General features: G+C 39.9%; 2 protein-coding genes across 3 annotated transcripts; one reads left to right on the top strand and one right to left on the bottom strand.

Moving 5' to 3' along the window:
• Window positions 1-11,937: 11,937 nt before the first annotated feature.
• Window positions 11,938-20,383, bottom strand: GZMK (granzyme K). Its single transcript, XM_082652442.1, has 5 exons — window positions 20,272-20,383; window positions 19,848-19,995; window positions 14,738-14,888; window positions 13,699-13,968; window positions 11,938-12,279 (listed from the first exon to the last, which is right to left on the bottom strand). Exons 1-5 carry the CDS (start codon window positions 20,333-20,335, stop codon window positions 12,118-12,120), a joined length of 795 nt encoding a protein of 264 aa, XP_082508568.1. The 5' UTR covers window positions 20,336-20,383; the 3' UTR covers window positions 11,938-12,117.
• A 21,055-nt stretch (window positions 20,384-41,438) lies between these two features.
• ESM1 (endothelial cell specific molecule 1) lies at window positions 41,439-48,750 on the top strand (the record flags this gene model as incomplete). Of its 2 annotated transcripts, XM_082651984.1 has the most annotated exons (3): window positions 41,439-41,739; window positions 44,870-45,022; window positions 48,650-48,750. In XM_082651984.1, 3 exons carry the CDS (start codon window positions 41,439-41,441, stop codon window positions 48,748-48,750), a joined length of 555 nt encoding a protein of 184 aa, XP_082508110.1. The 2 variants fall into 2 exon arrangements, with proteins under 2 accessions (XP_082508110.1, XP_082508111.1); XM_082651985.1 differs by lacking the exon at window positions 44,870-45,022.
• Window positions 48,751-72,089: the final 23,339 nt, after the last annotated feature.

Below are 72,089 nucleotides of genomic sequence, written 5' to 3'. Positions count from 1 at the left end.
GAGTGGGTAGGACCTTGATTTGTTTCTTTGGTCTTAGTCTGAACTCCCTATAATTGATACACTAATTCTCTGAAGCAACATTCTATTGCAATGTGGAATTTTCTGTTCTTCCAGTACAAGGGGAAAGGGGCTAGTAAAGTGTGTGTTGGTGGGGAGGGGAGTGTGTGACTTTAAAATAGTTAGAATATGCATCGCAGGGAGATCAGCTCGGTGCTTTGTGACCACCTAGAGGGGTAGGGTAGGGAGGATGGGAGGGAGATGCAAGAGGGAGGGGATATGGGGATATATGTATACATACAGCTGATTCACTTTGTTATACAGCAGAAACTAACACAACATTGTAAAGCAATTATACTCCAATAAAGATGTTAAAAAAATAAAATAAAATAGTTAGCATAATTGGCTGAAGGAAACTCCTTAGGGGGAGTTGTGACTCATACTTGGTAGTGAAGGAAGCTGCATATCAGAGCATGAGTTTGTACTTGCCAGATCCCAAGGAAGGAGTTTATAGGACAAGTGGGCTCTGGAGTCAGATAATCTGAGACTGAATCCATGCTCTACAGGTTTCTAGCTGTGTGACCTTATACAAGTTATCAATCTCTGTATCGAATCTATAAAATGAGGATAATTATAGCAACATCACGGTGTCATTGTGAAAACTTAATGAGTCAGTACAAGTAAAACTCTTAGACCAAGGCCTGGGGCCGTTCAGTCAGTGTTGGCCATGAACTAAGACTGAATGCAAGTAGCAGTCATTGGGCATAACCAGCAGGACCTACATAGGAGACCATTAGGTATCTTGGTAATTTCAAATAGGGCCTGCTTGCTGAAACTACTTGTTAGGATATTAAAAGTCTCCTTCAATCTAGAGCTGATAAAGTGCCTGAAAGTCTCAGCCCTGGTGAATGAAGTTAAAGACTATGTTACAATCAATTGTTATCTAGAAGTAGTAAGTGTAATCACATAACTCATTAACACTTCATCATCAATTCACTCATCATCTGAGAGAGCTAGTCAGTTAGCCAAGCCTTTATGGTAGGAAGCACAGTCAAGAACAGTATTGAGGGGGTCTGATGAGTACCTCCAAAGAAGTTATAGCAGACACTGTTGGTGCCCATATCCCCCTAGCTTTCACCTCTGTACACTGAAGGCTGCTTGCTCAGAAACCTTGAACTCTGTCTCAGGGTGCTTTATTTTCTAGCTGTGGGAGTACATTCAGCCCATGAGCAGGGCAAGCTGAAAGTGCAGGAATATTAATGACCCTGGAGTGACTCTCTATCAATGATGGTGGGGGAGTTGGTGGCTAATATCCCAGCTTCCTATCCCCTTAGGTGGAATAACTCTGAGATGTGTTCTATACTGTCTCCCAGTTTCCCCATAGGATTGAGTTCCATTGCCCATAGTGGTAACAAGCATGAAAAGTACACTTTACTGGTTTTTCATTCTCTCCCTTCTTACTCCTCTGCTCTCCTATTGGTTTCTCGGTGTGCCTCATAACTAGGCTACCTGCACACTAAAATTCTGGTATCAGTTTCAATGTGTGTATGTGGAGGTCCCCCCATACCACCAAGCAATGCTTTGGTACCAGCTGGGGTATGCTACAATTTAACTCAATTCTGATAGTATCTACCTATCAGAGATAGCATCAGGTTCCACAGGTTAAGGGCTCAGTCCCGTAAGACTGCTCCCACTTCAGATGCCATTTGAAAGTCTAGGTTGTTACCTGTGTTTTTGACCTACTGGCTATAAATCAGAGTTTCCCATGACTCCCTTAATTAATTTGTGGGAGCGGCTCATAGAACTCAGGAAACCCTTGTACTCATCAAATTATGGATTTATTACGAAGAATACTAAAGGGTACGAATCAACAGTCAGATGAAGAGATACATAGGGCGAGGTCCTGCACAAAGAAGCTTCTGTCCCCGTAGAGTTTGGGCCTGGAATGCTGGCATATGGAAGGGCTCTGGTTCACCAACCTGGAAGATCTCTGAACCACCTCCTTTTAGGTTTTTATGGAGGCTTCATTACATAGGCATGATTGATTAAATCATTGGCCATTGGTGATTGATTCAACTTCTAGCCCCTCTCCCCTCCCCAGAAATCAGGGAGCAGAACTGAAAGTTCCAACCCTCTATTAATGGTTGGTTCCCCTGGCAACAAGACCCCAAACCTTTGGTACTTTCCAAAAGTCATCTCATTAACATAAACTCAGTTGTGGAGGAAGGGGGCTTCTTATGAGTAACAAGATACCCATTTCAGCTTTATGGCTCTGAAGCAATTTCAGGAACTGAAGACAGGAAACCAAATATTATAAAAAAAAGGATGCTCCCATTGCTCTTATCACTCAGGAAATTCCAAGGCTTTGGGGAGCTGTGAGCCAGGAACCATGGACAAAGACCAAACATATATGAGAAATATATCTTGGTCATCTGAGTGACCAAATATATATTTCTTATAAACCACAATATCTCACATTGAAATCTATATTGCAGGATCTGCTTTGGCGGAAGCCCAAACCAAGATAGCAGACTTCAAGTATTTGATTGGGTTCCCCCATGCCTCTTGTTCTTTCTGTCTCTCTCTATTCCCCACATCTCCAACTGCAATTCTTACCCCCAAATTTAGGGGCTATTTTTCTGATGTACCTACTAATATTTCTATGGCAATCTCCCTGGGGTAAGTAAGGAATAGGTATTCAGAATTAATAGTATCACAGAACCCTCCTGATATAAGTGAGCCACATAGAATGACACTTGGGAAGGGGAAAAATGTCAAAAAACCACTTCTCTGTAGAGCTCAGGACTTCAAACTTCTTTGACAACCAATTCCTAAATGAAATCAGGTTATTCAGGTTTGGGCTGGAGGCAAGTTATCTGACCTCTCTTGCATCAATACCACCATCAATAAGATTTGCAGGTTGTATCCATTCTCAGACTTACTGACCCAGATGGTACTATAATGATTACATCAAGTTCATCAGACTCCTTTGAAAGTATAGTTTTATATAGAATTGGAAAATATTAACATTTCTAAATCCTTTAAGTATATGATGAACTGAAGAGAACATGCATCTTATGAAAATTAATGAAATAATTTACCACTTAAAGTTCAATATTGCTAAAAGCTAAGTGGTATTTAGACAATGATGACAAGGCCAAAACAAGTAACTTTGAAAGTAATCTCTTTCAGGCCAGGAATACTAATTATTTTTATAACCTATTTTCCCTTCTTACAAAGTAAGGACAGTGCTTACCAAGTCTTATATAAAGAATAGCTCAGTAAAATTTCAAATTAATAATAATATTCAATGTTTATATAGTATTTTTTTTACCATAGTGCTCCAAGAATTATCAAATAATCATGGAACTTTCTAAGTCACCTACTTTACTCCCAGTACCATTTTACCCCTTGCCTTTATAAAAAATTTTTTAAAATGACTTCAAGCATATGATAATTATATTCTTAAATTGTTCCAGAAGTAGAGATTTATTAATTCATCATTCATTTTTTCAATCAATCATCCATCAATATAATAAATTCTTCCATTTATCCATCCATTCATCCATCCACTCATCCCTCTATTTACAACTTTTTATTAAGCAACCACCACATGCCAGGTCCTATGGTAAGTTCTGGCTATACAGTGGTGATCAAAACAGATCTGGGTCCCAGCTCTTATGGAGCTAGTGGTATAGTGAATTCTACAGCTTAAATTCTAATAAGATTTCTGTGATTATACTGTTTCTATCTAAAATAATTTTTGAAATATGCTTTTCTTAATTAAGAGTCAGACAGTTAATTTGAGGTATAATACTTTCAACTACACAGATGTAAAGGTAAGAACACTTGGAAAGAGAATGGAGACCTCGTCTAAATACAACTGAGTTCAACAAACCCAGACCTGTATTCTGTGCAGGTTAATGTGGTTAGATCACGCTATGAGGTATACCAGTCCCTTGCTTGGCAAAGCAAGGCAGTGGCCCATGGAAATCAATATATTAGCCCACTTCTGTTTTAATGTTGTTTTGTTGAGTTTGTTTTTGTTTGTTTTTGTTTGTTTGTTGTTTTTTTTTAATGATTAAGAGAACAGAGGTTGCAGGCAAGCCTAAAGTTTGTGATGGTTCTATCCTAGAATTTCCATGTCAAGTTGGGGTTCACAAATGTTTCTTCTGTTCCCTGGTCATGGAAACTTCTAAAAGGGCAGATAAATAATCATTCCTGACTGACAGGGCAAGCTGAATCATCTCTTGCTGAAATGGAACGTTTCTTCCAGCGATGTATCGGCTCACACTGCTTAGTCTTAGATGTCTCTATGGTTAGGTTAGGTCCTGAGAGAGCTGAGTTCTCAAAAAGAGCAAATGAGTTCACCTTTATTTTCATTGACATGATTTTACTACAGAAATTCCTGTAGCGTTTGTTCTTTTTATCTGGTCAGAGGTGGGTAGTACAGATCTGGTGATCTACCTTGGGAAATTGTTGACAAACTACTAGTGAATCAGGCCTCATCTGTACAGGACAAGAGTGTTAGAACAAATTGTCCTGCAAGGATTCTGAATGACCCGCACTTGACTTAGCTTTCTGTTCCCATGTTCCTGTTTCCATTAGAACAACTTTTGTCTTATAGTTGTTTTGTACCTGTCTCCATTATGACTATTCTATGCATGTCACCTTTATAATAATTTTTGGAGCATAATATATTTGTGTATTTACATGTTCATATTTGCTCGCTAGTCCATGGGTTCCTATAGGGCAGGAATTGTCTTTTCTTCTTGGTATTTCCAGGGACCAGCTCAGTAAATAGAGGTGCTTGATAAGTGTTTGTTATATGAATGAATGAATGAATGAATGAATGAGGGAATCTCTCTGGATGCTCAATAGTGAGGACTCAGAAGTCTATCTGGATTGGTTGTTAATGTGGTCACTCTTTGTACTGTTGGCTGGTCTGACCACATGTGGGTCTGCTTTGGTTTTCTACAACATTGTTAATATTCACGGTATTACTATATCCAACGTTCTTCCAATGGAATTGCTTTTGTAGTTTGGATGGAAAAGCTGCTATATTATTTCAAATGATTGTGAAATAATAAAACAAATAATAACCTCAAGTGCCAGAGAACATTATTTTCATGGAGCTTTACAAAAAACAGTTCTACAAGATCCACTTACAAAATATACACAAAAGGAGAAAATAGTGTTACAGGCTACTGAGTACCATGTATTATTTTTATAATAGGAACAAGAATGTTTGCCATGCAGCAGTATGTGGTTAAGATAAAAATATCTTTTCAAGTTAAGTGAGGGCATTTTCTCCATGTTAAGCCACAGGATGAAACAATGAGAAGGAAGTGATTTATTGATTATAACATTTAAAGGTTACTTTTCTGAATCAATTCTTATTTAAATAGGGCCTGGTAGAAAGCTAAAACCATTTTGGATTTTGGAGGATCTGGGCATAAGGGCATAAAGACATATGCTTGCCATTGTTTGGAGCATATATGAGGGATAGAAATTTTAGATTTCTGATTTTATCTATTAGGATTGGGCAGGGTTGTATATAACAGAAAGTTCCAAATAATAATGGATTAAACATATAAATGTTTGTTTTCTTTCATATAAAAGAATTTCTCAGGTAAGAGTACAGAATTAGTATAGAGATTCCCCTCTGCTTCATTGTCACTAACACTTGGCTTCTATTCAAGTTTGCCACATGGTTCCAGCATTTTTGCTGGAGTTCTAGCCATCACATCTACAATCCAGACGGTAGGAAGGAGGAAGGGGAAAAGGGCACTCCTTCCTGCTGAATCAGCTCTCTTTAAAGGAACTTCCTGGCTAAAAGTTTATCAATTTTGTTTATCTTTTCTAAGAACCAGGTTTTAGTTTCATTGATCTTTTGTATTTTTTTTTTAGTCTCTATTTCATTTATTTCTGCTCTGATCTTCATGATTTCTATCCTTCTACTAACTTTGGGTTTTGTTTGTTCTTTCTCTAGCTGCTTTAGGTGTAAGGTTGTGTTGTTTATTTGAGATTTTTCTTACTTCCTGAAGTAAGCTTCTATCACTATAAACTTCCCACTTAGAACTGCTTTTGTGGTGTCCCGTGGGTTTTGGATGGAAAAGCTTCTGCACAGCAAAGGAAATCATAAACAAAATGAAAAGACAACCTACAGAATGGGAGAAAATATATGCAAACAATGCTATCGACAAGGGATTAATTTCCAAAATAAACATACAGCTTAATATCAAAAAAACCCCAAACCAATCAAAAAATGGGCAGGAGACCTAAACATACCTTTCTCCAAAGAAGACATAAAGATGGCTAACAGGCACATGATGCTCCTAATTAGTAATTATTAGAGAAATGCAAATCAAAACCACAATGAGGTATTACCTCACACAAGCCAGAATGGCCATCATTAAAATGTCTACAGTTAATAAATGTTAGAGAGGGTGTGGAGAAAAAGGAACTCCCCTACACTATTGGTGGGATTGTAAATTGGTGCAGCCACTATGAAGAACAGTATGGAGGTTCCTCAAAAAACTAGACTTACCATATGATTGAGCAATTCTACTCTTGGGCATATATCCAGAAAAGACAAAAACTCTAATTTGAAAAGATACAGGCACCCCAATGTTCATAGCAGCACTATTTACAATAGCCAAGACATGGAAGCAACCTAAATGTCCATCAACAGATGAATGGATAAAGAAGATCTGGTATATATATATATAAATATATATATATATATATATACACACACACACACACACACACACACACACACACACACACACACACACAATGGAATATTACTCAGCCATAAAAAAGAATGAAACAATGCCATTTGCAGCAACATGGATGGATCTAAAGATGATCATATTAAGTGAAGTAAGTCAGACAGAGAAAGACAAATATCATATGATATCACTTATATTTGGAATCTAAAAAAATGATACAAATGAACTTTTTTACAAACCAGAAATAAACTCACAGACACAGAAAATAAACTTATGGTAATCAAAGGGGAAAGGGAGGGAGGGATAAATTAGTAGTTTGGGATTAACAGATACACACTGCGATATATAAAATAGATAACAAGGACCTACTGTATAGCACAGGGAACTATATTCAGTGTCTTGTAATAACCTATAATGGAAAAGAATCTGGAAAAAAAATCTATATATATGTGTGTGTGTGTGAGCGCATGCACGTATGTATGTATAGCCAATCACTTTGCTGTACACCTGAAACTAACACAAATTGTAAATCAACTATACTTCAATTTTTAAAAATTTAAATTAAAAAAAAAAAAAGGAACTTCTTGGAAGCTCCCAGCCAATGATTTTCACTTACATCTCCTTGACCATTACTAGCAGTGAGAGAGGCTGGAAAAGACCATCTTTTAGTTGTGTACATTTCTGACTCCAAATAAAATGTGAGTTTTGTTAACAGGGAAGACAGAGATGGCTGTTGAGTAGCAAACCAGCAGGCCCTGCTATGAAGGAAACAGATAAAACACAGCTTAAAACCCCATAATACTTCTTGGAGTTATTGGATGATCAGAGTACCAATGGGGATATGCATGTATAAATACTCCAGATATGAGCACATTTTATGCCCGTGACCAGAGCAGGGATGGCAGAGTACTCTTTAGGAGAAAGGTAGGTTGTTGATCTGTTTAAAAGTCTCATGCGGTAGTTAAAATTCATCATGTTGCTGAATTTATCAAGGTTCAGAGTTGACCTTCATTACTGTAGAGATTGAAACTTGATTTTTTTTTTTAGCACACTAGAGTAGATTTGAGTCTTAAAGAGAAATTCAAATTACCCCAACTTAAAGGTAAAGAAAAAAAATCATAGATGTAGAGAAGCAAAACGTTTATTATTTTGCAATGAGAAGTAACTGTCAGGGGGAGCAAAATGCTCACCGAGGATTGCTTGGTGAGTGTGGAATTAGAAAAAGACCAGATAACTCCTCTGAATGTCTAAGGGAATCAGGCTAAAGGCAGGATGGGCTTGCTGTGGGATCAGAAGGCAGGTTGAAGGGCTCACTTCCCCTCTTTCCCCGTCAGCTCTTGTTAGACCTCTGCCTGTGTTGTCTCCTCTTCCCTGTATCCACGGATGTCCTCCTCTCCTTCTGACTGGGACACTCTTGAGAGTTGTTAACTTTCAAGCAGATTACAGCCTATCTTGTAAGCTTGGGAACTTCACTGTCTCTACCCCAATATGTATGGAGTTTACATTTTAACTCTCAGAGGGCAGTTTAATTCTACTTACTTCTAAGTTCTCAGGAGATGCCTCAGTATAAGCCCCATAGGCTGTCTCTAATAAGCTGTTATATAGACATTTATGGTTAAAACCACAAAATGAACATGACCCTTTCATGGTAGAGGATGAAAGGTGATGAGGACGGTTTGTAAGTCTGGAGTTGACTGATATGACTTAGCAAAAAGACTGAAGAAGTTAACATTTGTAAACAGGAAGTCAGTGTGTGAAAGCCTGAAACCAGGGTTGAATCATCCAAGACTCGAGGAACCCAACTGTTCAGCCAGCATGACTTGGTACTCAAAGAACTCTTAAGACAACGTATGGGCAGCTTTCATGTGTGTCTCAGTAATCTTGTGGTGTCTCAGTAATCTTGTGGAAGTGTAAGCTTTTTGAGAGATCTGAGTACATTGTCCTTGGACAGTCTGCTTTCTCCCTCATCACGTGTGTGTCCTTTCCCAAACTGAGAGCTTAGTCAAAGAGGAAGAGGGGCCCTGATTGATTGAGAGCAGTTCTTTAGTGAGATACTTTCTGAAACAATCAAGCTCTGAAGCACTGTAGTTCTAATCATTTCAGGGTGAGCTGGGATTTATTTTGTGTAAAAACTACGAGAGAGACTAACTCTGCTACCTAGTTCTAGGCTGGTTTAGTTGCTCACCTGAATTAATATTGATCTAGTTCAGGCATTATATTTGGACCTAATTGTTTTCAGTGCTGTCACTTTTTATTAAAACTGGATGGACGTGAAACATGAAGCCTTTTTCTGTGTCTGTGAGGAAGGAAAATATGCTCTGTCTACAGTCATGAAGAAGGGAGGAGGTGGGATAATTCAGAATGACAACAGTTCCCCTAAAACCTTGGAGCAGTTAAAAAAATTTTCTTTTAATTAAAAAAAATTTAAATTGAAGTATAGGAGCAGTTTTAAAATCTGTTTATTTGCCTCATTTTTGACTCTCAACTTGTCTTTGAGGCCACAGATGGAATCAAATAAGCTCTCGAAGACAGAACTCCCCAAACTAAAATGCTATATTATTTTAGGCTATTTTGGAAAGATTTTGGTATGTTTAATAAAATAGTACTTCCCTGAAAGGATCAGGGATACTGTTCAATTGCAGCCTCCATCATCAGCGGCTTTTCAAAATAAACTGTTTATCTTCCAGTTTCAGAGTCACCAGACCTTCCATAGCTGTTGACAGAAGCTTCCTCTTTGGCAATCTGATCTGGTTGGACTATTGGATGTGAACAGCATGGAGCCTAAAATCAAAACACAGCTCTCAGGTTTTAGTGACAAATTTTCAGGATACTCACCAACTGCAATCCGAAGAAATCTCAACAGTCCTTTTGTTACATTAAAGAGACTTGCAACAATATGTTCCATGGATTTGAAATTTAGATGAGATAATTATTTTTTTAATGGTGAGTCCAGAGTTTCTACAATTCCTCCCACCCCTTTTTTTCTTATGAAGTATAGTTTGGATTTCTCGGTCATAATCAGTATATTTTTAATGAATCAAAATGACACAAAATGGAATATTTAGAAATTTTTTATTACTTTATTCTCAAAGCAGTTCTATACTTTTAATAAGGTTGCTTTTTAATGCAGTGCTTCCATTTGGCTAAGTATTCATAGTAGAATAGTGCTGGTTAATGGTTTCTAAAAGCCATGACAACAAACAAACAAACAAACATAAAAGAATCCTTTTCTATATGAATGTAACAAAACTCAATGGTGGTACTTGGAAATAAGTGGTATTTTTCTCCTGAAACCCAAATTAAATATAAAGGCTGAGATGAACCTTTTGGTTTCTGACCATTGAAGGAGAAGCCTGAAATGATGCTCCTGTCCTCCACCACCACCCACTCAAATTAGAAAGAGTTACCAATCTAATCACTGGACCACCACAGTCAAGGACAGCTGAGACCCTCAAGTGCCCCTACTGAATTGCACTTTGGTCTTCTGTTGTCAGTTCACATTGAAGGATTTATAAAAAACAATGCCAAGAACTTACTGTTCTTTTTTGTAATATGTTATTAAGGATGTTCATTATCAGTGGCTTTTGGATTTGAGCGTTTATCAGAATCAAATGTATTGCTTTTAAACAATGCAGGTTTCCAGGCCCACCTCAAGCCTATTCAATCTGAATTTCTAGGCAAGGACTCAGAACAATCTATATTCCAAACAGTCTTCTCAGGTGATCCTGATGCCTTTGGTAGGGACATAGGAACCATGGCACAGTGTCCTTCTTAAGAGGATCGTGGAAGAAAGTTCTGTTTAGTTTTAATTCTAGCACCAGTGGCCCTACTTCTGGGAAAATAGTTTATTTTTATTTCCTGGATACTGTAATTCATGTAACTGATTCTGTTGATCTTTTTGCATTGACTCATATGAAGCATAGAACCAAATATGGCTCCTTCTAGCAAAAGTGTAAGGAGAGGGCTTCCCTGGTGGCGCAGTGGTTGAGAGTCCGTCTGCCGATGCGGGGGACACGGGTTCGTGCCCTGGTCGGGAAGATCCCACATGCCATGGAGCGGCTAGGCCCGTGAGCCATGGCTGCTGAGCCTGCGCGTCTGAAGCCTGTGCTCTGCGACGGGAGAGGCCACAACAGTGAGAGGCCCGCGTACCACAAAAAAAAAAAAAAGTGTAGGGAGAAAATTATGGCACTTTGGGTATTAACAGCATTCCTATCTTCATCTAATCTCTCTTATTCTCATTTCCTCCTTGCCTCAATTTCTTCACCAAATTATTATTTATTTTAATTAATTAAATGTATTTATTCATTTATTTACCATTTGACCCTCTTCACCCATTTTTCTTACTCCTCATCCCCCACCTCTGGAAACCACCAATCTAATCTGTTCTCTGTATCTAAGAGCTTTTTTCTTTTTTTTTAAAGACTCCACATATAAGAGAGGTCATTTGATATTTGTCTTTCTCTGTCTGACTTATTTCACTTAGCATAATGCCCTTGAGGTCCATCTACGTTTTTTGCAAATGGCAAGATTTCATTCTTTTTTATGGTTGAATAATATTCCTGTGTGTGTGTGTGTGTGTGTATACACCAGTTTCTTTATTCATCATTCATCAATAGGCACTTAAGTTGTTTTCTATATCTTGGCTATTGTAAATAGTTCTGCATGAACATGGGGGTGTGCATATGTCTTTTTGAGTTAGTGTTTTCATTTTCTTCAGACAAATATCCAGAAGTGAAATTGCTGGATCACATTGTATTTTTATTAATTTTTTGAGGAAAAATTGTTTTTATTTTCATATTTTGTTTTATTGCAGGTATTTTTGTATTTTGCTTTAAATCCTGTTTGGAACAAAATGTGACATAAAAAAATAATAAGTGCTATCTAAATATTTGTATAAACCTTGATGATTTTTTCTTTTCTTTTTTTTTATGATTTTTTCTTAACTTGAGTTAGGGTGTTTGAATTTAGTGTTTCTTATTTTAAAAATACAGCTTAGGATGATCCAACAGAAGTCACAACATAAACCTGGTTAAAGGTGATGCCATTACTGTCTTGTTTAATCACCTTTTTGCCCTTTTGGGGGAGAGCGCGTGGAGTCGGGGGATATATCGTTCCCTGTATCTTATTTCCATACAAGACAAGCAGATAGTCTTCTAAATTTTATTCAGAATAAGATCAGCAGAGTAGAAATACATCAGTGGTACATGTGAAAAAGAACTTGATTCCTTAACAAAATCAGTCCTAATGGGTCAGGAGTGGACCCTAACTGTGCTCCACTTTAGCTACATTCAACTACCTCTGAAGATAAGTTGGCCTGTGGAACATATTATGAAACAAAAACGAAAACAAGCAACTGGTAGAGTTAAGAAAATCATGTGTAGTCTTAGTTTGCATGAGATGGGGCCAAGATGCTTTTGATCCAAGCCTGGTATTTCCAGGTTAATAGGATGTAGATTCCAGGTTTCTTGGCATCACCACATTTATGACCTCCAGAGACTAGGGCGTGGAAGGCACCTTTGCAGATCAAGGGGCCCCCTGAGTCACCCTGGAAAGAAGAAAACGGGCAGATACTTGGTAAGTAGCTGTTGAACTTTTTCAACCATCAGCTGTTAGTTACTCAAAGGATTATTATCTGGGTCCTTGGTTTCTTTGTGTCCTGCAGAGTGCCTGATACAGCCCCTGACGCAGTATAGATTCTCTGTGTCTCTGTCTCCATCCAGGACCATGGTTCTGTCCATCTGTCTGTCTGCCTCTCTTTGTCCATGTCCCTGTCTCTGTCTAAGACTATGTATATTTACATCCTTTGGTAATCAGTGACTGCTGAACTTTATTCATGAAGAAATGGGTAGGCATAAAGTTTGAAATAACCCACGGAAATAAAAGAAATTTTCAAAATTATGAATTCCATTTTGGTGCTCATGGATTTGAAATCAAGTTGCTATTGAGACTGGTAGAAAAGAGCAATGTATTAAAGTAAATGTCTTGGTGGCAGGTACTCTATCTTCTCTATTATTCTTTTCTATCATCATATGATTGAATGTGGGGCTCTGCACATACCCAACACTTTGTAAATACTTGCTCAATGAACTGATTCTTGACGACTCACTCTGACAACAAAACAATAAACAAAAATTCTGTCAAGGAAAGTGACAAGGTGATAGAGCGGGAAGCCTGGCCTTTCAGATAAGGAGCTAGCTTTCAAATCTAAAGAGCAGTCTTTGCCTCTGCTGCCAATCACATCAAAAACTGCAGTACTTTGTGCTTGGTTGGCTGTGAAAATAGAGGCTGAGGGGGTTGATGATCTTGGGGCACCGCAGTTACACATGATCTTTGTCATCATCATACTCTCCCCTTGATAATGCTTAATATAGTATAATGTGAATATTATATTGTATTTTTAAAAAAATTAGTAATCCATCTGTGCTAGGTAGCCTTCATCACCTGTAAACATGATCACCTATTTTTTTTTTTACTATCTCAGGAAACAGAAGATTTTGAAAAGCATGACTGTTGTTCCTTTTAGTCAGTTAGCAGTTAGTCAACATTATTTAAGAAACACATAATATACATTTGAGCTTTTTGCATTTGAGTTTTAGAAGACCTATTAGTTTAAAGGTGGTGATGGTGGGGGGTTGAGAAGTTATCTTCTAATCACCACTACTGACCTCAGAGTTGGTAGGCTTTCTAAGGGCAGTAATACCCCTCAGTAAAAGTTATCAGATATAGTTAACTATCCTGATTAACAAACACTTAATGAGTGCTTACTACGTGTTGTGCAAGTACTTATGACTCATTTGCATTGGTAGATGAAAAAGCAAAGAGAACACTGTGCAGGATTGGAGAGCACCTTTTTGGAGTTGTGATGCGATGTTCTCCACGCCTCTCCTCCTCGGTGCGGGTGTGCAGGTGGGGCCTGACTGTAGCTCAGCAGCCTGAAATGCCTGTTTGAGTGAGGGGTTCTTACCTGGCAGGAATCCTTCTGGCCTCTGGCATCTCCTGCACATACCATGTTTTTAGTTATAATAGGGTCGTGGTTGTAATAACTTTGGCTGTTGCAAACTTTTCGACTTATGACAGTAACAGTGACTTCTCGCAGGGTATCAGAGGGCCTTAAAAATTCTGGGTCAGTGGCTCCCCAGCCAATAACCTGGCATTTTGTTCCAGCTTTAATATCATTTTTGGCTCTTGGGTGGAGCAGTTGGACATGTTTGTTGAGTTTTGCGGCCGTGTGAAGCTGACAGATTGAAAAGAGAATAAATTATCATTTGTCCCCAGTAGTATTATTAGCCTGAGTGATGTATGTGTGGTCCCTCTGTGCTAGGAGGGCGTCCCTCTTCTTGAATCTACTTTGGTGGTAGCCCACAGCTGCATTTGTGGTTGTTGCTTTTCTGAACATGCTCTTCATTTCCCTTAGAGCTCAGTGATCCTTGGGGAGGGAGCTTACACAGAGCAGGAATTTTGCCCAGTCTCTAGCAAACTGGCCTTTGCTCCGCATTGGATGGTTTGCTGTGGAATAACATCCATAGGTCATGACTTTGAGGGCTGGGCTATTTCCTGCTAGATAGGACCCTTGAGTATGGTCTAGACTAAGTTTGGACTAGACTAAGTATGGTCTAGACTAAGTTGTAACTCACTTCTATATCCCTGAAGTCACTTGCTTGGCTCTGTTGTATAAGTGACTTGTATTTTTCATTTGCTAATGAGAAAAGCATTGGGGAAAAAGCTTGCAGCGTGGATCCTTGGGCCTGTTGGGGTGTTCTCCTCCCACGTATGCGAGCATCAGAGCTGTTTTAACTTGTATAAACACAGTCCAGATGCATCTGTGATAACTTCTTGTTTCTCTCAAGGCAGTAAATGGAGTATAATGGGCCCTTATAAAATATGTCACAATCACCTCGAACAAGGGGAAAGTGCCAACAACATCCTTTTGTGTAGATGACTTAACAACTGAACTGTGCTGTATAAGAATGTTGGAGAAACTGAAGGAACGCAATGCTACATACCTCAACCAGCATAATATCATTTGATTTAGGATCTGATGTAAATCTTGGGAATCGTATGAATCTTTTAATCTCAAATGTTTGTTTGGAGGCCTCATTCTTTGAGAGAGAGTGTGCTCCTAAAACCACTTTGGAAGACTGGCCTTTGGCAAACCTAAAAAAAGCAAAGAGAATAGACACCACAGAATGATTCTCAAATCTTCCAGTGAGGAGTAGAAATGGTGGAGGAGGCCATATACCTACAGGAATAAGGACCAGCTCCAAGATAACCTGTGTAGGATTAGGTGGAGTGACAGAGGTGTCAGTGGACCCAATCACGAATGGATGATAACAAGGGCCAAACCCATCCCACTCCAATTCCCCAGCCTTGCAAAAGAATATCAGGACTTGTACCCTACTGTGGGGAAAAAGGAGTGAAATACTAAGTGACTGAGATCAAGTTTACAATAAAGTTGTGTTAATTTATATAAAAATAAAGGAACTTATATTTCTCGAGTTTGTGGGTTGTGATTTATATCCACCATTGTTAAGTTTTTTTTATTGAGGTAAAATATACATAACATGAAATTTATAACTTTAACCGTTTTTAAATGGTTCTGAGGCATTAAATACATTCACATTGCTGTTCATCCATCACCACCACCATCAATATCCAGAAATTTTTCATCTTCCCAATGTTAAGTGTTTTAATAACTAAAAGGTAAAAAGGCACAACTCTACACTTGCTAATCTGGTATGTCTAAACCTCATCTCAGGGCAATATGGAGAAGTAAGGTCCATTAGATGGCTTTCAACTATACTCATATGTTCTGTCCCCTCAGTTTGAAAGATGATTTAGACAAGAAGGGAAAACTTTCCTCAAGGTGAAAAATCATTTGAAATTAAGACACTTTAGAGTTACTAGTCATTGATAATTCCATTGTGGAGATTTAGAGGATAAAAATGGTGAGTCAGATGAAGAAACAACAGTTTTTTTTTTTTTAAATCTCTAGTCATATACAATTTTAGTACCAGTATTTCAACAGTTGATCTGATTTACTGTATGTTGAATAAAATTATATTTACATCTAGTTATGAAATATATAAATTTTTTTTTTGAGATCTTGACAACACCTTGGAGCCATTTGCATACTACAGAAATATCCCATTTTAATGTGTGTTCTCAGGAAACGACTTCAAATCCTTTTTTGGAACAAGGAAGGTGATAAAAAGAATTATATTTGTTTACATGTAACTATTTCATTGTCATGTGGAAAAGAGTCAGGGCAGTTTACAATAAAAGCATACATACCCAATAAACACACATATATACATATGAATAAAGATTAATAAAAATTAAAAAGAGCACAGAAACATACGGAAAAAGGAATAAGAGGTTGTTTTAGGTTTGGGGAGCCAGTATATGGCTATGCTGGGGTGGGTTTGCATATGGCAAGGCTGTGACTGCTGGGAATTACCGTTTTTTGGTTTCTACCAAAAGAGTTTATTCTGGTTTATTTTGGGAATTCCAGCTCTATTTGTTGAAAAGTTTGTCTATTGCAAAATCAGGATGGGGATGAAATTTCTCAAAGGATGTAGATTGGATTTCTCAGGATTGATTCAAACCCAAATTCAGCGTACTCACTAAACCCAAAGCTTTGGAGGGGAAGGATGATATAAAATCCCTGGGATTACTGATATAATAGAAAAGATGGATACATCCATAAATAACTAACACAGGAAGGCTGGGAGATACAAATGCAGGATGTGGAAGATGAATTCTGAGTAGGGGAAGGGTGCTGAGAAAATGTCTGTTTTTCCTTCATCTTTTACCAATTTCCTTGATTTGTTAATGGCTTTGAAGTGTTTTAGTTATTTTTGTCTCCACTGGGACATATGAATACCAAAAACAACTCAAGCAGACCATGAATATTTTCTGAACTTTCCATTTCTAGATATACTTCAACTGTAATCTGTACTACAGAGGTCAATTTTTTTCTGCCCACAGGATACCTGGAATTACCTGAGTTCTAGGATCCCACCTCCTTACCTAAATCCAGGTATGAATTCCCACCGAGGAGAAGTGACAATACTAGTGTCTCTTTTGCACAGCGCAGTATTTCTCCACAGGTGGTCTTTGGACCACCTGCGTCAGAATCATCTGGAGGTGTCTGGCTGCATGGCACCCCTATAAGCCCCGTGCCAAGCCCCTTCAAGCCTCTTATTTCCTCTGCCACTCTGCTTTGGCACTGAGCAGTGTTTCTGCTTAGACCCATTCCTCTGGGTGTGTTAGTGAAGGTAGGGTCCCTATTTTTGGAATTCTCTTGCCCAAGAGAGGAGGGAACTACCTGGCTGTCAGAGATGGGCTGTCATGGTTTTATCCCATCAACACGACTGGACCATGATATTTGTTCCTCAGTGATTACCATGGAAGGTACAGATATTAATATAACATTAGATGACATTTATTAGGTTACTGTAGTGTGCCAGGTTTTGTGCTAAGCATTTTACATATTTTCCCTCATTTAAACCTCACAACAGCCCTGTGAAGGAGGTATTATGATTATCCCCATTTTGCAGTTGAGGGAATTGATGATCAGATAAATTGACGAACTTGAGATAGTCCCACCAATATTAAGCGGAGGCTCTGGGATGCAAATGCAGGGGGGATTAAAGCTTCTTTTGTTTGAACCTGGGGTCTGGATTGGTTACCATTCTACTTTGGGAGCCTTGAGTGATTTGGGATGGAGTGAGGCCATGTGGAAGGGGCTGGGTTGGAGCGAGGAGGTTCCATCTATTCACTGGCTAGGCAGGTGAAAGGATGGGGGAGTGTTCAGTGGGAGAAGGCATTGGAGGAGACTAGGGAAGACAGTGGACAAGAGTTGGTGAGAGTTTTGCTTCTGATAAATTGAAATGCTGAAAATGTTATACAAGAGGATTTTTTACTGGTTTCCTTTTATAATTGGCATGGCAACTAATAAAGGGGCCAAGAGACTAAGTGAGGAACTTAGTGTGGATGGGTAGTGAGAAGGGAACACCCCAGATTTGGCCCCCTTCACCATTTTGCTGAGAGAGGGGTCTGGAGTTAGTAAGCTTTTCTCGTAGGATACTTGGGAGTCCATTTGTGGGAAGCCACCATTGAACTATTTCATAAATATTTTGGATTTCACAAAGCTTAATGTTTTTCTAAGCACCAATCTGCCTACATTTTTACACCCAAGTGTCCTGTAGAGGAAATCTGATCCACATATTCTGCAGTTCTTTAAACTACAGCCATTTAAAATAATATTTAGCAATAGTTTTTTTTTTTTTTTTTTTAATTCCAAGATCTCTTTTTCCCAATTTTTCAATTTGGGAATCTATTTCTACTGAGTCAAGTTCACTTGACAAAATTTAAAATTCAACTTAATAATACTATTTACCTTTGGATAGCAATTTATGGCTTGTGAAGGACTTCACATAGTGTTCATTTAGCTTAGCAACAACCAAAACCCAAAAAATCCCCTCCCCTCCAATTTATTTCCTTTTTTCTATCCAGCATTTGTTCAGCATTTATAATAAATCAAGCTCTGTGTCTGGGGAGGTTATAATCCATTTGAATGTGTAACCACAAGCATATTTGAAGATGTGCATATTCTGAATTGAATGAACATTTATTGATAGTCACCCTCTGCTTAGCTGGTCCCCAGGGGACAAGTGCCCTAGAAAAGACAGAACTGATGAGGACACAAGGGTGATTTCTGTGACAGCAAGAACCCTGCTTAAATGAAGTAGCCATGTTAAATCGGAAATTAGTGGCTTGCTATTTAGAAATAAAACAGAAGTTCTCACAGTTTGCAGGCTTCAGAATTTCTAATTTGTGTTCAAACAGTCTCATTAAAATGGAGCAACCAAGCAAAATCCCCAAAATATGGGAAGCAAGTCAATTCAGTTGTTCCATTTAGATATAACTGATGCCTAGAGAGTAAATGATTATGGCTAAGAGGTTCTTAAGTGAAGTGCTGTCATATTTGTAAGAAAAGGAGAAGGCCCCATCTTTTCATAGCTTATTCAGGCAAGAAACATAAGGAAGAAACATACAAACAAACACCAGCCCCCGGGCTTCCCTGGTGGCACAGTGGTTGAGAGTCCGCCTGCCGATGCAGGGGACACGGGTTCGTGCCCCGGTCCGCGAAGATCCCACATGCAGCAGAGCGGCTGGGCCCGTGAGCCACGGCCGCTGAGCCTGCGCATCCGGAGCCTGTGCTCCGCAACGGGAGAGGCCACAGCAGTGAGAGGCCCGCGCACCGCAAAAAAAACAAAAAACAAAAAACAAAAAACAAATCACCCCCCAAGCCGAAACAAACAAACAAAACAACAAACGCCAAGTTAATTTTCTATTGCTTTTCCTTTTGTGATGGTAGCGGCATCCCAAGAAGGGTTTTGGACATTTTTAGCTGAAGTAAGAGAATCATAGAATGAGAGGTTATAGTCCGTCTTTAGAAAATCTTTCATTTTACGTATCCCAGAAAAAATAGCTCTCTCTCTCTCTTTTTCTTTGTAAATCATCTATACTTTTTTTTTTTTTTCACCTAGTTAGATTGTTGCCCCTTACAGCTGTGATTCCCAAACTGTGGGCCTCAGACCTTTGCGGTGGGCATTGAGCAGAGGAGTTAAGGTAAGGGGTCTCAAAAATCTATTAGCAAAGCAGGCTCCTCATACGTATAACAGTAATAAGAGCTGCAACTTATTTGCAGCTCACTAGGTGCTAAGCATGCTAAAATATTTAAATAGATACTATTTAATCCTCAAAACCCCATGAAGCAGTTATATACTACTATTATTATTTCCCATTTGTAAAGTGGGGTGCAAACTCAGGTTGTCTGATTTCCCCTAACAAGTCAGGAATACTGCCGCTTCATAACTGTTGCTGTGTTCCCAGGCATTACATGAAGGACTTGAATTTGTCTATTGGGTTGCCTAGATCTCCCAGAAAAGGAGAACTTGGGGCAGAATCGCGGATGTGTGAGAGGGTAAATAAACTCCACCAGTTGGTCAGTTATCACAGAAGCTAAGGGTAGATCAAATTCTCTCCTGGGAGAGGCGAGCTTCTTTTCTAGCCAACTTGAGGAAACACAGTAAGCCTAATACTCACCGATAGTGGCAGTGGGCCGCCGTCAGCACCCACTGTGGATGGATTAGCACGCCCCCGCAAATGTGATTGCCGCCATACTGCACAGAAGCCATAAATGGCCTGGAATGAGGCGACACTTCTCTCCCGCCGATGATCTCCATGTTGAAACCTCCAAAAGAAAACCAAAAGATTTAATGCAAAAGATCTAAGCAGATTATTTCATGTAATTCTTCTTTTGACAGTCATTATATAATTTTTCAAAGATTAAAAAAAATCTTTCAGTCACCTAATAGTTATTATAATTTTACTGATGAACAACTGTATAATACATTACAGTTTAGAGGGAGCTACATGGAAGTAAAAATTATTTTCATTTATAATGTAACAATACAATCACTAGAAAATCATTTAATTCCCACATGTGGTAGGTATAGGAGATACTTACACTCTGGAGTCATGTAAGTCCCGGCTATTAGGAAACATAGAAAAGAAGAAGAAAACTTAGTCATTTCAATGGCTTAGATTTAAGAAGCCCAGATGAAATATTGTGACTGTATTGGTGAAGGAAGAAGAGGGTGAAGACTGAGTTTCGATTTTGCAAATTTAACTTTCTCACCACAAGTGTTCTAGAGGTAAAGTTTTTCACACCTAAGATTAAAGGTATATATCAGTTTGGGGAGTTTCGGAATTGTGCTTTTAGCACTTTTTAGAGCAAGGTATGTGTGCCATAAAGTACTCATTTCTGTAGTTAACCATTTTCAATATCTGTATAAGTATTCATGTTATAAATGGTGGGAGAATAAAAAATATGCAAGCCATAAGAACTTAATGAAGTTCAAAGATGTTCATTGCTCTAAAGTAATACTTACTATTTTTCCTGGCAGAAAATGATGTCTATCATATTTAGTTTCTCTCTATTTTTCATTTGGACATAGATTTATTATGTAGAGAGACGTGGAACCTTTCACAAATCACGGCTGCTTTACAATAAGGCTTAGCTAAAGCCTGAACATCATCCAGAGAAACCCATATGTTTTGTAGCAAATTTATTCGTAGTCATGCCATTTTCTCTAAATTTGACCAAATTTGGTTAAATTTTCATTACAGTTTTGGAAAATTTAACAATGTTATTAAACGGGAATATTGGCAACATATTTCTAATTCTGAGTGTCTCTTTTACTCATTTTTAATTGAAAATGACCATGTGTTTATCCAGGGCCTTAATAATAATATCTTTTAAAAATCAAGGACTGCACTTTGTCACTCTCCCCAGGAACAGATGAAACACATTGCCAGGCTTTCTACTGTACTTTCTCCTTCACTACGAAAGGTATTCGACTTAAGATTCTATGAGATTCTGTTTGTGCTGGGTGCTGATCAATAGTGCAAATGTTATAAAATGAGTATGGATAGACAAGTCAGGCACCATGCATGACCCCAAACACTTTGCAGAAACACTGACCAAAATTTACCTTGAATTAACAGATCTTATTTTCCTTTTTCTAAGATATATGTGTCCTATCTTTTATTTTTTTTTATAAAGGAGAATTGAAATACAGAGCTATTTTTCTTGGCAGATTGCGAAAGACTCCTACTAAATTGCTCTGTAGCATAAGACAGTGGGAATAATAAAAAACAATATTATACTTGTATATTCTACATTATAATTTAATGTGTCTTAAATTATTTCCAAAATTCTCTTTACATGATCATTTATATGTTTTCATGTCTTATGTCTGTGAGAAAGGCAGGACAAACTACCATTTTTATGTTACAACTGAAGAAATAGGTTCAGAGAGGCTACGTAATTTGCCTAAGGTTACACAGCATACAAGCTGGACCAAATCATTTGCCTGATCTGAAATAACTTGTATGTTAATAAATATACCACCGGAGCACAGAATTTGAGAAGTATCCTGTTTGCACTCTACCAGGATTCAGCAACAGTAAAGCTCTCCTGCATGGTAAATAAGAAGAATTAACAAAACCAATGCAGAGTAGTGACTTCCTGTCTCATAGACCTGTGGGTGAGACAAGGAGGAGCCGGATTAAGAAAAGCCACAAACTTAAAGCAGATTTGTTATTTCCAGCCAAAGGTCCTCGTTACTTTGCAAGTCATTGTTGTCACTGTTGGTGTGCCTTGATGGACTCCTCATGTGCCACTTCTGCAAGCTGTAAAGTGGGCTTGATGATGCCAGCTCCCCACTGTATTGCAGTGACGTTGGGAACATAAGAAAGATAATGTGTGACATTTGGAAGTGATTTGAGCTGTGAGGAAGAAATGAACTGTGTGAAAGACAAAGCTTCATTTTTGCCGGGGTGGCAGGGGGGCATGGTTAAAAAATCTCTCAGCTGCTTACTTCTGTGTAGTAAGGACTAATATCCACATAGATTTTTACAAATTGCTAGGCATTTTCAACTCTATTTCCTGGGAGGTGGCTGTCATTAGTCTTGTTTTGTGGATAAAGACTTGCTGGAGATTACTGACCTAGCAGGTGGCAGATCAGTTCTTAAACCCTTAGGTGCTGGCTCCAGGGTCCATGTGGCTTTCAACCTGACCACATGCCTGCCCTACTTTGACAAGTTCTGGGGCTTAGATGCTCTAAGAGGCAAGCTGGCTGTGCAGAGGGAAAAAGGATTTAGCCATATACACTGCAATTAGACATGGTGAGATTTAATTCAATTGGGAGGATTTTTTTTTTTCTTTAGAATTTTTGGCTTTTTTTTCCGGACGGTCTCATAACTCTTTCCTGTAGCTGTCCTGGAAAATTCTGAGAATCATGTTGGTTTATAGTAAGGAGTTATTTGGTTTGGGCTTTAAACTGATGCGGGGGTTAATAGCATCATTTGTTATAACATTCAGGATCCTGGATTTGAGAACAGTGAGCTGTGTAACATGATGAGCTCCACCATCTAATTTATTTCTTGGTGTCGATTTTTGTTCTGTTGAGTCTGCTGCGGGGAGAGCCGTGTTTGCTTTGGATGAATTTTGTAGCAGCTGTGCTGGGCTGAGCAAGTGTGAGGCGGTGCTCCGAGCGGGACCGGTTCACAGGTCAGGGGCCTTGAGGTTCTCCTTTGCTGTGTTGTGTTCAGCTGTCCCTATTAGCTGTTCTTGGCGATGCTGATTTTGAGCTCCGGGTTTTTGTTTTCCTCCATCCCTACTCTCTCTCGACCCTTCTGTGTTTCGAGAGACCCATACAGAGCAGTTGTCTGGAAGCTCCAAAGGCCACATGTGGTTCTCTCCTTTGGGCTTCCATCACATTCATTAGCCACGCCCTCTAAAGCCTTGTCACTCAAAGGATGGCTACCAGACCTGTGCCGGTGTGTGACCTGTTTATTACCCATCTAGGGCAAGATGAGGACAGAAGTTGAGAGACAGAGTTTAGAGGCTGTTACAGTCATTTATCATGACTCTGTACTAATTTACTTTATTTAATGAAATGTAATTTAATGTCTGTCCAACCTAATCATAAAATAAGGCATGCATTTTGTATGCCTTTTTAAATTCTCAATTTAATTTTCCTACTCATCTGTGTTTCATTGTATAAAAGTATCAGTCCACGATGAATTGAAACAAAAACCAAACAAATGAACAAACAAACAAAATTTCAAAACATACCTGGTCTACCCCATGGGTAGTTTGAGTACTGCTCTGTAGACACAAATGCAAAGCATGTCTATTTCAAGCCCTTCCCATTTCTTCCCTTTTGACCTCCTTTGGAAAGTTTTCCAACACCAAGGTTTCCAAGACTCCCATGGCTGTCCTGCACCAGGCACTTGAGATCAAGATTTGGCAGAATTCTACTGGGTCCTTCCTTTATGACCACCACCCTCTGGGCCTTGGTTTCTGTCCAGTAATGACTTAGCTAAACGCATCTGCTAAGAATTATGATGAAACTATGGCAGTTTTGAAAATTGGAGTAGGGAGGGTTATTGGGGTGCTGTATGATGACATTATGTCCAAAGGTGCCCAGAAGACAAATCCTACTTCAGATTACAGCCATTCCTTCCATGAGATTCCACCAAATGGATGAGCTTGAGAACAGCTGCAAAGGAAAACGAAGTATTCCTTGACTCATACCTGAAGCTTTGGACTTAATCTCAGTGTAGAGAAACTGGATAAGCTGTGTTGGAGCATAAGGAGCCCTGTCTTTTCCTAAGCTACTTCATTGTAAATACTTCAGAGAACTGCTCCATGATCTCCCTTTGGTGGAATGATGATGGTGATTAAAGTAGGATGGAGGGAAATTTGTTTTATATTTCTCTGCCTTTTAATCAGAACATATTTTGCGTATTGATTATCTTCCTTTATTAAATATTAGTATGTTTCCTACTCAGCACTATTGAGTTAAGTAACACAATAGTCCTTTAACCTCCTCCTCCTTTACTCCTCTCCAAGTCAACTATGAAATAACTGCAGTGGATGAGAGGTACAATGGGTAAGTATGGACGGTATCTTGGCATAAGGAATAACCACATGAAAACAGCTTGAGAATCTGGCAGATGGGAATTTTCCAGTAAACCTGGAGCTGGCTGCCTGGCCAGATACTGTCCTAATCTCAGCTTTTTCTCCAGGCCTCAAGCTGCCCTTTTATGACAGCTCTTCTTTTTCTTTTCTTCTTCAGGGTGGCTTTTGATGTTCATTTTCACTGAGTTGAAATGTTATGGGAGGGAAAGTCCCACATGGTGTGGTCCTGTGATGTCACTGGACATAATCACTCACACTGTCTGCAGTGTTTGTCCTAAAAGATTTACACATGTGAAAATCCTTTCAACAGGGATGACTGCCAAAGGAAGGTTTGTAGCCCTGATCTCTCTCCCAGCAGCAGACTTGTAGGGCCACTGGCCTTGCACAGAGGAATTGAGGACTTGCATGAACCTGGTGGGGCTTTGGGAAGAAAACTGGGGTCCATATGTAGTCAAGGGAAAGATGTCAGGGAAAGAACTTGGTGATAGAAACCAGAAGAAATGTGGAAGCAGGAAGGGAAAGGAAGGAAATAAATAAATACTGCAGAGGAAAGAAGAAAACAATCAATGGAGGATGGGAGGCCTTACAATGAAACACTTCCATTTATAGTTGAACATCTCAGATACTGTGATGTGTCCCAAGCCAAATATATCATCTTTTTTTTACAATAGAAACACATCTGTTAAAAGGAATAATCTTATCACATTGAAAGCAATTAAGTTGTTTAAATGAATCAGCTTGGTTTCATAAAATAAAGCAGGAAAACTAGTAGTTATTTCAGAGAGGATGGTCAGATTCATTCATAAGGGAAACACAGTAAATGCTGTAGCCAAGCTGGAACTCAATAAATCAATTGATTCAGTAGTCCTTAATTTTTCACTTACAATGAATTCAAGTAGAAATTGTCACACAGTTCTAAGTGTGATAGAAATACTTTTCCCAAAGGCGAATGATTAACCAAACAACACACACACACACATACACATACACACATTTGCACATTCCCCTGCCCCACATCCACTGATACCTAAATCTCTATCGTACTCTTTATCACAAATAAATTCCAGGTGGATCAAAGATTTTCTATGAAAAAAGTGAAACCATTATAAACATTAAATGAAATTGTAGGTTAAAAGCAATGTTTGAGAGAGGAAGACATAAAGGAAACCAATACATAAGAGTATATAAAACTTTGACTTTTGTAAGGCAAAAAACACCAGAGGCAATATCCAAAGACGTATGATAAAACATTCCCCCCAAAGATAATATCTTTAGTATGTGAAGAGCTCTTACAACTACATCAAAGAAAATAGGAGTAATAATAAATGAGCTTGATAATGAACAAATCAGTATAAGTATAAACAAAATAATGCTTTAGTTAAATTTCCTTTTAAGGAACCTAGCATATACATAATATTTTTAAAAAATATTGATGATTTTAGGATAGAAAATAAAGCACATTTCACATTTTTGCAAGTCTTAGTAAGTAAAAGTTTGATGCACTAATGGCAAAACTATAGCAAGTGCTGATAAAAAGACCACCAAGCTGAGAAGATATAAATCAACCAAAGTATAATCTACTACATTCACATTGTTGGTTGACAAGTCAGTGAATGGGTTTTGGCAACAACGTAATGATCGTGCTTTTTTCTTTTAGATCTTGAACTCTGTAAATCCTCTTTCCTTTCACAACTTCCTTAATTCTTCTCTACTTCTCTCCAAAATCCAAAGCACATATTTTCTCTTCTCACCAGAATTTCAGATCATTGGCCTTCTTGCAATTTACCCACGTCCACTAGCTTTCTTCTGGACGCATCTGACCTCTTTTCAGTCTGAACAAGATGGTCATGTTAACAAGGCCCACCTATCTGGAATTCCCTGGCGGTCCAGTGGTTAGGACTCTGTACTTCCACTGCAGGGGGCACGGGTTTGATCCCTGGTTGCAGAACTAAGATCCCTCATGCCTCAGGGCGTGGCCAAAACAAACGAACAAACAAAAAAACCCAAACAAGGCCCACCTATTAACTCCAGGTATCATGCCTCCTTAACCTTCTACTGTGGAACTGCCCAACCATACATCTCCCTTCCTGTTTGCTTTCTCAGATTCTAGGTTAAAGAATTCTGCTGCAGAAAATCACAGTACCCTAGTGGGCTAGCCCACCAGCTCAAGAGTAGAGAGTTCACTGTACTCTAGAAATCCTCTCACTTATCTCCTTCATTCTCTAGATCACTGGCCACAATAGCCTTTCCAGACTCTATCTTTCCCAAGCCCCCCTTTCCCTCCATTACTTCACCTTCTACTTCAGACATTGAAGGTGAACACTCTTTTTATTTAACTACTCATCTTTTCTTCCTGGCCAAGCGAACACCTCCACAGAGGGACACCTCTATTCTTCTCCTCATCTCCCAGGTCTTTATTTCTTTATAAAGCAATTTAAATTTCTACATCTCCACTAGCTCAATCCTTCAATATCCATCCATCCATCCAGCCATCCATCCATCCATCCATCTATCCATCCATCCATCTCTACATTAATTTTGTATGCAAGCACACAGACCTATCTATTCATGAAAGATATTCACTTGAACATGTTTGACCCTCAGTTTATCCTTCCTTTCCTTTCCTAATCAGAGTTCTCTCTTTCATAATCAATTTCTTGCTCTCTTGTCATCCCAACAAATTGTTTTCATTTCTCACTGCTAAAACACGCTATCAGTGAAACTTGTGGGCTGTTCTCAATACTCATTCTTGTTGATTTATCTGCATCTTTTCTTTCTGCTGACGAGTTTTTCCTTGAAGCATCCTCTGCCCCTGACTCCTGTCATACTCTCTGTTCTGACATTTTTTACCGCTTCAATCACTATTTGTCTCTTTACTGCCACATCCTTTTTCTGTTCTCCAAATTCTCTCTATGAGTCTCTTCTATTCTCTTAAGCCCAGCCTGTCCCAAAGCAATTAAACAAAGTTAAATGTAGCTCTAGTCTTCAGGACTTCTCAGAGCCTTTAAATGCTAATGTGTATTGTTAATATCCCAGAGGATACGTAGGGATATAGTATGCTCAGTGTCTCAGACTTGTTGGACTAAAGAACATTTATTTTCACAGAGCATATCAAGGGACATGGATTCCTTAGACCTCATGGTGGGAAACCTGTGTACAGTTTCCGATTTTCCACCTTGACCTCTCTTCATAATATTGCTCCAACAACTTTTTCTTCTACTCTCTAGCCTCCTTACTCTCAAGAGGGAATAGATTATTTTCTATTCACCACCTCTAGGCCATCCAAGCACTTACCTTATTATTCAAGTGCTATAGGGGGTGCCACCTTCTCCATGAAGTATCTCCTAATCATTGCAGGTGGAGGTGCTTGTTCCCTCTTCCCAAAGCAAGAGGAACCCTTAGAAGTAATAGTTAACATCTTCATACATGTTATTATGGTGTTTATTTTATTCAGTCTATTCATCTCCGAGATTGTCAACTTCTTGAGGACTGTGTTTATGCACTTTGTACCTGCAAGGAATGCTTTCAGCTGTGAGTAATAGAAAACTCAACCCAGAGGGATTTAAACAACAAGGACATTCACTTTCTCATGTGACAAGAAGCTCAGGGGTAGCGGGGCACCAGGGCTGATGAATCCAGTGGCTCAGTGTTACTATCAGGACTCAGGTGTGCATCCTCGGTCCTCATGTTCACTAACCTCATGGTCCCAGGTGTCACATGTGGCTTCTACAAGGTTAAAGGACACAGCTCTTCCTGTAAGTGTATTTTACGATCTCACATCTTTTCTAGAAGTATGATGACACCTCTCCACTCCCACATGTATTTAGACAGAACAAGATCACATGCCTTCCCCAAACCAAGGGACTTTCCATCGGACTGGCTTAGACACATCTCCCAAGCTGGGATTTGGATCATCTTTGATGAAGAATAGAGACTTGAAAAAATAGGGGTTCCATTAGCAAGGTGGGAATGGGCAGAAGTAAATTTCTACCTTAATATCCTGTTCAGTTCCCCACAGATTGCACTGCACATTCCGTAGATTTGCTGAGTGAGTAAAAGGATGGACAGTGGGGTATGCCAAATAATGTGTTTAGTCAAGATTTTAGACCTCATTACCCATCTTCTACCTTTCCTGACTCTCTAGGAGGAAGATTCAAAATTTGATTTATAAGGAGGAATATTCATAGGTGAACACTTATAGTTGTTAATTCTATATTTGAAATATTAAAGCTTTTGCACCCTCCTCCCACCTCCCGTACTCTTCACACCAGTAGTATCAGGAAAGAGGAATATAATAGAACCATTTTGAGTAAATGTCTCCAAGGGAATTCACAATGATAAAATCAAAACATAAACATAAAATAGATTTTAAATTAAGGTTTTCATTGTCTCCATCAACAAAATTATAACATTGGGAAGCTTCTCTTTCTTTTTCCTCATATTCAAGATAGCAACCATATTTCATTGTAAGTAATATGATGCCAGTAGTTGAATCAGTCTGTCTTTTAATTTAGTATTTCCTCTAGACATTCTTTGAACATGTGTCAACAGGAAAGAATATGTTTCAAAATCCTCTTCTGCTCATTTCTCCCTTAATAAACAAAATGAAGTTTGAAAATGTGTCTTTTGGTTCTCTCTATGCTTCCTAAAATTTGGCAAAAACCAGAATTATCAGAACTGGTCAAGACCACATTCTGAAGCAGGTAAAACTGACCGTGGGGACTCTTTCATCTCCACTCTCAGAATTCCTACTTCTCTTAACAGTCCTTATCTGCAAGCATTTATTGTCAGCAAATACCCACCAACATCTCATAGCTCAAGAATATTTTAAGGTGTTGCTACTTTACAGTGTATTCTCATTTTATTTAATGTTTCTTAAATAATTTTTTAAAAACCTCTAAATATTCAGAAGAAGCATCTCTAATGATGAACTGTCAGGTATGGATTCAGGGATGGAGACAGTTTGGGTAGAGAATATTCCTTGTTCTGATTAAGTCACATCACATAGGCATCACCTACTCTGGGTACATAACAGGCTGGCTCCAGGAATGACTTTTTTTTTTTTTTTTTTTTTTGCATATTGTTGGGTAATTGAAAAGCCAGAAGTTCCTGAACTGCTGCTGCCAGGGGGATGTTTAAAACAGTCACACTACAAATGCTAAGGCACTGCTGCTGCCAGGGGGATGTTTAAAACAGTCACACTACAAATGCTAAGGCACATGTATTTCTGCCCATGTGGGTAAGTGGGAAGAGAAATATTCGTGTGGGAAGTGGCAAGAGAAATATTTTAAAGTTTGGACTTCAATCAGAGAGTGCTTTACTCACTTAAATATCCCTATGAAGGAGCAAAGAACACAAAGGGTGAGGGCTCCAGGAACAGCGTGGGCTTCTGGTTCACAGATGGCACCAACACACACACACACACACACACACAAGCCATTTCCAGGTCCTATGTACCAAGGGTATAGGAAGCTGGGCAGTGGGGTAGCCTGGTGTTAGGAAAGAAGGTCCTTCTCTAAGTGGTGCTTCCCTTGTGTTACTCTCAGACACCTGCTGTAAGAACAAAGTCTCATACATTCAGAAGTCTTAGAAAAGTGACAGGATCCAAGCCAGCAGGTTGCAGCCCCAGCTGACAGCATGCAAAGAAACCGACCCAAACCAAAGTCAAGGATGCTTGTTGTGGGATCTAAATCAAAGTGCAAGGTGTTCTATATGATGAGGAGACTTTTAATAATTCATAGTTCAGGGAAGAAGGAAAACTCTCCTAGTAGACCTATCAGCTTTCCATCCCAGACATCAAGAACACTGTTCACTGTTCATTCTTCAGGCTTTTATTCTCACGTTGTTGTTCTGTGAAAGTGTCAGAAGAGATACAGAGAGAGAAGAGACGGGTGATGAGAAAGATTGTGTGCATCCAAGTGGCCAGTCCTCTTGGGGAAAATGGTCAGGAAAATTGATGTAACATCTCTGGGTCAAAAACCAACATATGGTAAACCTGTATTTTATTTAAAAATCATTTCCTGGGTAAAGTCTCTTCATTCTCAAGTTTTAAAGTAGTAATAATAACCATTGGCAATAGTTGGCATCTTGAGCTATATTTTAAGCTTATTAAATAAAGGTTACTCTTCCGATGGGAAAACAAGGAATAAAAGAAGTAGGCAGCCAGCATTTTGCCAAGTGTGTCAGAGCGAAGCCAAGACTCCATAGCAATTTAGCAGTGAAGGATTAGTCCCTGCTGAAATTCGCTTTACAGACCGTGAACCAAGCCCTGGACGCAAAACAAAATCAACATGGAACGTACACAGAAGGGTCATCAGAATGTGGACAGTGCAAGTAAGAGACAAGGGACAATTCAGACAAGTCTCCAACAGGGATTATTCTGTTTTATCCAGTTCATTAGCGAACACAAAGTTTTTACCTGAACTCTTACCAGTAATACTATTTTAGTATGTATATATATGTTCATATATATATATATATATATATTATATATGCTTTTAAAGGTAACTGTTTAGTAAACTTGATATAATGAGATACATCCTTTTATAGCCTAAAGTCTAAAGGTAAAGAAATAGCCAGGTAGGGTTACTTACTCATGGGGCAGAACAAAACCCACCTGAGTTGCAAGTCATAATTCTGATGCCCACAATGTACTTCTTTCAGGATGTTGTTTCAACAAAGCGTCTGCTTGGGCTACAAGTGTTAGAATCACAGGATGTTATTGCTGAAAGATACCTGTTTCAATCAGGTTCTGTCAGGGAATAGAATCTGACCCAAGTGATTCAAATGAAGAGACTTTAATGAAAGGACGACTCACAGAGGTGCGGGCAAGGTAAAGGGCCCCAGGGAAATGCAAGCTCAGGAGCCATTGCTGCTGAGTATATTTTGAGAGCTCACTACTTACCATGCGCTGGCTGGGTGTGTCAGTTTAACCCTAGGAAGTAGGTATTCTCATGTGTGTTTGCATCTGGGGAAATCAAGACTTAGAGATTTCAAATGTGCTCAGTTTGCTCTGTTAAAAAGTTGTGGACTCAAATTCAAGGATTCAAATTCAAGTGATCTGACCCCAAATCATACTTTTTTAGGCACTGCTCTATATAGCGAAATAAATCTGCTGCTTCTACCTCCCTTTAATTCCTAACAGTGGAGCTAGGAGTCACGGGGAGTGGTAGGCGTGCAGCAGGAGGGGTTGGTGGGGGCAGAAAGGAAAGTGATCTGATAAACTCTTTCGCACTACTGTGCTCGTGATGTAATGCTGGAGCTGTTTCTAGCGTTTTAACTTCAGAAGAGGGTGAAGTGAAAAGAGCATGCCTGCAACCACGGCTGCCTGAGAACTCGGCAGGGTGGGAGGATGCTGGGGGCTGGGGACGGCTGTCTCAGTCACTGTTACGTGAGGGTTGGAATTTGTGAGGCTGTCCCTGAAGTTTGCTTATTTCTTTTTAGAGCCTATGCCATTTCTCGAGCCCCTTGGATGTTCAGGACCTGAGGGAATCATCGTGAAGATCACGACAATGATCATAAAATGGTTCCTGCTCACCGGAACTAGAGGGCCCCCTGCACGTCAAGAATTGTGTTCGGAGTGCCGAGATGCGATGTTGGGTGAGGGGTCCATTCTGGCCTGGAGGAGCTCAGCGGGGGCATCATACAAACCCTGACATTTCTGCCTTGAGGGGTGAAGTGTTTTGATGGATGGAGAAAAGAGGGGGAGCAGACTCAGCCCAGGTCACATTTGTCATCAACTGTGGACGCATTTGCCTACAATCTGGTCATTTTTTTTTTTTTTTTTTTGTGGTACGCGAGCCTCTCACTGTTGTGGCCTCTCCCGTTGCGGAGCACAGGCTCCGGACGCGCAGGCTCAGCGGCCATGGCTCACGGGCCCAGCCGCTCCGCGGCATGTGGGATCCTCCCGGACCGGGGCACGAACCCGTGTCCCCTGCATCGGCAGGCGGACTCTCAACCACTGCGCCACCAGGGAAGCCCCAATCTGGTCATTTTTGTTTTCAATGACGAGAAATACTTACTCAACTGTAAATACTAGTGTTGTATAATTACAACAGGTCAAGATTAAAAACAGAAGTTTAAAAAAATATTTAGTTAAAAATAAAGTATAAAACCCCAAGTTATTAACTGTTTCTTAACTCTGACTTCTTTGGCAGTTGAATAAACAACTTACCCGGAAACACTTCTTAATTCAGACTTTCTCTAGCTCTAAGCTCTGGTGTATTTAGGTCTTGAGACACTTTCTGGGGTCACATTTATTGCTTCAACCCCTTTCTCCTCTTTTCAGGTACTAAAGGTCTTTGATTACCTGTTTATTCTAGTTGCCCTGGCAGTGGGACTGTATGTGGAGGGAAGCTGTACTTTGCGTTTTGAGGTTTTGAACGCTCCTAACTGAATGTGAAGCACTCTGATGATGTATCCACCCCTCAAAGGAGAAGCCTGTCTTCCTACAGCAGGTTTCTGTGGCTTTCCAATTGCAGGTGAACAGTTTTGAAAGCTCACCACGTAGGATTGTTTGACAGAGTGAACCCCTAACTGTTTTTGTTGCTGCTGCTGTTGCGTTTATGAGGTGTGTGTGTGCGCATGTGTGTCTGTGTGCTTGTGTTTTAACCAACTAGGAAGAGCTTATCAAGGCAAGCGTGCAACATGTGTTTTCCCTTTCTCAACAGTTTTACTAACTGGTTCCTCTCAGGTCCCTTCAACAGTGCCTGCCAGATATTCCCTGGTAGGATCAGATACCCTACATTTTCTTGCTTTCAGTATAAGCTCTTGTCTGGATGTGGGATGCTTAAAAGGTGATCATTCGTGACCTTATTTGAAGTCCCATTATTTAAATTTATAAAATGAAGGCATTAATGCTAAAAAAAACCCAGCGTGGGTCAATGCTCCAAAATTATCCATTTGTTAGACTCTTGGTCCTTCCTAGACTAGACCACATGAAGGTTAAAATTTTGATCTTGAGAACACTTTGAATGCTGAAAGCCCAAAGTACATTGGATTCCTTTCATTCTTGGAGACATTGTTTGGTGTTTTATTCAGTGACGACTTCCTAAATATATTTACAAAGGAGACAGGCTCAGCGTGCTGTCTGGAAGTGGTGATGTGTACACAGGCTCATGATCCACTGTTAGAAATGTAAGCTGTGTGTGTGTGTGTGTGTGTGTGTGTGTGTGTGTGTGTGTGCGCGCGCATGCGCACACGCGTGCACTTTTGAACTGAGAGTGGGATATTAAACTTGGGCTTTACAGCACATATATCGAACCCTGAAATACCTGATCAGGTTAGGATGATGTTTATCAGGCAGCTTGCAAGAGCTGGGGCTTCGATTTCATCATATAAGGTTCTAGTGGAAGATTAAAGACTGATGAAACACTTCATTCTGCTGCTAAGTAAACTATTGATGGTGGATCAATAAAAATAAAAGCAGGTCTATTTTTATTTAGACAAATACTGTATTTTATTAAATCTAAAATTTTATCAGTATATTATGTGCCATTATTTTATATACCATTGAGAAAGAAAAAAATTCTTCCAATTAGAAGAATTTGTGAAATTCTTCCAGTACATTTTTATCACTAGTATTTTTATTTATACTTATTGAAAGTACTCTTGTAGGCTTTTTTGGACATAGATTTCTATCATTTAGAACTTTTGAACATTCATAGGAGGAAAAAATATAAATTCAGTAAATTGGTTAGAATATTCCTAAATGACTCCACATTCATATCTGGTCCTTCTGAATCACAAGTCAATGTCATATCTTTTTGATAGATTATAGGCCCCTGGGCCACAGAGATGATTAGTAATGCAGCATTTCTTAACAACTAGCTCCACTATTTGTCTTTGAGATTCTTTTCCAAGTGACTGGCACTCATCCTGCACGTTCTGATGTGCATATGTAAGCAATGATAATTACATCGTAATGGCTGTATCCCAACTTCAATCATTTTAATGTGTGAAGATGTATGTCTTAGAATCAGTAAAATATGCTAAAAAATTTGAAGTGCATAATATAGTTAAAAATTCTAGGTCAATCCCTCAAAGATGGGCTTTTCCTTTCAGAAATCTCCAGAGTAAATATCATGTACTAATTCTGCTAATGTGAAGAGATGTGATTGAGAGAAACCAGTAGTTTAGAAGTTTCTCAAATTTTTGAGTTTGTCAGAATCAAGTGGCTTACTTGTTAAAAATGTTGATTCCTAGGCCCACCCCTGACCCATCAAACTGGACTCCCTGGCAGTGGCATTTTGACTAGCTCTCCTGAACATTCTGATGCTGGTGGTCTGGGGAACAGTGCTTTGAAGCACGTTGCACCAAGCCCTGCCTGAGGCACCATTGGTGTACATTGAGCTCTCAGATTGTAAGCTTGGAAACTTCATGAACTCCATGGCAGCCAAAAGAAAGCACTTAAAACAAGATCACAATGTGGCCTTTCATTGAGAACATCCTAGGAATAAAGGAGCCAACATATTTCAACACCAGATTAGAGAGTGTGTCTGAAATTGCTATTTCCTTAAAAAATTCTAAATAAGAGACTTGGAAGATATGCTTCATGTTTCTCCCCGTCTAGTGCTCACCTTTATATTTTTTCAAAAACATTAGATCATTTATTCAACGCACATATCATGTAAAGGCTAAGGCTCTTCATCACTAGACAAACTCTGATGAGTCTGGTGAGAGTGGTCCTGATTAATATTTTATTACATTATAAAAGGGGTCAGTTTAAGGTTAGGAAAAGGAAGTGCCACGTTATTTGAGAAACAAAGTAGCAGAATCATTTCCTATGATCTTGTATTAATCAGAACCCCTAGTCTTTCCAAAATTCCTAGTGAAAATGCCAAGTGGCTTAGCAATAACTTCCAACATGACTTTTTAAACCTATGTTCTCTCATGTCAGATAGTTCTAATGTTTAAATGATTTCCAATGCCTAAGCTAATTCTTCAGTCATTTAGAAACTAGTAATTAAAAACAACTCTTTGGGCCCACAAGAGCAGTTTGTGGGCTGTTTAGTCATCTCACTCTAGATGGGGCGAGGCTGCAGGGAGAGGTGGTGGAGTCCTCTTAAGCCAGAATATGGACGTTTAGCCATCATTCTGTGAGCTGAGTGAATGAAAAATTGCACCTTGAAGAAGGTGAGGGGAATGAGGCCTGGTATATAATTTGTCTTATAGAATAAGTAACAGTGTTTCACACCTGGTAACTTAGAGATGACAACATGTTTTCACATTTACCTTATCTTTGATCTTCACAACATCTCTTTAAGAAAGGGCTGACAGTGTTTCTATCCCTTTATTTTGCTGGAAAAAAAAATGACATCATGTTAATCAGGAAAGCGGGTTGGTGTCTTGCACCAAGACCGATGGTGGAGCTGGGCTCAAACTCAGGTCTCCTGGTTCCAAGTTCAGAGCTGCTTTTGGTACTCAACATTGCCTCTCGTCTGGTATCCAGGAAGTGCCCAGTGCTTCTGGATGTGGGTTCATATTTGGAGGCAGAAGAACACTGTATGACATCTTGCAGATAGGTTCATAGACTCAGAACCCTGATTTGAGAAAGAGCTAGCGGTTAACAAAACTTGCCTGACTCCTCACATTAGCACCTGCCGGGACTTGGGGTAAAGAGGAGACGCTGGCAGCCGGGAAGTGAGAGCTCCTCACGTGTCCCCAAGTCTAGACTTTCTCACTCTAAAAGAGTTCCTGCCAGTCTGAGCCCATGGTGGAAGTTTCTAGATTTGGCCAGGGTTACAAAAACAACCTGATTCTGTGGCTGCTTTCTCAGGGGACTCCATTGGAATCAGAGCTATGGATATGGTGTTCAAGTTCTTTGGGGGCTGCCCAGAGATTCAGGGTCAAGGTTTGTCAGAGATGCTGTGGGTGTCCTGTGCTTAGCTTCTCAGACTTTGCCACACTCACGGTTCTTGCAGGGCTGTTTGCTGCGAGCAACTGTGGTTGTCCCCCACCTGCCTACAGCCTTGACCTTCTCGTTAAGACAAATCAGAGAACCCCATGCAGGCAAGAAGCCCAATTTAAAAAGTCCACTTCTCTGTACTCTTCTAAGCAGATGTAGTTTTTGAAAATTTCCTGTAACATCAAATCCCTCTCTGCTATTAGAATTGTCTTCACTAAGAACTGAAACTTAGAGAACTGGAGAGATATTTCTTTTGGGAAAATGTTTACTCCAAGACATAAGATCATTTTTAAGGAATGAAGCAAACCTTTAGAAATTTAGACTCTTCATAATGATAGTCATGATGCCCCTTTTGGTCTTCTTAAATCATTACTGAGGTAGAGAGGAGAGATGAGGGGTTTAAGGTGACTTTCTTAAGGTCACATAGTTCGGTAGTGGCAGGGCTGTTTCTAGAACTCCTGCAAGCTATTTCCAGGGCCTGTGACAGCTGACCTGTGACTGCTGTAAAAGTTGGTTTGGCAGAGATATATTTCATCAGGGTCTATCGACCATGAGGAGCTCCATGAACTCCTTCTCAGGGTGGATGTGGTGCTGCCACACCCAAGGCTGGAAGGTCAAGAGGACAAAGCTGGTTAGCTGTGCAGGAGCTGACATGATGGGGCCAATGTCTCTGTTCAGACCCCATTCCACCCTCAGCTGCTTCTGTTGTCTCTGAAACTTCTACCTCATTCCAACCTGTCCAAGAACCTGGGTCTTGCTTTGCTTGCCCTGGGGAACACAGTGCTGCCCGCTGTAACTCACTATTCTCTGAAAATGGTTCTGGGAAACAGTTGATTATGTTTACATATTTATTAAGTATAAGCTCTTATTATATGCTAGACCTTGCCCTGGACCCATGCAAAATTGCCATCAGCTGGTGTCAAACAGGAAGACTTTCAGATGGTGCCAAAAGCAAAAACTAAAACTAAACTAAAAACAAGGTCTCACACACCTAAACCTCTCTGCTTGCCCCTTGGAAATTTTCACCTTCAAGTCTGCCTTCGTAATTCAATTGAAATCAAACCTATCTGGTAAAGAAATTTCTGAGGAAGGCACAATACGCATGGTACCATTTGAATTGACCGTGAGGGTTTGGAACCTTCTCAGAGCCTTTCCCATTTTACCTATCTAGAAAAGATGCTTGATATTTGGTTACAAGCAATTATAATGTGCACAATGAAATACAAAATACCAGTGCACATTACCTAGGCTTATTTTCTTGCTTGGCACAATATCAGGTTTAAGAAAAAAAATTACAATGATATTTTAAATGTGCAAGGTATACTGGGTTGAATTGTTATGTGGTTTTATCGTGTCTCTGGCCCCCGCTGCAGGAGGCCACGTGTTGTCCTTTGGATCCTGGGATGGTCTGTTTGACCCACCATAGCTTGAACTTGCATTTGCAGAGCTGTGAAAGCTTATGTGATTCCCCTTGGCCTCACTGACAACCGATGTACAGAACAGGTTAGAGATTTGTCAGTCCCAGCTCAAAGCAAGCCCGTCAAGGGGGACCTCAAGTCCTCATCATCACCAGCTCTGCCTTCACATCATTTTTTTTCTGTGCAGATTAAAGTTGGCTGCTTGTTTACTCATGCTCTGATTTCCTAACTCCTTGTGGTCATAGCTAGCTTTCTTCATAAGATAGGTTGATCTAAGCTCAAAGTTGGGAAAGATAAAAATACAACTAGACAAAAATCCATTAGGGACTGTGTGGGGACCAAGTTTTTGTTGGGTCTTGGAAGGAATTGAAGGAGTCCCCAGAATGAGCTGTTAGGTACTATGTATTGAGATAGTTCCACCATTTGTGAGCTCTGCTGAGCATAGTTTCTTCACCCCTCTGTGTATTGTGTTTTGGTTTACTATTACTGTGGATTTGGTATCCTCAACTTATATCTTCTCTCTATGTCATTGTCATTTACCAGAGGTATTATCAATTTTGAGAAATGCAGAAGATGGTGCCCACAAGCTCCTCTTCTTCTTCCCCTTAACACTTGGGATTTTGACATTCAAAGGCCTTTATTAGGGGCTTCCCTGGTGGCACAGTGGTTGGGAGTCCTCCTGCCGATGTAGGGGACACGGGTTCGTGCCCCGGTCTGGGAAGATCCCACATGCCACGGAGTGGCTGGGCCCGTGAGCCATGGCCGCTGAGCCTGCGCATCCGGAGCCTGTGCTCCGCAACAGGAGAGGCCACAGCAGTGAGAGGCCCGCGTACCGCAAAAAAAAAAAAAAAAAAAAGGCCTTTATTGTTTCTTCCTTAAATTCCTGTAAAAATCAGAAGGTTCTTACTTTTTATTATTTTTCTTTATTCATTGCCAATTCTAAGGTGACTATATTTTTAAAATGAAGAATAGCCATCATTTATTGAATGCATATTGCTTGACACTTCCCATCCCGTATCTTAACAATAACCCTATTAAGAAGGTATTATTGGCCCCATTGTACACCACGAGGAAATGGAGGCTTAGAGACATTAAACTAAGTTCCCTTAGGGAGTAAATGGCAGAGCGGAGATCAGATCCAGCTCTGACAGAATCCAAAATTTATAGCAAGCCCAAACTAGTGTGCAGACTGGATCCAGTCTAAAACAAATGAAGGCACAGATAATGTTTTCTAATTTGAATGAAATGCTGGTCAACATTTAAAAATTAGGAGATTACTTTCAAAAGTCTGGATTCTAACTTCTCTTTGAAGAAATTAGAAGATTGGGCACAGTGTGCTCATATTCCTGTATGGTAGCAGTCAGCCAGCCCTACGGAGTGGCTACTTCCCTTAGAGAAGGCGTGTACTCTCAGGTGGACAAAATCCTCTCCTTCCTATTGCATGACACCTTGTGTAGCTCACCACCTCACCCAACTGGGTCACCTGCATGCCTTTGATTTTGCAGTCCTTATTCTAGTCTCTGGAGGTGGTCTGTCTTTGGGTTGGAGTCCTGGCTTTATCATTTGCTAACTCTGTGACCTTGGACAAGTTGCTTAACTCCTTTAGTCCTCAGTTTTCTCATCTCTAAGATGGGGATAAGAACAGTACCTAGCTCTTGAGGTTGTTTTGAAAGTATGGTAATCCACATAAAGTGCTTAGCATTGTGTCTAGTACCTCATAAGCTTTCTATAATAGTTAGGTGTTATTATTGACCACTATTCCAATTAACCACTCTCCTCAGAAAGTGGGGTTCAGCAAAGTTTGAACAAGAAACCTTTCCCAGGGTCGGCCTAAATTGTGAACTAGGCCATCAGAGCATTGGCCATGGAAGCATGATTATGTTGTAATAGGCAATAGAGAGTGTGGCTTTGACACAAGACTGACATGGTTCAAGTTTATCCTCTGACATTTTGGGGATCTTGGACAAATTATTTAACCTCTTTCTGACACATTTTCCTCATTCGTAAAATGGGTATTGGAAGGAATTGATGGGTATTGGAAGGAATTCCAATAATGCCTACTTCATAAGGTTGGGTGAGGATCAAGTGAGTTAATACATGTAAAATGCTTTGGAACAGTGCTTGGTACATACCATGCACTCAGTGGATGTTACCTACTATTGAAAACAATTAATCAGAGTGTGCTGTTTGCTTCTGGGGAGATGAAGATAGAATATTTTAAATTGGATTGTCATGAAAAATTTGGGAAATTTGGAGGCTAAGTTGCTGGCCTTCACTTCCCATCTCCTCAGTTCCCTGCAGTTCGGTTTCCATTCCCTCCATCCTCCTAAAATTGCATATTTGAAGGCTAATCATCAAGTCACATCCAATGAACTCGACCTCATCTTCTAGAAGGGACAAGAACTTTAGAGATCAGCTAGCCTAATACTGTCAGTTCTCCAAAGGGAAGCAGAGGCTGAGAGAAGCCCTGTGGCTTGCCCATCACTAACTTGTGACTGACCAAGAGCGATCGACTTCGTTGGTTGTATATTTACTAGATGACAGTGGGAATGAATATGTCTATTTTCATAGGTGGTGGGGCTTGGACTCCAACATGTAGCTAGTGTAAGAACTCTCTTCTCTCTTTCAAACTTGCTCTTTCTGCCCCACAAACCTTGCTTAATGAGGCCGAGATCCAGTTAATATATTAAGAGGACTGCTCTGTCTTCCCCAGTGGGACCTAGGCCCTGTGACCCTCCATAGCTTGAAGACCTTGTTTCCTGATGGGTAATGTTTTCCCTTCCCTGTGACTTGCCTCTCTGGGCCACGGTCTGATTTGCCTGCTGGCTCATTTGTTTCCTTGGGCTGCCTGCCTTGTTTGGCGGTTTTTAGTGAGCGTTCCGATTGATGCCAGGAGGTGAGGGGAAGGGCTCTGAATGGGCTCAATCATTGGACAAGCAGACTTGGTGATGGATGAGTCTTCTCCCCAGTGAGTTTTGGGTCAGGACAAGTCCAACTGATAAGTTTTTCCAGAACTGAGTAAGCCAGAAACAGTGTCAGCAGCATCGTACCACTTTTGTGGGTTTTGTATTGATTTTAAAGGAAATTCTCAGCGGCCGTTCCACATCTTACTAGAAATATAGCTACATCCCTGATAAACTTAGATATATGCCATGTGAATTGTTTTAGAAATAACATTGGATGAGGGGTGAGAGGAAGGAAGAGAGGGTCTTTAAAAAAATCCCTTTCAAAATATTTTCTTTCTTCTAAGTATTGAAAAGGCCCACCATAACCCTTTCTTCTTCCAAATGATCTCATAGCTATTTATTGAAAGGAAATACCAAATGTTTATTTATTTTTTTAAAAGGAGCTTCTTCGGTCCTGATGATTCATGTCGATATAATTTTCCTCATGACTGCAGAGGCTCGTAGACAAAGCTATGCCTCAACTGATGTGCTGGTGTCCGAACAATTCCTGTCCTGGAGGAGGGTGTGCAGCCTTCTTTATTCCCCCTTCACAGACGTCCTTGAGCCCTTGAGACGGATGTGAGCGAGTGTTTTAGTCCTCATGCAAAACAACCATCTAAACATAACAGATGACATCAGCTCGGGCTTTTCAATTCCTGGATGGCAGCAGCATGTTAATCCAGCCTTCATCCTGGATTTCATAAACTAAAACAAGAGAGCCTGGCAGGAGGACAGCGCTGCTGCTGGGTTGAGGAAATTGATGACGGGGAAGCATGCGGGCAACCCAGTGTATAAAACTCATAAACGTGTAGGCAGAGGCTCAGCTACCACTTTGGACGGCTTCTTCCCGCCAGCAAAGACCCCGCCGCGGGAAACATGAAGAGCCTCCTGCTGCTGGCCACGCTCCTGGTCCCCGCGCACCTGGCGGCGGCCTGGAGCACCAAGTACGCGGTCGATTGCCCGGAGCGCTGTGACACTAACGAGTGCAAAAGCAGCCTGCGCTGTAAGAGGACGGTGCTGGACGACTGTGGCTGCTGCCGGGTGTGCGCCGCTGGTCCGGGAGAAACTTGCTACCGCACGGTCTCAGGCATGGATGGCGTGAAGTGTGGCCCCGGGCTGAGGTGTCAGTTTTACAGTGAGGAGGATGATTTTGGTGACGAGTTTGGTATCTGCAAAGGTAAAGAGTGACCCCTTTCTTCTCCCCGCCCAGGGCACACTGAGGGCTTTTAGCCAGCGCGAGAGATGAGGAGCCTTTTCTCAAAATGCAAAGAGGGAAAATGCAGGTGGGTTAGGGACCAGGTCCCACACTGATGCTGTCATAGAGAGAGAGAAAGATAACTCTGCAGATTGCAACTGAACCCAGTGTGCAAGAAAGCCCAGAAAGGAATACAGCATTTCACTCATTATGCCTGGGAGATTTTTTTTTCAAGTTCCCATTGAAGACTGTGTTTGCCTCCTTTTCTGGAAAACTTCAGGAACTTGACAGGTAATCTGTTATGGATGGTTTAGGTGTTCTCTCTTCTGCAGTCAGTGATTACAGAGGTCTGCACTGGATAACCTCTTGGAGTGGTGGCTAGCCCTGCGGTTTAGTGATTCTTTGATCTTAAAAGGGTCCACGGGATGGAGGGCACCTCTCAAGATCAAATATTTCTGATGAACACTAATGCACTTTGTGAAATAGGGCAGCTTAAGTCATCTAGCAAAATGACTCACATTCCTGGAGGAAGATACCCTGAAGTATAAAACAAACCTCATTCCACTCTATAAAAGGTTTTGGTCATCTAGAAAAATGAGTGTAAGACCAGGAAAAATAACACCTAAAGAAAAACTAAAATTGGAACTCTGTAAAGAAAGAGGTTAGCACTCTTACAGACTTAAAGAAAAACTTTATTAGGTTGAAATTATAGTTAAACAATGTAGTTAAACATTTGTAAAATTTATTTCAAACTTAGTGACTGTAGTTTACAATGTTTAACATGTTTAGAAACGAAAGAACGGTGATTTTAAAATACTCTGTGTATGGATACCTCATGATCTCATGTTAAGAACTATTATTAAGATTCAACACATATGTTATAGCCCCATTCATCAGTTTTACAGTACAAAGAAGCTTTTATTTTTATTTTTTATACATCTTTATTGGAGTATAATTACTTTACAATGCTGTGTTAGTTACTGCTGTACAGTAAAGTGAATCAGCTATAAAGAAGCTTTTAAAATTAAAGGGACTGAGAAGTTTCTAAATCATTCTTATTTTATGTGTTTAATACAACTGTAAGCTTTTATGAATGGTAATCATCCAGTATTGAGCTAATCCCATTAATTCTTTTAGAAAAATATTTTATAAATCAATTACCTTTTAGGCCACAAAACATACTAAAGGTTAGGAAATAAATGCTTGAACTTTTAGGAGAATTTTATTTTTTGCTTAGCTTATTTTTGTTATAACCAATAAAAAGTAGAATAGTGAGGAAACATTTTCTCTGGTGGACATTCACATACATTTCTTTCAGCTGAGTAGGATCTCTATTTTCTGTAAATTATAGGGCTTATCAGCCAAGAAAAAAGTACTTCACACAGGGAAATTAGGGAGGAAGTGGTTAACACAATCATACTTGTGATATAACAAGTATACGCCGTGGATTGCTTTTTCTCTTGGCATAAAAATTGACTCTGTATGTGTGATTGTAAATGTCCAATTACATATGGGTAAAGAAACAAGCTGTAAGGCATCTGGAGTCTTTAGCACTCCAATATTCACTGAATGATTGAGGTAGCTGTTAATAAGATACATTTTTAAAAGCTGTTTAGGATAGCTCTTGGACATCCCTCAGATTGCAAGTGAGTCTGGTTTCGAACATTTACTCTCTGCTGGAAATAGTGAGGCTGTGTGAACCTCAGCAGTTAGATACATTATATTTTGCTATAAGCAAACTCTCTACTTTAGCTTTTTTTTAAAAGAACACCCCTATGAAAACTGTATACTTTAGCTGCATATCTGGGTGTTTTTTAATTATTCAGATGTTTGGCGTCGCGTTGCCCAGATAACAATATTTATTGAACACCTACTATCTGCCCAGCATTATTCAGTACATTGAGGGATACAATAGAAGCATAACTGAGAATCTGGCTAAAGTTTTAGTTTTCAATATCACTGGAGACACAGTCAGATCCCAATGCTGTGTGCTTTTCTGCCAGATACTTTTTTCAGGATCCCTTTTAAGAACTATTCTTCCCAACAGAGAGGCCAATGTTTAAAACCAGGTGCTTCTCTAATCTGTAGGATGCAGAGTACAGCAGTCCTAAATCTCTTTAAAAAATATAGTTCATTAATATCTCTCTTGATCATTCTGTGGAATATTAGATTGCTAAAGACTTAGATGCCTCACAACTTGTTTCTTCACCCATGTGGGATTGCATATTTACAAGGATATTCTTATGCCATGAGAATAAATATTCTGCTTGGCTGTTCAAGCCTGGCTAGTCTATTGAGATGCTATTTACATCATAAAACCCATGCATTTTTACTAAATGAGTTTGTTCTCTTTTTCTCAATATAGTATGTTTTAGTCTAAGTATGAAAACATTGAAGCTCTAAAAGCTTCCAGATTTGGTTAGGTATACGAATACATTCTCAGCTTCCTTTTCATTTAGCATATTGGATCTTAGCTCTGCAGAGGGTTTTAGTAGTGAATCCTCTTAACATCTGGAGGAGTTAGGTACATTTGTACCACCATTTTGATAGATAAGGCAGTTGATAAGAGTTGGAGCAGATTGAGGTTTAGCCACTTCGTGAAGAGCTAGGATGATCGCCCTCTTAGCCCCTGGTTAGTTTAAGCCCTTTCCTGTACCTTTACAACAGTAAATTGTCTGTGATTACAGGGGATTCAAATACAGCATCACATCTCTTAAGTTCTGTGAGGAGCTGATGCACATGTCTATTCAATTGCCCACCTTCACTGAGCTGTCACAGAGGTAGCCCATGAGACCTTGTCTTTTGGTATCTAAGCAGAAAGTAGACAGAATTAAGACTGGTTCAAGGATATTGGTTACGTGTATCTGTCTTCAGTTAAACTTCACAGCAAGACACTACAAGTGAGGCATCCACTATCTGGTCTTAGTGTGTGATTTCACATTTGTGACAAGGTTTCAATTTTCAAAGCCTGGGATTTTTGGAGAATTGGGTTTTATCTGATAGTCAATATTCTGAGATTTGTCCAATTCCTGAGGCTGTGCACACGGGCTGTGAGGATGGACGCTTATGTACAACAAGCAACTCCCTCTCTCAACCTTCCCTTTATCCTTAGACTGTCCGTATGGCACCTTCGGGATGGAATGCAAGCAGACCTGCAGCTGTCAGTCGGGCATATGTGACAGGGTGACCGGCAAATGTCTGAAGTTTCCCTTCTTCCAATATTCAGTAGCCAAGGCTGCCAACCAGAGATTTGTTTCTCACACAGGTAAGAATTGATTCCTGTATAAACATTGAAACATAGCCTCATTTTCAGTTTGAATAAGAAAAAATATGGATGAGTAGAATAAGACGTTGGTTTAAATGATTTAGTTTCTTTTATTTAATTTAAAGGAAAGGTGGGAGGTTGTTGAAATTTGTTGCTTTTTTTCAAAGAAACCTCATTAATAATTTTGAAGATTATATAATTTTTGTAAAGTTTATCCAGTTTATATGGAGGATAAATATTGATTACAGAAAAAACCTGTAATAAAAAATAACCGAGATATACAAAGTTATTTAAATTCTTCAGTGATCTGTTTTACATACATACTAGACAAAGCTGCTTCTCTCCCAACTTCACATAGAAAGAGTACTCTGAGGAATTTATTGGATAAGACTTAAGAGCCAACATAGAAAATAGAAAACATTTCTTTTTTTAAACCAAATGGAAGTGTTTAAATGGAATAATTCCAAGCATGCCTTTTTGTGGCTTTTGGAGAGAATAAGAGATAGTATCTGTGATTAAAATTTGGGAATCATCTCTAAACCTTTGAATGAAAGTGTGTAATGTTCACATACTGCTTGTTAGTGCTTCTGTATTTCTTACACAGGTTGTTAGAATGTGAGAAATACAGCCTATAAGACTATACTATTAACCTATTTGGTTATCTTGTTGAATAAATTGTTAGTACAGTAAAGCTTTATTAAATTGGAAGTAGCTACATGTTTAAAATAACATGTAGCCAGAGCAACTGCTAGTATCAACAAACTGTATACTTTTCCCCCTCAGATACAAATAGTTGACAGTCCAAATCTATTTCAGTTTTTGTTTCTGGTTCTTTGCACTTCAAATTAAATAAGATTTGAAATATTGACAAATGTGCTTATTTCCCAGCTTTACCTCCTTCTTACATGTGGGTTCAGTTAAGTACATCAAGATAAAGGGGAAATACTGTGTTTTTCAGTGAATTATTATTTTTAAGTGTGGCTATGCCCTTAAACATTCATTTAAATTGAAAACCTGTTTTTAACCTATTAGGTGAATATCTACGTGAATACTTGATCTGGATATTGAGATCAGTATTAACATTATAAATACTTATGACTTGTCCCTATAGTTCTTGAAAAGCAAAATAGAAGAAAATTGAATTTTAAGTTTGGAAAAATTTTTTTGTTGAGGTGAAATTCACCTAACATAAAATTAACCTTTTTCAAGTGAACAATTCAGTGGCATTTGGTACATTCACAGTGTTGGGAAGCCACCACCTCTATCTAGTTCCAGAACACTTTTCTCAGCTCCAAATAAAACCAGTACCCATCAAGCGGTTACTCCCACTCTTCAACCCCTAGCAACCACCAATCTACTTTCAGAAATGAGGAATTTTTTTGTTTGTTTATTTGTTTTGCGGTACGCGGGCCTCTCACTGTTGTGGCCTCTCCCGTTGCGGAGCACAGACTCCGGACGCGTAGGCTCAGCGGCCATGGCTCACGGGCCCAGCTGCTCCGCGGCATGTGGGATTTTCCCGGACGGGGGCACGAACTTGTGTTCCCTGCATCGGCAGGCAGACTCTCAACCACTGCGCCACCAGGGAAGCCCTGACACGAGGAATGTTTTGAATGGTTTGATTGTCTTTAGTGCAGGGAAACCTATTACCTCAGCACAGCTAGCTGCCTCAAACACTTGTAGCTCCTTTTGTCTTATTTTGCTTTCTTAAAACCGTAGGCTACAAAGAACATTGAAGGAGCACCTTTAGAATCCCTCTTCACTCGTTTAAGATTGCACCTGAATCTTTCCCACCAAGAGAGAGTTAAATCCCTGGTGAATCTTTGTTGCTGTTTGGGATGAAGGTCTGGGGGGCTCTCGAGCGCCTCTGGAATATTCCTCAGTGACGGAACTCTGTTGTCTCACCTCCATCCTTCCTGCTGCACACACAGGAGCACATCCTCTGCTCCTCTGGACCCTTGTGCAGTCTCTTTGCCTCGGGCCTGTCACCCTCTCTCGTTTGCTTGCAGATTCTGCAAAAATCTTGACCACTGTATAGATGCCTTGGAAACAGATACACTTGACCCTTGAACAACATGGATTTGAACTGTGTGGATCCACGTATATGCACATTTTTTTCCCCAATAAACATAGCACCTGTATTTTCATGTTACAGATCTTTAGATTAACTAAGTGTGGGGAACAGTTTGTTTTCGATTAGAGATCACAATCCGTGGAGTCAAAGAACTAGGGTTTGAGTCCTGATTCTATCCAAACCCTTTCAGCTTCCCGCCCTTGGGTGAGTCATTTACCAATTCCTTTGTTTGGGGGCAGGTATAACAATAGGTGGGTTTTCTACTGCATGGGGGTTGGCATCCCTAACACCAGCGTTGTTCAAGGTCAACTGTATTTTGCTGGATGAAAGTTACATTAAGGGTTACACAAAAAATATTTCTGTGCCCAGATTAGGTATCAAGATTCTTATTAGAAATTTATGGAAAAAGCATTTTCTGACCTAAGGTGTTGCCTTTCCTGAGCTAAAGGAGCAACTAAGGATGACTATTAGTGTGACCTCGGTTATCCTTAGTCAGGTTGAGGATGGAGCACAGGATATCCTAAAGACCTCATGGGAAGGCTGCCTGGGAGCCCTTCCGTTCAGTTTTGCATTGTCCACTTCCTGGGCTTCAGGTGCTACTGCTTACAGGAGGGGGCTTGGGGCCTCTGTCCTGTCTTGGGCTTCATATCACCTCTGCAAAGCCTTTGTAAATGGCACCAAGGTTCCTCAGCACAGGGACCTTGGAGGTGCCTTTCATACCTTGATTGCATGAGGTTGTCTTCTCCAACTTTCTACCTGTTGGTCACAACATTCTTGGCAAATGGACTTCCTGGTTTCCCTTCTTCATTTGTTGTTGTTGTTGCTGTTTAGTAGTGAGCTCTCCACCTTTCTAAGATTGGGAATTCACAAGCAGCTTTTTTTTTAGGGGGGGGCGGGTGCGGGGTAGTGGTAAGATTTATTGAGTTTCATGAATTTACATACATTCATTTAACTACTGGGCCATGCTAATCGTCATATAGCAGAATGTGCACTGCTAAAGCAAACACACCTCATTTTTCTTAGAAGCTGAGAACTTCATTTAAAAAATTCTAAATATTACAAATTTTTATGTAGAGCAAGAACTATCTTTATAAAAGTCCTGCCCTTTGGTCTGCCTTCTGCATTCTGGAGTCACATTGATAAGCTAATTCCTTTTCCATATCAGATAGTATAAGAATCTTACTTAGAGATCTATACTTACAACATTTGCTCATTCCGAAAGGATTTATTAAGTGCCTACTATGTTCCAGGCACTGTTGCAACAGTGAACAAAACAAAGTCCCTGCCTTCATGGAGCTGATACTCTAGTGGTAGAGTGAGATAATACAGGGAACAAAAGACAAATGCATATATAGAATAATGTCAGGTGATAATAGGAGAATGAAGAGAAATAATTCAAGGAGGTGCTAATTGATAGCAGGTGAACACAGCATAGACTCTTGGAATCTATTAAAGATTTCATTGTAAATCCATTGTAATACAAAAATAAGACAAAACCGTACTTGATCTTGAAGTTATAAACATTTGGACATGATTTGTATTCCTTCTACTTTCAGAGCATGACATGGCGTCTGGAGATGGCAATGCTGTGAGAGAAGAACTCGTGAAGGAGAATGCTGCCCGGTCTCCTGTAATGAAGTGGTTAAATCCACGCTGATCCTGGGTGGGATTTCCAAGAGAAGACTCTATTTTAATGATCATTCAACACACAGCCAACACTTTAGGAATTGTCTGTATTATAGCATATGGACACGTAACTTTTGGAGAATAAGTGTGATTCAGGGTGGGTCTAGAAAAAAAAAAAGTAGGCTATTAACAATCCATAAAATGCATATGACTGGAGACTCTTAGATATTTGTTAAATATTTGAATGCGTATAGATTTGTTTAATATGTGTTTATAGTAATAGTGAAGAACTAAAAATGCAACTTAGATCATCTTAACCTGGAGGGAGATCAGCCAAAGGGAAAGCTAGCCAAACCTGAAGACCACAGCGAGTCCACGGTTCTTGACTTGATGTACATTAATGTTGGGATATGGGCTGGAGGAAGAGTTAGGAGCAAGAGAAGGTGGCACTGGGGGTGGGAGAGTATGACATTTAGATATTCCTTGTGGTAGCCGCAGTAGAATTTAATTGTGCTTTTTTTTCACTTTGGGAAAAGTGAAAACAAAACAGTCCCTGAAGGAAGTGGGATGTTGGAAACTTGCAGGAGTTTGAGTAGTAGCCTTGAATTGAAGCAGGTTTCAAAGGGCTGCTAATGTAGTTCCCAGGTTACCGCATCTGAAGGATGGTTCTGGGGCACAGGGCAAACACACACTTCCATAAATGGTTTTAAAGAATGCCACCTCAGATTGAGAGAGCAAGGAAGTATTTTGCCCACTTGGGGGAAGCGTGAAGATAAATATTTATATATTTTTGTAAACAGTTGTTAGTACAAGTCATCCTCCATACCCATATTTATCACCCTCTTGAGAAAATAAACATAATATTGTTGTTTAAAATGGTTAGAATAAAGGTATAACTCTATAAGGTTTTCAAACACCCAAGGCATGGTAAATTTATTATTAATAATTATAGTAATATTAACAGTAATAAGTATACGAGAAACCTAGAAAAATTTAGTCACTATGGATTTATAAAAGGTCAAAAACATGAGCAACAGAGGGAATTTATTTAAAAGTAAGTGCAGTGACATAGATGAGTTTTAAATTCAAAGTAGAAAAAGCTTTTTAGAAGGTTTGGAAGAGAGTCAATTTCAGCAGGAAATGTCAACTTTAAAATATAGTTCATATTAATGTATTTTTTTCTTTAAACTTGGTTGATAAGTGGAATTATGAGTACACTTGGAAGGATCTTAGCACAAACAGGACTGTTGTACTAGATTTTGTTAGGAAATATTTGCAGAAATATTTTATTTGGAGTGAAGAATTATTTAAGAATCATTTCATTATTTACCTGTATTTTATTCTCAAAGTTTGCCAACAGAGTTGTGAATGTGTGTGTGGCAGGGTCTTTGAATGTAAGCTGAATAAGCTGTTAGGATTTGTTTTAAAAGGACAAGTTTATTACTGATCAATAAAACAAACAAGACAGCCTCTCCGAGTCCATTCATGACTTCGTTAATCATTAAAATATTTAAATGATTCATTCAATGAATAACTCTTTAATACATATCAAAGGACAGGTTCCTCATGTAAATTTTCTGAACAGATAAGCATCTTCTGTCAAAATGTGAGACCAGAATATGTATTTCTTTTGTTGCTATTTATTTATTTATTTTTTACATCTTTATTGGGGTATAATTGCTTTACAATGGTGTGTTAGTTTCTGCTTTACAACAAAGTGAATCAGTTATACATATACATATGTTCCCATATCTCTTCCCTCTTGCGTCTCCCTCCCTCCCACCCTCCCTATCCCACCCCTCCAGGCGGTCACAAAGCACCGAGCTGATCTCTTTGTGCTATGCGGCTGCTTCCCACTAGCTATCTACCTTACGTTTGGTAGTGTATATATGTCCATGCCTCTCTCTCGCTTTGTCACAGCTTTCCCTTCTCCCTCCCTATATCCTCAAGTCCACGAAATTGAGCTATTTGTAATGAGGTGGACAGAATATGTATTTCTGCCTCACGTTTTTGGTCAACCGATGCCTTAGAGCTTCCTGAAAAGTTGGTCCTTATACATTAACCTATTCCACAGAGGCAAAACAAAAACCAAAAACCAAAAAAGCTTCTATTGGTGTTTGAAAGTGGTTACAAACCTTTCAGTTAGGCAAAGACAAGCCTTTCAGTGTCCATAAAAGAGTAGTTAAAAAAAATAAAAATAAAAAAGAGAGAGTAGTAACATACAGCTTTGAAGCTTGAGAGTATCATATACAAGAATAGTATTAAACCCAACATTGTAAATCAACTATACTTCAGTAAAATTTATGAAAAAGAATAGTATATGTTCACTCAGCCTTATATGCAAATTATGGAAACATTTTAAGTGAATCAATACGATACGGAAAAATAATGTTTGTATTAGGAAAAACATCCAGTTCGCATGAATTAATTCTTTTTTTTAAGAGGGGAGAAACTGGATGTGAATGAGGTAATGTTACATTAATACAAGTTATAAATATTATTATTAAATGAAACAGAAAGCACTGAAAATCTTTACTTTCACTAGTGTGCAATGAAGTTTCAGAATATACTCTCAGGGCGTGGGGTTACTTAAAGATCTGCCATCTTGACCTGAAGCCCAGGACACAGTTCAGTTGCCCCTTTGGGGTAATGTAGATGGTGGAACATGAGCTAGACTAGGGCAGGGCTTGCCTCTGCTCCTGACCATGCAGCAACCACCTGTGTGACCATGGGCAATAAAGTCAAACAAAGGTGAGCTCATCCACTCTCAGCTGCAGGCATGTTTTCTAGCTTCCCAGCTTCATGCTACTGGGGGCCTTTTGTTTTCTTCATTCCAAACACTAGTACCTGTCTATCCTGAATTGCTCTGTCATCTTCTCACTTATTCTTCATAGCAGTGGTCTCCAAAACCTTTGGATTCTGCATGCTTTTTGATTGCAATTTTTTGAGCATGCAATTTTAAACTATATACATAGTATGGTATTTGTACATTATGCTCATTATAAAACATACACTAAAACTAAAAAATTTTAAAAGGATAAGAAGTAAATAGAAGTTCTGAGATTTTCTTCCTACATCCCAAGGGGCCATCCTCGGAAACACCTGAGAAGCAAAAGAAAATGCCATAGGTCAGTGGTCTGGAATGAGGCCCAACCTCATTTGATATTAAAGAGAAACCAAGCTGACACATATTCCATACAATAAATATTTCTGGAATGAATGGATGGATGGATGAATGGATGAGTGAAAGGATGGATGGGTAGCTAGGAGGATGGAAGGATAGACGGGAAGAGAGATGGATGAGTAGATAGATGAGTGGATGATTGGAGGCATGAATGAATGAAACTGGTGATAGGCCTTCTGTCTCCAGCAGAGCTGCAGCTACTGAGGGAGTAAGTAGCCTCTCATTTCCCTTCATCCGCCAGCTCCTCTCTTTCCTTAATGGCTAACTTATTGTGCCTATTGGAATTGAAAAAACCAGGGGCAGATGTTAGAGTCAACGAGTATGACAAATAGGGATGCCCAGAGCAACAGAGACAGGGAGTGCATCTCCCGCAGGCATTGCAGACATCACCGTGGTAGCAAAAATAAAGTAATTTCCTTGGTAGCCAGACTGGGTGGTCATTTTCGGTGAGAGGCAATCTGGGAAGACTGTTGTTTCCATCCTACACTTTATTCCTTCCCTTTACCTTGAGCTCCCTAGGAGAAAAGAATCCATAGATTTAATTCAACATCTCACATATTTAGAGGGTGAATTGATTATTTCTGAATACCCATCAGTTAACGTTAGTCATTAAACTAAGGCTCATCTTTAAAAGGGTATGTATTATAGAGCAGCGGTTCTCAAATTTTAATGTTCATCAGAACCCTTGATAAAACACAAATTACTGATTCAGTATGTCTGAGGTGAGGCTCAAGGATTTTCCATTTTAACAAGTTTCCAGGTGATGCAGGTGCTGCTGGTCCAGGGACTGCACTTTGAGAATCACTGATACGGGGAAATCTAGATTTGCCTAGAAGGGAGATAATCTAAGGGGTATCAAAAGCAATCATTGTTGGCCTTATGAAAGAATGCACTGCAATATTTCTTAGCCACTTGGTTCATTTAATTTTTTGTTTGAAGATACTTTTTTTTTTTTTTTAATTTGTTTATTTTTGGCTGTGTTGGGTCTTTGTTTCTGTGCGAGGGCTTTCTCTAGTTGTGGAAAGCGGGGGCCACTCTTCATTGCGGTGCGCGGGCCTCTCACTATCACCATCTCTCTTGTTGCAGAGCACAGGCTCCAGATGCGTAGGCTCAGTAGTTGTGGCTCATGGCCCTAGTTGCTCCGCGGCATGTGGGATCCTCCCAGACCAGGGCTCGAACCCGTGTCCCCTGCATTGGCAGGCAGATTCTCAACCACTGCGCCACCAGGGAAGCCCTACTTAACTATTTAAGTAGCTGAGAAGATTGAAATTTCAGAAATGTTAAGCTAAACTGTGGAGACTTGTGAGGTACAAGTAGAAGATTATAGGAGGAGGATAGAGGTGGGAGAACCAAAGACTTAGGAAATAATCAAGGAGCCTGTGGCCTCAAGAAGAGTGACGAGTGGTACCATGTGTCATGGAGTGATCAGGCAGACCTGAAGAGTCCCGGTGGCCAGAGTCGAGCAGTGTCCATGAAGAGGTCAGGGTGGAAGTGTGAATGAAGGGCATTGCATGCAGGTGAGCACTGTTCCAGAAGGTCATCTGGGAAGGACAGAAGAGCAGTTAGTCTGCAACTGGAGAGGAGAAACCCTAGTTACTAGCAGAGTATTTCTTTCTTTCTCTCCCCCTCACCCCCAAGATTAGAGAGACACCGTTCTAAGCTAACGGTTATCAGTCAGAAATGGAGATAAAGGCTTTCTGAAGCGATGGTATAGTTTGATGTGATTACATGAATCCAGTTTAGAAAATTCCACTTATATAGATTTTTGAGACATAACTTTTACATAGTAGCTGTATTTATACACTTTTCAACCCCCTAGAAAATACAGCAGTGCATAGAAATCTGAGATCCTGGGGTTGAGAAGAGGGGCCTAAAGAATTAGTCTAAATCTTTTATTTTACAGATAAAAACACCTCTAGGTCCAAAAATTTCAGTGATAAAATGTTACGCTTGGTGGTGGTAACTCTGCTACTTATCATTGTACCACTTTTAGCCATTGATATTTAGAAATGAAAACATTAAAGTCTTTAGTTTACCTACCCCATATTTAAAAATATGCACACGCACACACAAACACGCATACACATATATATGAAAGTTTAAAAAAGTATACACCCTTTCATGCAAAAATTGTACTTTTATAAGTTTATTCTAAGGAAATAATTTTTTAAAGTGTTCAAAAATGTTTCTACAACTAATTTTCCATCTTTTACAGCATTGAAAAATTATAAATGATGTGAAAAGGTCGTGGATAGGGTATTGGTTAAAGAAATGACAGTGGAGCCAAGAACAGACTCTGATTTAAACATTGAACATGATGAGGTGCATAGAGTGATTGACGTGTTCACTGCAAAGCAGAGGGCGACAACGTATTTAGTGCTAGGATTTGGTCTGGTAGTGTGGCCGATGGTGGAGCACACAGGGTCTTCCTTGCTGAAACCACAATCAGGATGCAGAATCCTTTTAGATTTCCATGGTTCCCTCGCCCCAGCTGTTTTTTTTTTTTTAAACCTCTCTATTGGAGTATAATTGCTTTACAATGGTGTGTTAGTTTCTGCTGTATAACAAAGTGAATCAGCTATATGTATGCATATATCCCCATATCCCCTCCCTCTTGCATCTCCCTCCCACCCTCCCTATCCCACCCCTCTAGGTGGTCACAAAGCACCGAGCTGATCTCCCTGTGCTATGTGGCTGCTTCCCCCTAGCTACCTATTTTATGTTTGGTAGCGTATATATGTCCATGCCACTCTCTCACTTCGTCCCAGCTTACCCTTCCCCCTCCCTGAGTCCTCAAGTCGATTCCCCAGCTGTTTTTTAAAGTGATACCTTTATCAGGTTTGCCTGAAACATTCACCTTAGTTTTCATAGAAACAACAATCCTCTTTTTGTGCTGCTAGCTTATTGATCTTTTCATATTTAAATTACGTAAAAGTGATAACTGGCACAAACAAGTTTGGGAAAAAATGCAACGGGCTCTTGGTATGTTTTTATTTCAACTGGTGGAAGTGCAAGTGTGCATATGCATCCTAGAGGGAGACCTGCCTGCCTGCATCCTTCAGTGGACACGAGGGATGTCAATAGTCCTATGTTATCCAGAGAGAATGGAGTTGCATGTGATTTCTCTGAGAATATTAATTGAAGGTTGCTTGAGAGCACCTCAACTGTATATTAAGTGAAAAAAGCACACTAAAATGCTATATGAATAATATTTTCTTTGTGAAAAAAATATAAATGGATAAAAATTGAGATATTAACAGTGATGCTTATTTTATTCTTTACACCTTTAGGTATTTTCTAGAGTTTTGCAGTTAGTTTTATAATTGAGAAAAAGAAAAAATTTCTTTCCATTTTTGAAAATTTAAATTGTAGCAAATTTAAACAAGTGAAAACAAATTAGTGGTTTATTACATGCATGGTGAACTAAGAACATGATCCTATATTTCAGTTGTTTTAGATGTACTTTGTTGTCCTGACACTGTTAAATATAGAGATAGGGTTTCAAAGCAAGTAAACGTAGAGAATTGTAGCTTTCTTGCAAATATTAGAAAGGCTACAACACACATTAGCATACGTTGCACCTCTCTTGTGGAACAAATCTTGGTCCAACAGAAGCAAAGCCAGTGAATATTTAGAAAGTGTAGATAAAGGTCTCTGGATTATAAGTACACATATTAAATTACAATATACCTTCCGCACCTATGCACAGAAATGCTATCTGCTTAAGCGGGTGGTCAGGCCACCAGGGTTTTTAAAGTATTTCCTGACACCTGTGAAGTTGGTAAATATTTCCTGTTTTTGTTGTGTCTAGAGAAAACAGGAATTAACAACTTGGAAGTGATTATTAAACAAACATTGTGAATGACTTCTACATAGGCAGTTCCCAGTATGAGTTTTCATTTTCTTAAAATCTATCATAACATATTTCTCTTAAGGGAAAAAGTAATTGTCATAATAATCTGACAACTGACTGAATGGTGGAAGATAAACCTTATACCCAGGAGGAATAGCACCTATATTAGTGGCGGGATGTGTACTATGCACTTTCAGAATTTAAATAGAAATCCAATTTGTAAGTCTTCAAAAGTAAGCTAAATTGAGAAAGTAAGCAATGACTATCTTTTCGATGGCTTTGTGCTAACTATACATAGTTAACCTTTTTGAAAACTATTTTTGATTATCTTAAGTACTATGGAAGGACCCTAGAGTTTTTGATCAGACAGAGCCACGATTAATTCACTGCAAAACTCACTAGTTATTGACTTCAGTTGTGTTCCTTAGTGTCCTCTGTGTAAAGTGTAGGTAATGGCTTATGTGCAAAATTATAAGGACGTTTGCACATCTTCTATGTATGTCATTTTATCCTATCCCCGTGTCTGCATATTCTAAGCTTATGAAATAATGCAGATAATTTAAGTGTTATTATATAAGCCACCCTCATTTTTCTTTTGGTATTTCAGATGTACCTTAAGTGCAGCAAGACTGAAATATTTAAAATATTTCACATGTTCTGTTGAAGACGAATAAATAAAGAGACTGAAGAAAATCAACTGACTTCTTAACAAACTTGAAGATGTCTGTAAAGGGTAAATAGCAATGAATAAAATTCAAGTAATATCGTTTGAAACTCTCTCACAATTCTACAAAAGAAGTGACTATTTTTAAACAACAAATAATAGTGTTCTATTTAAATCTCCAAACAATTATTAGTATGCTCCTGAAAAAAAAAAAAGATACAATGCTTCAGGAGAATGCAAGGGAGCCCTACAGATGTGGTACACTTCCCTGTGTATTATTTTTAGTTTTCTATTCCTGCCTTTTATTTTGGGACTTGGCCCGCTTCCTTTGTAGTTTCCCCTTAACTTGTTCGTACCTTTCTTTCTTATATAATGCATTTTAAGCTGCATTATTTTTCACCTCTCAAAGGAAACTCAAGGAATGTTGACCAGTTCAGAAACCCCTGCTAGTCTTGGCAACAACAGATTTCTTGGTTTGGAAACAACCTTGGACATCCAGGGTCATAGTTGACTTTCTAGTTATTTAATGAATCAGAGCTACAGAGGGATTGGAGACCAGAGCTTTGTAGATTTTGAACACCATTTCCATGAAATTATTTCATGCCTTGCAGAAATTGGAGGAATCTGAAAATGGGCTCTGTTTTCAATAGATTTATACAAAAGCAAAATCCAGTTTAAAAAGTAAGGAGAAAGTCCAGGAAGTCTAGTTTAGGGCTAGTTCACCTTTTGTCTATGAGAAGTTAGGTCATGTGGTTGGAGCAGCATTCATCCTGCACAATGTCAACGGAAGCAGAGTGAGGAGATGGAAAGTAATGGTCCCCGTCTTTAAAGAGCCCTATAGAGAAACTGTGGAGATGGGACAGACAAAACTGAAACACACAGGTGCACAATGGAATCCTGTGTGGTAGTTTATGGTTCTTGGGTGGCAAGCAAAACAAAACAAAACTGAAAAAACTGACTTTGGCCAACTTCAACAAAAGTATAATTGGTAGGTTATGGGGTGTCTCACGAGATGGAAAAACAAAACACCTACTGAATCAATCAATTTGGAGGATGCAGGGCAGCTTGGGAGGTGCAGGTGACAGGAGTGAATAGACATCCTTGCTGGAGCGCTGCTGCTGGGACAGAGAGCTACAGTGGTTTTGTTCCTATTCTAGTGCTGCTTCTTTTTGGAATTCCTTTTAGGGGTATTACCCTCAGGCTTTGCGGCCTGTTTTAATGAAGAGCTCAGTGGTGACAAACATTCTTCCTTTGTAGGTGGATTTCATTTCTGGATATAGTCAAAGCCATTCAAAGCCCAGTCTGGCCAATGAAGTGTTGATTAATTTGGGCAGAACTGTTGTGGTAAAAAAAAATCCCAGTTGTGTAAGATAACAGGATAAAATAACAAGTAGGAATAGGATTGGGGCAGGAAAGAGTGCCTTGGGGAATCAAGATACTCACCCTGTGGTCTTAGGGTGTTAGGAAGTAGGTCCCCACCCTAGGTCATTTGTGTTATTGGCGCCCTTGGGAGAATTGATGCACCAAGTGTTTTTGTGGGTTGTGTTTCTCAAGTGTCTTTGTGGGTCGGTTGAAGCTTCTCAATGAATGGAGCAGAGGCATGACCCGGTTCAGATGGGACCGGCATGGGGACAAGGGCTGTGGTGTCAGTGGCGGGAAGCAGTCACCCTTTGACCTGTCTCATAGTCTGACCATTAATTTCTTTCTTTTTTTTTTCTTAAATGACTTTATTTGCTGTCAAAGACAAAAACATTATTACTCACAATTGCATTAAGGTTAAATTGTCTTTTTAAAAAATTCAGTTATTTAACATCAATGACTTTTTGTTCTTCATCTTGAAGTATATTTTAAAAAACCTCTTCCTGTCAATCCTACCTAAATAGCTACAACTTATGCTCAAACAGGAAAAACATATAATAAGTATACATATTGAAAGTGGGAATGATAAAGTAAATGTGATAAAATGTTAGCCTTTGAGGAATCCGGATGAAGGGTATATGGAAACATTTTTTCTATTCTTGAAACTTTTCTGTAAATCTGAAATTAGGTCAAAGTAAAGGTTAAAAAAGTGATCACTGATATTTTGATCAGCCTTCCCATGTTGTTTCCTTTACTGTCTTTTCCTCATTGTCTTTACAACAATTAGGTCAACATAACACCTATTAAAAACCTTGAAAAGCTGCTACTCTTAGGAAATGTGCTCAGGATGGTGACCACCCCCTTGCTTCTGAGGCCCTGAAAAGCACTACTTGTCCATCTCTGAGTTTGCATGGGGGCCTTGACACCCAGAAGTAACAGGAAAAGCCAGGGCTGCATCATCGAGGGACCAGAACACCTGCTTTTTGCAGGTGGAAGTGCAGCAGGGCTACGTCAAGACTGACTCTGACACCTGCAGTGAGTAAAGGCAATGACTGGCGGGAGGTGTCCACGCCTAAGGGAGATGATGTATCTGAGGCTGAGGGAGAGTTTCCCAGGGCAGATGCAAGATTCCTCTTAACCCTATGATCATTATCATTGTAAAGTACCACATCTGGTCAACATTATCTTCTCTTGTTTGTGCAATTATTTTTCAGGTGATAAAGGATTCATGGATCCAGCTATTCCACTTGGGTGTCTATCTGCAGAAAAGGAAAACACTAACTTGAAAAACTATCTGCAACCCCAAGTTCATTGCAGCATTATTTACAATAGCCAGGACATGGAAGCAACTTAAATGTCCGTTAATGAATGAATGGATAAAGAAGTGTGGTATATATGCAATGGAATATTATTCAGTCATGAAAAAGAAATAAATCTTGCCATTTGTGACAACATGGATTAAGCATGAGGGCATTATATTAAGTGAAATAAGTCAGACAGAGAAATACTGTATGAGCTCACTTACATGTGGGAATCTAAAAAATAACAAGAGAAAACCAAGCTCATAGACACAAAGAATGGATTGGCAGTTGCCAGAGGCAGAGGTGGGAGGGGGAGGGGGCAAAATTGGTGAAAGTGGTCAAAAGGTACAAACTTCCTGTTATAAAATAATGGGGATTAACGTACAGCATCGTGACTATAGTTAATGCTATTATTTGTATTTGAAAGTTGCTGAGAGAGTAAAAGTTCTCATCACAAGAAAAAAATGTGTAACTATGTATGGTGATGGACATTCATTAGACTTGTGATCGTTTCTCAGTGTATACAAATATTGAATCATTATGCTGTACACCTGAAACTAATATCATGTTATATGCCAATTATGCCTCAATTAAAAAAGAATTAATGAACTATGGTTAGTTGTTCCTATTCAAGCAAGATTAATGTTCCATTTTCAGAGAAACACTCTGGATGGGGAAATGATTATATTTATGTATTTCCATCTTCATAGGTTGGCGGCAGTCACTGAGACTGCTCTGGTATGTCAGGGTTGTAATTCTGAAATTCAGGATCAATGTGAATTTTGACTGCTTGATGGATGTAAACTCAGATGGGAAAAACTGGGCCAGATGTTTTCACCTCTTCTAAGTGTCTGTTTTCTTTCCTTTAAGTGCTGGCTCTGCTGCCCTCATTTAGTTTTCTATGTGTTTTGAAGTAAGGAGAAAAGGTCTGAGAGGGAGTCGGTTTCCTGGGGAAGAATGCATGTGAGGGCATTGGGGTAAATCTTCTCAGACAAGTTGTTTACTCACTGACAAGGGAGCTGAAGTGTGTGTGGCTTTGGGGGACATTTTATTTGTGTCTTTTGGAATGACACACCTTGGGGGTGTTAAAGTGAACTCTACTCATTATGCTGTGGGAAAAGTTTTTTCCTTAATGACTCGAAAACATGGGCTTGTTATTCTGAAAAAGCAGAGTACATCCTCATTCCACACAAACAATGTGACATGGACCTGGAGCCCGGCCAAGGTTTTCTATGAATAGAACTTAGCAAAGAGAGTGTTAGAAACACTTTGGATTCGCAGGGCAATCCTGGATGCTTGATCCCAACAAAGGAGATGATTTACCTGCTCTTCAAAGGTAGAAGTTAAGAGGATTCCCTCTTGCCCTTCTACACAGTACGGGACCAGGGCTTCCTGGTGAGCATAGTAAGCTGAGATAATGTTGGCGCCTGCCATCTGAGAGACATTTGCTTTCGAATTGTTCTTCCAGAAGTAACATGGATTTCGATGGACAGAGTATACATAAATGATCTGCTCGGGGAGCGGTCGATGGTGTTGAACAGGGAAGTACCAGCTGGTCTGGCCTGCACTGAGCTCTGCTAATGCCGGGCTTTGGTCTAGGCTTGTTTGATGGCAAGGAAAAGAGATCCAATCAAAGGGGTTCAAGTTCAAGTTAAAAAAAAAAAATGTGGGTGAGTGGGTGGCTTTTTTTGGGGGGGGGGTTGGCCATGCCTTGAGGCATGCGAGATCTTAGTTTCCTGAAACAGGGATCTAACCCGTGCCCTCTGCAGTGAAAGCGTGGAGTCCTAACCACTGGACCACCAGGGAAGTCCGGGGGGCTATTTTAAGGATATAGAAATCTTAGAAACTATGTCTGGCCCTATGGCACTGGAGAGGCATCTGGAATAGAGACAACTCCTCTCTCTCCCTCTGTGGTCACTTTGTTCCTCATCTTGTTTCACTGTTTATGCCTGGTGCACTCTCCTCTCTAAGTGGCTTCTTCTGTATCATATCAATAATATCAATGGTAGCTTACGCTTTTTTTTTTTTTTTTTTTGCGGTATGCGGGCCTCTCACTTTTGTGGCCTCCCCCGTTGCGGAGCACAGGCTCCGGATGCGCAGGCTCAGCGGCCATGGCTCACGGACCCAGCCGCTCCGCGGCACGTGGGATCTTCCCAGACCGGGGCACGAACCCGCGTCCCCTGCATTGGCAGGTAGACTCTCAACCACTGCGCCACCAGGGAAACCCCGGTAGCGTACACTTTTGAGTGTTTATTCTGCACAAGCCTTGTTCTAAGAGTTTTATATATATTAATTTGTTTAGGCTTCACAACAACCCCATGAGGCAGGTACTATTTTTATACCCACTTATTAGATGAGTACTCTGAGGCATAGTGAGGTAGGGTAGCTTGCCCAGGGTTAGCAGCTAATATGTGGCAGAGCTGGGTCTCAAACTCAGTCATTTTGTCTCCGTTTTGGCTCCAGCTCTACTTTGACTTGCACAAGGTATTGCCATGTTTTGGCAGTAATTTTTTCCCCCAACTCTACATAACCTCTTATTTCTAGAGCTCAAATTCATTGGTTGACTATAGAGCAGTCTCTGGGTACATAAGCACAGATTTTTGAAAGAAAAATTCTGCTTGGTCAACAGTCCAATTAATTCATCGTTTTGAAAAAATATTATCTATTGTAGCTCTTTCACTATGCATTCAAACTCTTTTTTGACGGTAAGTGACAGAAACCCAGTATAAAATCATTTAACTAAAAAAGGGAATTTATTAGTTCTCCTAACTGAGAAGCCCAGAAAGTAGGTCTTGCTAGTTTCAGGTCTGGCTTAATCCAGGCACTACACTTATGTCATCAGGGTTCTGTCTCACTCCCCATCTCTCAGAATCAGGGGTCAGCGATTGCTGGTCTAATGTAGTGACTACAGAACTTCCCAATAGCCTGACCTTAGGAGAAAGAAACACTTAGGTGCTAGGAGACGTGAATCTGGTCCGTTTTGCACACCCAGTGAGGGGTGTGAAATTGGGCAAGTCACTCAATCTCTCTGGGCCACAGTTTCCTCGTCTGGAAAATGAGGGTCTTGGTTCACTGACCTCTAGAGACCCCTTTCACTTTTAAAAGTCTACTATTCTATCTTAAAGATCTTAAATTATACTTTGTTCCTCTGAGCCACAATGATTGTCTTATTACTCAAAGTGATTGAGAGCAGAAGACTGAATCCAGCGAGGACGTGTGTGAGCAGGGAGACTCACGGGCATACTGCAGAGTTGGCTTCCCATACAACGCAATTCGATAACAGAGCTCTCACCTGCCCTCCAGTTTCTCCCACTGTCTAGCACAGTGCCTGAAACTCCAGTATTGATACAATTTAGGTTTTAGGTCAGAGACCCAAGTTGTTTTGCACTATGCTTGCCCAGTTCTCTCTAATCACACTGATTTTAGTGCATCTTGTTCTCTTGTCTATAATGCTCCCCTGACCCCTCTCCTTTGCTGATTTAACTCGGTCGTTCTTTAAATTTCATTCTAATTGTCCACTTTTTAACAGAAACTTTCCCTAGATTCCTAGACTTGGCTAAATTACTCTCTGGTATGCTCTCCAAGCATCATGCAGTTTCTCTGCAGGCATCTATGAGAGATGCAATTATCTAGCAATTAGGCACACTAAGTCTTTTCTTGAGACCATAAGCTCCATGATGGTACAAACTGCATCTAATTATTTTTTCTCACCAGTTATCTCTAGGAAGTAGCACAGTGCTTGGCATATAGTAAGGAGTCAATAAATGTGTGTTAAATTTTTAGTTTTAAGCTGGTTTGCTTCATCAGGAAAAATTGTAGAGAGTGAAGTTTCCCTTCTGTGCATTTCTCTTCAACTTACATTCTACAGGTGTGGTCTGTGGTTGACTAAGAAAGTGATAGGTGAGGGGAAAAGGACCCGGAACTCCCACCCTCTCACTTAGTCAGGAGATAGCAGGTGTGATCAGGCTTTTCTTCCTTGGCATTTACCCTCTCCATGTAAACCCTTAACACCAAGCACCATGAAGAACCAAAGACTCTCTTAGGAGACGCTATGTCCAACCCTCACTTGGCAGGATGTGAAAACCACCCTGCCTCTGAATTCACGTACCCAGGGCATGCTTCTGTGTTAGCTAGTGTTCAGTGATCAAAGATAGAGCCTGGTTGTTGCTAACAGTGGCCATAAGAGGGGAAGCAGATCCATCTTTCAATCCACACCTCTTTTCACTATGTAAGGAAGAACTGCAACCTCCATGGGTCCTTGACACCTGGGCTGTGCCAGCTCAAGGACAGACCCCAAAGCAGAATAGGATGGTGACATTTGGCTTTACCTCGTTTCCTTCCATTCTCCTCAAGATCCTGGAGGACTGACTATGGTACTGACAAATCTGCTGAGAGAGTCAAGAGAGGGGGGAGCTCGCTAATGTGGAGAGTGCGGACAGGGCGAAAGGACGAATACAACTGTGCAGGTCTGCGCTGGAAACTCCAGCACGCTGCCCAGAGACTCCTTCAGGAATGAAGGACTGCCTCATCATTTGCTGGGAGTGCTGCCAGCAGGCAGATGCCCTCAGCTGCCAGCTTCCTTTCAGAATTGCCTCTGCTAAGGAGAGTCTTTCTGCGGGGGGCTGCCTGCATACATAGACTAGCCAACATGGGGGTCTAAAGTCCCAGTCCCCTTGCCCCAGCATGAGACAGCTCTGAATGGTCTTCCCAGCTTCAAAACTCCCAGCAGGCTCCCCTGAGTTTTCTGTGGAGACAGCATCACAGGTCAGCTTTTCCCTCTGTCTAATCCTGTTCCCTTGGCCTCCCCCACCCCTCCCTCCCTTCCCTCCCACAGGTGTTGCTCCAAGGATGCTCCCTAATAAACCACTGGCACATTCATCTCCATCTCAGAGTTAGCTTCCCAGGGAACTCAACCTGTGAAAAGCAGCCAGCCTAGAGGGTACTGGGGGTTTCCACACAACCTGCATTCGCTCACCAAGTTGTAGCCCGTGTGGTGCAACAGCCGCTTTTTTTGTGACCATTTGCCCTGAGTGGGTGCCTTTTTTTGGTAACTCTTCTGCCTGCAGGGGGCGCCTTTGTGTAGTTCATCAGCTGGGAGTAACCACTTCTGTAATTTATCTGCCTAGTGGGTGTTCTTTTGCAATCTGCATTAAGCCACTAGAAAGTGTCTTTTGCCAACCCAAGCTTTCCATATTGCCAGTGTGCAGGCCTGTTGCTTAAGTTTGGATAAACTACAAAAAAGATAAAAATATTTCTGGGAAAAAAATCAAGGAGGAAGTGAAATATAGTGTCTTGAATTTGAGGAAAAAAATAAACTAAAAGGAAATTCCATAGGTAGTTCATCAGAGCTCAGGTCCTTGGGATTTTATTAATCTGAAGGGGAAAAATGCAAAACGGAAATCGCTCTTCAGAATTAAAGGCGACTCTTGAGGTGGCAGGAAAATGGCTGTGGAGTCCATTGCTATTTGCTATTTAGGCACAATCAAAAAATATTTTTCAGTGTTGTGTGGCACCTCCTGGGTATTGCAATAGCTCACCACAATACCATGGGCTCTTGGCAAACAATAGGCAGGAACCAGAGAAAAGGCACCACAATTCCATCAGGACTACTTAAATTTAATTTTAGGCCAAGTAAAAGAAACTCTAGATGGAATATCCAAAGTGTTCACAGAGTAAAAATAGAAAAATTCCTTTGTAAAGAGGACTTGAGACAGTGAGATAGGTTTGAAGATTTGCTTTGAATTATTTGGATATGTTACCTCCCTGGAGAGAATGTAAGCTCTTTAAAGACAGGGTAAGTCATTTTGTATCCTTGATAAATGTGGTCCAACATTTCACACGTTCTAGTACAACAAGAGCAATAGTTAGGAATGAATGAATGAATGAATGAATGAATCCAGCCCCTACTGATCAACCCTGGTCTTTTCGCTAGATGCCTTTTCACTGATTTAGTCATTCAATAAATTTACTAGCTTCCCTCCATGAACCAGATCCTAGATCGACAGAGGGAGAGGACAGACTATTATAGAGAGAGGATAATACAGTGGGCTAACCTCTGAAGTGAGGTGTTTCCAGGTCTACAAGGGACCCAAGGAAGCATCTCAGAGAAGGAGAACTGAGATATGTAGAGGGCTGATGAGGCACAATGTAGGTCAATGAAATTGGAGGCAGAGGGAACAGCATATGCAAAGGCATGGAGATTTGTGAGATCATAGCACATCTGGGGAATATTAAGTAATTCCATATGGTTAATGGATGAAAGGGATGGAGGAATTTAAGACAAAGTTGTAGAAGCAGGTTCAAGGCAGATTATGCAAGGTCTTCAGTGCTGTATACAGGAGGTTGATTTTTCTCCTGTAGCAAACAAGTACAAACTGTACACAATTTTGTGCTCAATTGTATAATGATGAATTCAATTGTATACTGGTGTAATGGACACAGAATGAAGGTGAGGAAGTGTTCTCTTAGCTTTGTCAAGGTAGATATAGCCCAGTGATGAAACAATGAGAATGATGCGTACCAGCGTCAGGAAGTTTGAGCTGTCAGGCTGTTTATTATGTGATGGGATGACCTCATATCCAGACCTGGAGAAACACAGATAGTACCCTTACATGTATAGAGAACTTTCAGTCCTCAAAGCTCCTCTAAATATGACACCATTTCGATCCTTACATGAGGCTGTGAGATGCGCAGGGGCAGAGATGTCCTAGACTCTCCAGTGGGGAGTTAAACAGTATATCTAAAATCACACAACGATTTATGGCAGATACCTCCTCTCTGTAGAAATTTACGGTTGCCAGAAGTGATCCATCTACTGGGAAGGCAGAAGCCTGCAGGTGGGCCTTTCCACACTATTAGTTAATAATCTCTGTGGAAATGTGGCCCTGGACGAGCAGACCCACTGAGGAACACACCTAAACAGGAGATGTGTCAGGGTAAGGTGACCCGAAATTCAGAGTGCCGAAGATGTATGGGTTCAGGGTGCTTCATGACCCCAGATTTGCCTGTTACTGGTACTCTAGCTACTCATCTGCAGCCCATGTTAAATTTTATTGGATCTGAGCAAAGTAATACAGAGTCTTCTTTAGCAAGATTCCCTAATTGGGAGACAGAGAGTGCGTAGCCAGCCATAGTAAAGAAAGCAGTAATTCTGGGGAGGAATAAAATGCTTCATGAAAAAGGAAGCAGGTGTCATTGGCTCCAAAGTCTGTAGTTAGAGTTCGTTTGCTTGTTTGTTTTAGCACTTTGCACAAATATGAGGGTAAGCAAAGTGAAAAAAACCTAAAAATTTTAAATATGTTTGGGATCAAATATTAAGATGAAGATTTTTGCATTACTTTTGAGTGTGTTTTATTTTTATTTTTCAAATGGAGTATTTGCCAAAGGAATGATTGCAGTTTTAAAAGTTTGGACCAAAGATCCATAGATAGGCATATTTCAAATTTCCTATCCTACAGTTTAAATGGAGAATCTTGGCATATGTTTTTGCGGCTCTCCAAACCAGTCATTAACTTTACATTTATTATGTTCAGCCTAGTATTTAGTCCATACAGAATATATTGCCAGGACAGTTTTTTATTTTATCTTGGATGTTTATTTTTTTTGAAAATAGAGTATACTTATAACTTAATAGTCAAGAACCAAAATTACAATGTGGTTACATTGCCACCACCATCTTAAAAATGTCTCCAGAGAGAGCAAAAACTTTTAACAGAATAAAAACACATTAAAATTTTAAAATTATGGTTATCTTTCACAATTTAAAATGAGTTCCCTTTTTTTTGTTTTTTTTTGCGGTACGCGGGCCTCTCACCGCTGTGGCCTCTCCCATTGTGGAGCACAGGCTCCGGACGCGCAGGCTCAGCAGCCATGGCTTACGGGCGCAGACGCTCCGCGGCACGTGGGATCCTCCCAGACCGGGGCACGAACCCGTGTCCCCTGCATCGGCAGGCGGACTCTCAACCACTGCGCCACCAGGGAAGCCCTGAGTTCCCATTTTATATGGTTTTTTTCAATAGAGGTAAAATTTAAAAGGAATATGTTACTTTAAAACTAAAGTAAATGTGGTTTTTTTTGTTCTTGAATATAAAAGTAATAAAAGACTTCTGTCAAAATGGCTCAATAAGTTCACGTTTGAGTAATCCCTTCTGTGCCAAACACGTATACTGAGAAAATAAAAAAGACATAGCCAGATTAGAAAACAAGATAAATACCCTCATGAACGATACTCATGAAACGGAAGACGCTTGAATGCGGTGAGCAGGGCTAAAGCTATGAGCTTGCTGAGCTCTGGGTTGGAGCCGGAGATTTAGCTTCTGCAGGACAATGGGGACAAAAAAGCAATTTGAAAGACAGGGGACAGAATTCAGACTCCCTTGAAATGAAAAGATAGGGTGGGCCTCGGCAGATATGAAAGGGGGTTGAAACCTCTGCCAGAAGCTGTGATTTAAGGAAGTTTCTGAACTAGGGAAATCCTGCTGATGTAGTCCTATGAACCGAGATGCCCTTTGGCTGGCTGGCTGGATCTGCAGTCTCTCCAAAACCGTCTCCGTGCAAGCTCTGTGCCTGGCGAGGTTCAGTGGAGGGCCAGTGGCACCTGAGGGAGTCAGCTACAAAACCACTAAATAGGGAAAGGAGCATGGAGAAGGAAGAGAGAGAGAAAAATCCACAAAAACAGATTCCTAAAACTTTTCACTCAAAATTATGCCTGCACACCAGAGTTCCAAAATACATGCTAAGAAAAACATCTAATAAAAATCAACAGTTGGAGCATGAATTTTCTAAAAATGAAGTTAATTTTATAAAACCTGAGGACTTCAACAGACATTTAAAATTTTAACACAGAAATACATACATGAATGTAAATAGAACAGAAAGAAATGTGTTAAGAATAGATGGTTATGGGCTTCCCTGGTGATGCAGTGGTTGAGAGTTCGCCTGCTGATGCAGGGGACGCGGGTTCGTGCCATGGTCCGGGAAGATCCCACATGCCGCAGAGCGGCTAGGCCCGTGAGCCATGGCCGCTGAGCCTGTGCGTCAGGAGCCTGTGCTCCGCAACGGGAGAGGCCACAACAGTGAGTGGCCCACATACAGAAAAAAAAAAAAGAATAGATGGTTAAGAGAACCAGTTAGAAATCTTGGAAATATAAAATATAATTATTAAATAAGATATTTAGTAAGTGAAGTAAACCCCCTGGACTGGATACAGAGACAGAATTATGAATTAGTAGGTGGTACTGAGAAATTCAGTCAATGGAACATATGGAGACAAATAAAAACCTTAATGAGCCATGAAGCGCCCATATTGGAGACTCTGAGCCTCTCCTTCATTGGTATTCTAGAAGAAGAGATCAAGAATTGTACAGAGGCAGTAAATAGTTAAAAACCAAATTGAAAAAGAACATGAGTTCTCATATTGAAAATGTACTCCAAAGGGTAAAAATAAATTACATAAATCTACATTGAGATACATTACAATGAAACTGTGGAAGAGTAGGAATAAAGAAAAAAATTAACTTTCCAGTGTGAAAAGGCAGGTTACTGTCAAAAGAATAGCCACTGGTCTAACAGCAGATTTCTTATTGGCAGCGATAGATACAACGAGAAATTGGAATAATATCATCGATGTTCTAGGAAAAATGATTATCAGCAAGACTTTCTACATCCAAATAAACACTTATTCAAGGCTGAGGATGAAGTTATGGCAGTTTCTGACATACAAACTAAAGGAATTTACCATCTATAGGTCCTCAGCGAAAAAAATGCTATTGTATCCACTTCAACAAAAGGAAGAGCAAACCCAAATAAAATGCATGGAATTAAAGACACAACTGTGAACACAGGAATCAATTTTTTTATGTTGGTAAATTTTATTAAAAATTGACATACAAATAAATGATCATTGTATGTGTGTGAGCATGGGCGTCTGTGTACATGTGTTTAAAAATGGGTAAAACTAAATTTTGACAATATTACATTAGGAAATAATGTTGAAAGAGTAAAGTATGTTGAGATCTTTCATTTGTTCAGAAGGAGGAGAGAATAACTTCAGGAAGAAATATTCAATTAGTTTTAAAAATATACATACTTAAGAATAACCACAAAAAGTAAAAATACAGCCAATAACTTCAAACCTTAGTGAGGAAAAAAGAGAATGAATGAAGGAAACTTTACCATCCTTTTAAAGAATTATTTCTGCCCTCTGTTAAATTTATGAGTAGAAAAACTTTTAAAAGGTAATAGAAGAAATAAATTCAGATATACCAGTAAGTTTAATAAATGTGAGTGGATTCCCTCCCTCTCCATTAAAAAAATAGAGGTTATTAGATTGGATGCCAAAAGCTCAAAATCTATCTGCTTTCAAAAGCCATCCTCTAAAATAAAAAGATATTAAAAAGATTGAAAATAAAGGAATGGAAAAATGATATCTTGGGCAAATATGGAAATTAATACTTGTACATTCATATACTTTAAAATTATTTTAAAACTTTAATGTGAAAATGAAAGTATTTCTGTAATCCCCTCTCTCCATATCACCAATGATAGTTTTATGTATAAAATAATATGTTCTTCAATTCACCAAAAAACTGTACATACCATACCATACCATATATCATCCCATGCAATAAGGAAGATGCAATTTATTCATATTGTCTCTGAATTATTCAGCTCTTAATGGGCTGTTTCCTAGTGACTCAGACTTTGAGGGCTAAGTTGGCCCCAGCAGTACTGGGACCTGAGGACATGTCAATGCACCACCATACATCCATTCATTGAGGAGAACATCATACATATGAAATCATAATATTAGGGAAGACAAAATTCTTATCGTAAAAACAAATAGTTATGGGGTGTAGTGAATGCCTTACAACAGGAGTGTTTGCCCCAAAGTGGAGCCTAAGATAAAGTCTTGCATGTGGATATTTTTTTTTTTAAATTAATTTATTTATTTGGTTGTGCTGGGTTTTAGTTGCGGCAGGCGGGTTCCTCAGTTATGGCGTGAGAACTCTTAGTTGCGGCATGCATGTGGGATCTAGTTACCTGACCAAGGATCGAACCCGGGCCCCCTGCATTGGGAGCATGGAGTCTTATCCACTGCGCCACCAGGGAAGTCCCGTATGTGGATATTTTTAAGTATTCTCAGGGAGCAGGAGAGAGGTGTAGAGAAGAAAACAGGGAAGCAGGAAAAGGCATTGTTAGAATGTGTTATCAAGTTGACAGGTTTGGGGCAATTGGTCCTCCATCCACAGACCTTGTTAGAAAACTTAATATATCTCAGAATGGTACTCTTGTAAGATGACACAGTGAAGCATTTATCCATTAGCTTCCATTCTCCATTAGTCATGGGAAACCCCAGGGGGTAATCTCTCCTACATTTCTAGGCTGTGTTCATTCCTGTCTACATCCAACTTCGAAATGATGGAGAAGCCCCAGGCCGTGATGCGAGAGGTACTTAACATGGGTCTGAGGGGAAAGTGCTAAAAGTTATACCTCAAGAAGCTTGTCAGAGTCCCTGTGGAACTAGCTGCCCCTTCAGTGGCTGAAATAAAGGAGGGCAGAGAGGATCTGAGATGGTTCACAAGGTGCTGGGTACAGACCTTAACTTTGCATTTTCAGAGAAGACATCTTCAAACAGTCTACGCAGCAGCTACAAGTTACCTGAGTTAAAATAGAGGACCGCTTTGATAGAGTTGATCATTGGATTACCCACCCAACTTATACACTTAGACCTTTTTGCCCTCTATGTGAATAATGAGAACCTACAGCAATTTACACCCTGTAAGTAAACAGAAAAAGCAATTTAGGAGGAGGATGGAGAATTCAAGTTGGTGGTGAGAAAGGAAGGTAATCAGTGTGAATAGAAGCTGCCAAAATTACATTAAAACCATTTCAGAACATTTGCTTTCTCTTGGCTGATTGCCTGAAGAAAGGATTTGATTGGGATAGTGTGCCACCACCCAATATGCAGCAGGCAGAGTTAGTGACATCACGCCTAGGAGACCGGCTTCCTCCTGTCCAGCCCATTCAAGCTGGCCTTTCATTTGTCTCAAGCACTGGCCTCTGGCCACATAAGCTGTGGCCATAGTAATTGGCTTGGTTTCACTCAGGGGCAGGGGTAAAAATTATAGCCACTTGGACAGAAAAATGCCATTTGGAGTCTCTTTTCCTAAAAGAGATTGTGTAACTGATAGGCATGTTAATGCTTTGTGACCTTTCTAGTACAATCTGGCTTTTCTCTCTAGTTCTTGATGTGGCTGGAGCACACTGTGGAGCACACCTGCACTGGAGGATTACCCCCTACTAGCCCTGAAGTACATCTGACTAGGATGGAAGAGTGGTAAGAGGTAGTAAATAGGAGTGATGATGTAGAACAAAATATTACCACTGTAACATCTGACACCAGAATTTCCCTTGGGGAAGAATCAATCTGCAAAACATGGCCTCTCCATGTAGGCTGGAAGGGCTGATAGCTTTAGGGAAAATAATCCCTCTGCACGCAGAAGGAAAGGGATTTTCTTATTTCTCTAGGTGAGGAGAGAGAGGGTCATCTGATTTCAGCTCTGTGATACTGGGCTACTTCTCCACCTGTCAATGAAACCTGCTGCCTCCCTTCTGGGAAATGGAGATGTTAGTAAGTTGATGTAAGCAATTAAAATAGTGTTTCCTGTTTTAGACTGGATAGGGTTGGAGACGTGAGAGAACAGAGGAGAGAGAGGAACCAATGAGGCTGAGAGAGGTTGAGGCCAGGTAAGGTGAAGGGGCATGAAACTCAAACTCACAGCTGGATTGGTTGGGGGGCATTTCAAGGACAGCGATACCTAGGATTTAATTTGCAAGTGTTTTTGCTGCTTCTTTGTAAATGTATTCTCCATCACTTCCAAACAAACCCAAAATCTTTAGGAAAGTCTACCATGCTCTCAAATCCCTAGGGAGAGTGAAATTTTACCAGGTGGAACACAGAGAAGGAGCTAATATTATGGCTGGGTTAATTCAAGTAGAAGCAGAATCA

This window comes from Grampus griseus (genome assembly GCF_964374135.1).
Source record: "Grampus griseus genome assembly, chromosome: 3".
NCBI lineage: Eukaryota > Metazoa > Chordata > Mammalia > Artiodactyla > Delphinidae > Grampus > Grampus griseus.
Note: the sequence above shows the minus strand (reverse complement) of the source record. Positions and strands in the feature narration are given on the sequence as shown.

What these genes read in the sequence shown, in the direction of transcription:
- GZMK (XM_082652442.1), bottom strand. Translation starts at nt 20,335, where the DNA reads ATGACTAAGTTTTCTTCTTCTTTTCTATGTTTCCTAATAGCCGGGACT. An exon ending in GACTTACATGACTCCAGAGT is followed by an intron (nt 19,996 to 20,271) that starts GTAAGTATCTCC and finishes TTTCTTTTGGAG; the next exon opens with GTTTCAACATGGAGATCATC. An exon ending in ATGATATTATGCTGGTTGAG is followed by an intron (nt 13,969 to 14,737) that starts GTATGTAGCATT and finishes TCAATCTGTCAG; the next exon opens with CTTCACACGGCCGCAAAACT.